This window comes from Telopea speciosissima, chromosome 2 (genome assembly GCF_018873765.1).
Source record: "Telopea speciosissima isolate NSW1024214 ecotype Mountain lineage chromosome 2, Tspe_v1, whole genome shotgun sequence".
NCBI lineage: Eukaryota > Viridiplantae > Streptophyta > Magnoliopsida > Proteales > Proteaceae > Telopea > Telopea speciosissima.
The window spans coordinates 48,917,898-48,989,986 of record NC_057917.1 but is presented as its reverse complement, the minus strand read 5'-3'; the positions used below and the strand labels follow the sequence as shown (position 1 = coordinate 48,989,986).

General features: G+C 38.9%; 2 protein-coding genes across 10 annotated transcripts; both read right to left on the bottom strand.

Annotated features, from left to right (window-relative positions):
* Positions 1–8,307: 8,307 nt before the first annotated feature.
* Positions 8,308–14,158, bottom strand: LOC122653041 (iron-sulfur cluster co-chaperone protein HscB homolog). Of its 4 annotated transcripts, XR_006331692.1 has the most exons (8): positions 13,725–14,158; positions 13,345–13,441; positions 13,164–13,253; positions 10,559–10,624; positions 10,100–10,168; positions 9,567–9,709; positions 9,218–9,444; positions 8,308–8,954 (listed from the first exon to the last, which is right to left on the bottom strand). XR_006331692.1 is itself a non-coding variant. In XM_043846969.1 (7 exons), the coding sequence occupies exons 1-6, from the start codon at positions 14,069–14,071 to the stop codon at positions 9,572–9,574; spliced, it is 807 nt and encodes a 268-aa protein (XP_043702904.1). In that variant the 5' UTR covers positions 14,072–14,158; the 3' UTR covers positions 8,308–8,954; positions 9,567–9,571. The 4 variants fall into 4 exon arrangements, 3 of the variants coding, with proteins under 3 accessions (XP_043702904.1, XP_043702902.1, XP_043702903.1); XM_043846969.1 differs by lacking the exon at positions 9,218–9,444; XM_043846967.1 differs by lacking the exon at positions 8,308–8,954 and having other exon boundaries at positions 9,070–9,444.
* Positions 14,159–23,606: 9,448 nt separating this feature from the next.
* LOC122652638 lies at positions 23,607–62,959 on the bottom strand. Of its 6 annotated transcripts, none has more exons than XM_043846432.1 (11): positions 62,787–62,959; positions 61,374–61,607; positions 61,100–61,227; positions 60,552–60,660; positions 60,393–60,432; positions 27,468–27,557; positions 27,250–27,349; positions 26,999–27,138; positions 26,386–26,488; positions 24,861–25,525; positions 23,607–23,892 (listed from the first exon to the last, which is right to left on the bottom strand). In XM_043846432.1, the coding sequence occupies exons 2-11, from the start codon at positions 61,513–61,515 to the stop codon at positions 23,619–23,621; spliced, it is 1,791 nt and encodes a 596-aa protein (XP_043702367.1). In that variant the 5' UTR covers positions 61,516–61,607; positions 62,787–62,959; the 3' UTR covers positions 23,607–23,618. The 6 variants fall into 6 exon arrangements, with proteins under 6 accessions (XP_043702367.1, XP_043702366.1, XP_043702368.1 ...); XM_043846431.1 differs by lacking the exon at positions 62,787–62,959 and adding an exon at positions 61,851–62,090 and having other exon boundaries at positions 61,374–61,613; XM_043846433.1 differs by lacking the exon at positions 62,787–62,959 and having other exon boundaries at positions 61,386–61,751.
* Between the last annotated feature and the right edge of the window lie 9,130 nt (positions 62,960–72,089).

Below are 72,089 nucleotides of genomic sequence, written 5' to 3'. Positions count from 1 at the left end.
AAGCCATCAAACTCTTCCTCAAGGAACAAATCATCATCATCCGAATCAGTAGGAGAGTAATCTGACTGCGATGCAAATTGAGGAGAAATACGTACGTGATTTGAATGCTTCATTCATGATGAAAAGATGAGTGGAAAGGGAGAAAACAAAATAAACACGGACAAGCCGGATTATCAAAAAGGCATGCACATGGCGGAGAAACTCTTAAAAAGTAACTTAACTCCACTGTATTCCTAGTGGTGGAGGGAGACGGAAGAGGCATTCATATGGTATGTGTGTTTAACATGATCATCATTAGGGATTTATGTATGGAATACCACAGATTGTTAATAAGGATCTTCAATACTTGTTTGTCTCTATATTTGAGAGGTCCTTATTATTACAATTGTGCTTTATGCATCTGGTGTACCAAAGGTTGATATCTACACTAAGCTACATATCGGTACGCTCAGCATACAGTGTTCCACTGTAATGGAAGAAATGCTCAACAAGGTATTCACTTCCAGAAAAGGGTGAACATCTTGAGAGAGTTGTTCGACTCAATGGTAGTGTAGTAAATTGTTTATATAGTGTTTTTAAATTATTATTATTATAAATTAATATTAAATTTTAAAAATGTTTTATGTTCAATCATGGGTTAACACTCTGATATTAGTCATTTGATGGATTAGGATATTTGGCGGTGTCTGTTTCCATACCCATATGTCTGTTATTTGACGTTGATAAATGGAGGGATTAAAACGTAATGAAAGTTTCTCTCATTGGGGGGTTAAAAGTTTACATCACGTATACATTGTCCTTATTTGTGAAAATAGATAAGTTGTGAGATCACCATATTGGATGACACCACTTGGTCTGACCACAATCGTTGGTTTTAAAGAAGTCCAGTTATAAATACGATGGCAATGAGAAACCCTAATCATTCTACTAAATTGAAAATTCAGAACTGAGTGAAACTTGCAAAGAGTGGAAGAGGAAGTCTTTTCTCCATTAGGGTATCACCATTGAAGGAGCTTCTTCCATCGGGCGGTGAGTGGTTCAACTGTTGCATTCAATTGAAGGTTTTGCCTTCGTGAATCTTAAGGTAACTCTAACCCTTCTCTGTCGATTAAATGGAAAATACCCTAACGCATGTGAGAAGGCATTCCCACAACCTAATATTTATTTGGTATTCCACATCCCAAACAGGCAGGAGGAAGGGAGGAAGGGGGAGAGAGATTTAGGTAAGAGGCAAGGGGATGGGGTTGGGAGTTGCAGACAAGGGGGTGGGGGTAGGGTTTGTAGAAAGTGGGGTGGACGGGGGTTGTGCAAAGGTGGTAGAGTGAGAGTTGGGTGTTGCGAGGGGTAGGGGTTGCAGAGGGCAGTCAAGGCGGGGATAGAAGCAATTGGTAGAGAGGGGAGGGAGACGAAATGGTGAAGGGCCTGGGAAGACAGAGGGTGGAGGTGGGAGCAGAAGGTGAACAGGGTGGGCCGTGAGAGAATTGTTCATGGCAAATTGAAAATATTTTTGATTTTAAGCTAAGCCAATTAATAAGGAACTCCAAACGTAATATTTGAAACATGAGGTACCCAAAAAAATTAGTTTATTCAAACATTGGGTACCTCAATTATAATTTACCAAAAAAATTTATAATAAACAAAAAGTAAGGACAAGGGAAAAGGTTCTTTGAGCCGTCGAGGTATACTCTAGCACCTCTGAGTTTATCTCTCTTTTTCTCACATGAAATGACCTTGTTGCCCTCCTATATATGATACCGTTTTGGTGCACCTCATTCATGCACTCTCCTATACCACTTGCTTGGAGAAACCTCTCCATAATGACAATAATGATTATTGGGAAAGTATTTTTGAGTATCAGGGTTTCTTACGTCATCCACAATAATTTTTGGGTAAAGTTTCTCTGATCCATTAGGGAGGGTATGGTAGCAACCCGTCTATCTATCTATCCCCTCATCACATGAAATGACCTCGGTGTGCTTCCATATACGAAACTATTTCAACGCACCTTGTTGGTGTGTTCATCTATGTTATTTGCTCCGAAAGCCCTCTCCATAATTTTTTATTTGTTTTACTTTTTCCTCAAAAAAATTTAATTATTCTCGATGAGGGGCGTATGATACCCTGGCGGCTTAGAGAACCCTTTCCCATGATTATTTATTTATTTATTTTTTTCTTTTCTTGCCTAGTATGAACTTGGCTGATTCACAAATTAGGTGTACTATTTAGGGATTTTTTTTTTCCTTGTAATTTGTATTTTACATTGTAGGTGCAGTATAGGCCTAAGTTTGACAATTTGGCATTAGTGGTGCTTTGTTTATCGATTTTGCACCTAATATTACCTAAAAGCCCTAATCCATTAACCATAATCGATATGAGTTAAATTAAGAGCAATTTTACATAAATACTCATTAATAGACATGAAGATAAAAAATACTACCTTTGAAAGTTTCTATTTTGAAGGAAACTATTCGATTATTATGATTTAATACTTTTAGGCTTTTAGTTTAGATCATGACCATTTATTTATTATTTTAAATCATGAAAAACATGATGGTAATATGACCATCATAAGCTTATGAAAGATTGAAAATCATGATGGTTGAATTGTATCTATTCAAATAGAATCTTTTAGAAGGTTCTGATGGTCTGATCTTAGATTCAACTGCAACACCGTGTTTGCAATAACTTATGTTAAATGAATGATCATATGATCCATATCAAAAGTTTAAAATTATAAATCATAATGGTTGAGTTGTATCATCTTCGAAAGTTTTTTATGATACGATCTTAGATCAAACTATATCACCATGTGTGTCATCATTTAGCACACGGGATGAACAATAATGATACAAATTGAAGATTTAAAAATGTTAGATGAAAATTGTAAAAATTGTATCTTTCCAATTGGATTATTTCAAAAGCTTCTAATGGTTTGATCTTAAATCAAACTTACAATCGTAATTGTTTTAATTCGAAAAGTTAAATGAATGATTATATATAGACACCTCATTTTGTCGCCTTAAAATGGTGCACATCGAAGATGAATGTATGCCTTAAGATAAGTGTGGGACTATGTGTTGTGTGCCTCAGAGGTCTGGTGTCACTCCTAACTAACATTTTGAATCATCAAAAAATGACCAAGTGGAACTTACCTCTGCGCTGGCCAAGTGCATCTCCATGCCTTCCTGACAAGTTGGGACTCTTTTTCTCAAGTTTTTGAGCTTGGGGAAGTTCCAATATTTTCACTGGCCTTAAACATGTCTACATTCTTCTTGGCTATTCAAAAACTCTTTTTAGATCAGTTAGGACATGAGAAACGAAAAAAAATTAAATTCCTGTTTAATTGGATGAAACACCTCTTGACAAATTTATTTTTTTGAGGGGGTGGGGGTGGTGGGGAGCAATATCTCATACAAATCTAATAGTTTTTGTGATATTAGTCTCAAAATTTTCGTTAGAAGATAAGCTACCTCCTAAATTATAAATAGGACCCTCCACCTACAGCCAAAGAAATGAAGAGGATAACCTCTCAGTTGAATCCAAGGCAGTGTTTGGTATGCATTCCAAGTCGATTTCACATTCTTGGGCAAAAAAAACAGTTGTTTTACTGCTTTTATCATCCGAGAATGCAAAATCGACCTAGAAGGCATTCCACAAATGCATACCAAACACTGCTTTGAGTGTTACCTGAAGGAGTAACTTCCTGACCAGCCTAAGGTGTGCACAACCCCAAACCTTCAGTCTTGAGTCATTTGATTCCTATGTGAGTCCTCTATCCACATTAAATTTTCAGGCTCATTGGGTTTGTATTTCTGTTAGTTATGAGTTTGGAAGTAGAGGTATATCGTTGCCTGCCCTTAACTGGGTAGCTCAACTTGATCTCCATTTACATTGTGCCTCCTACAATGTTCCATTTCACAAGATCTTTTATTGATTTTAGTGATTGCGTTTCCTGGGTTTAGGCTATAACTCAAAATAACTTCACATATTACCCACTTCACAAATATTACAGCAAAGGCAAGTTCAAAAATATGCTCTTATTGAATTTTAGTAGGAATTAATCCATGAATCAAGTTACACTCCAACTAGTCATAGTGGGCTGAGTTGAGTTTGAGGGGGTGTTGTCCAGCTTTGGTTGTCTCTAACCTCACTCACCTGTCATGAGTTGCAATCCAGAAACAACATGTAGATTACAAGATGATGGTACTCTTGAATGCACAGACACTACTAATTATATCATATGATCATTATTGACTTCTAAAAGGAATTAAGGAATCACATAGATTTGAATCTGCAGATAATTTAGGTTGCTAGAAGTCCCTCTCCAAAGTATCACATAGATTTGAATCTGCAGATCATTTAGGTTGCTAAAAGTCCCTCTCCAGAGTATGCTTTCAACCAACAATTTGATCCAAATCATGAACATTTTCAAGAAAATGCCTCTGTTATGAAAGAATCACACATGTTATAGGTTTTCTACAGGTGAAGCTTACTGCTTACCTACTGCAAACTGGAACTATGTGATACTTCTCCAATTCAGGGGCATACGATCTTCTAAAGTGCTTTCAGAGTGTAAAAAACATTTGGGAACCAATGGTAGAGTGCTTTCTGCATGTTTTCCGCTGGTTCAAATCAGAAGAAGATCCAATTTCTGATTTGAGAATACTAGCATCCAGATTTAACACTAGATTGGATCATATGAAGTGGAAGTTGCAAAACAACCAAATAAATACAAATAACGAACCGTGCTTCATTATCAAGACCTGAATCATCAAGCTTCTTTATAGAATGTCTCAACATTTATTAGCTTCCAAGTTGCCATTTTTCCAATCCTCCAATCCTTGACAAGTTAATCCTTCGTGAATGAAGGGAAACGTGGGATCTTTAAACACACAAACATCAATGAAATGAAGAAGCTCCATGCCCATAACAAAACTTGTTTAGAAGCAGGCCTTGCCTGAAACCCACACTGGGAGCCAGCCTTCTTTTGTCATGATTTTATTTGTCTGCTATTAAAATGGATACTCAATTAACCTTGTGTTTCTTGATCTGTCATCTGCCAAAACACGGACACAGTTACACCATCAGTAAAGATTCTCGCATTTGCATTTCAAGTATAATGCAGACTTTGCACGAATTGGAAATCATAGTGCAAGGCCATTATGCTTTGTGGTGAATTTACCCCAAGCAACATGTATTGCCCAGGAATGTGTCAGTTAACCATTGATATCTGTGGATCACCGATTGAGAGCATTACTGATCCTCAAACCAATTGGATCCCTAATCCAAATCTGATATAATTAGGGTTTGATTAACACCATGTTAGTGAGCTTAGTATTCATCATGACCAGAACATGGGTACACTTGGGAGGGCTCATATCATAGAGGGGCCAACAACACCTGTCCGGCTGTCCCACTGGTTGAGTGTCGTTCTCAAACAAGCTAAAAAATTACTCCAAGCAAAAAAAAAATACACAAATTGCACAAGCTTCTATTGTTAAAATTTATAATAAATGAAAATTTTGGACTTAATCTCATGCCCCTCCCCCTGCTTGTTTTAGGCCAAAACTGGACCTGCGAGATGAATGTTGGATCCTCTATCTCATAGACCCTCCCTGTCTGTCCATGCTTGCCCCTTGAAAAGGCAAAAAATGACTTGTGATCGGATAAAGTACAAAGTTCACTAACGGCCATGACTGAGCTTTTCTCCTATCAATATTACTATCATGATTCCTACTACTACTACCTTACTCAAATTGGCCACCTAAGAGAAGTTCTCTACACAGGTCACCTATTTGAGCCATCTGGAGCTGATGCGCACATTAGGGCTTTACTTTAATCAAGTAGTGCTTTTTTTACTTATCCCCCAAAAAAAATTTTGGGGGGTGGGGATCATATAGCACTTCTTGGGCCTTTTAATGCAATTTTAAAATCCAGAGTTGGATCTCAGATGCAAGCAGGCTCAATAATCAAATCTGTCATCAGATCCAAGATAAAGGAAACAACTGCATTGTTAAAAAGGAAGAAATCAAATCAATGGAAGGAGAGGGAAGAGAAATGAGATCAATCTTCTTGAGAGGAACACAGAAGAGAAGAGAAGAGAAGAGAAGCAAAGAGAAGAAATCAAGTTTGAGATACCAATCCCGTATGCACTGCTCAACAACACCAAAACTCTTAGAAAGAAACCATATTCTTTACTCAAATCATCTCTAATTGATGGGGGATGTATTACATATATATATAGACCTTCTAAAATTCCTAATTTGATTCATAAAAGGACTCCTAATCACTCTAACGCACTAAATAAAGTAAACAAACTCAAAACAGAACTCTATAGCTATTAAGTATCATAATCTAACTCAAACACTCAACTCAACTACTAATTGCTAACTTTATCCCCACTTTATGGGCTTATAAATTAGGCCCATTACATCAATAAGCCCAAAAATAAGAAGCCCAAGGTCCATAGAACCTTGAACAATTAATTGATGCAATCTGAAAATCCAAAATAAGAAGCTTTGGGGTTGCATCCATGGCTGGAAAATCGTGTGGAAATATGAACTCAATATGAACACCTACTGTTGCAGTAAAGTTTGTTGTTGCTTCACCCATAATAATCACCTCGACTCCCTTGACTGTTACTGGTTGTCCCACAGCTGAGTGGTCTTCCTCATTTGTTGACCCATTCAACTCGTCCTATGGTTGCACTGTTGGTATCATTTTCTTTGACTCCACGCATATTTCCCTTGAAGAACAAATGTTTAGCGCATGTGAAAAGGCTGTAGGATGCACAAATTTCTGTCACGATCAACGCCTTTTCGTTCTTCCAACCACTCTCGACCTAATTTAATAATACACTAAGGAGAATCAAACACTTCACAATAACCACCGTCACAATACTGAGAAATGGAGGATTCAATGAATACATCATCCTCAAACTCAATGATGGTCTGGTTGGTCTTTGATAATATCTCCACTACAAATCGCAAGACGAAATTGTCACTTTACCCTTCATCAATAAACAAAATCGCAACCTTAGCATTGGACATATGAACTCTAAACTTGAATACACAGGAATCTATGACCAGATTTGTTACCAATTAATGCAATTTGAAAATCCAAATTTGGATCTCAGATGCAAGCAGGCTCAATAATCAAATCAGTGATCAGATCTGCGCTAAAGGAAGCAACTGCATTATTAAGGGAAAAAATCAGATCGATGGAAGGGGAGGGAAGAGGGAAGAGATCGATCTTCTTGGGAGGAAGAAGAGAGAAGAGAAGAAATCAGGTTTGGGATACCAATCCCTTATGCACTGCTCAACAACACCAAAACTCTTAGAAAGGGCTCATATTTTTTACTCAAATCATCTCTAATTGATGGGGGATATATTACAGATATATAGACCTTCTACAATTCCTAATTTGACTCATGAAAAGACTCCTAATCACTCTAATACACTCAATAAAGTAAATAAACTCAAACAGAACTCTATAGCTATTAAGTATCCTAATCTAACCCAAACACACAACTTAACTACTAATCCTGTGTGCTAACTTTATCTCCACTTTATGGGCTTATAAATTAAGCCCAAGGTCCATAGAACTCAACCATAAGCCAAAATAAAGTCTTTTTGAGGCCTGATTGATCCAATTGGACAATCTTAACTGCATCACCTTTCTTTCAATGGATGGGTTAATTTTAGTTTTAGTTGAAGTGTAGTTGTAGGATCTGTACTTATAACTGATTTTTATATTCTATCAAGCCCTCTATAATGTAGTTGCTTCTCTTCACAGATAATGAAATTCAAAATTTTTTTCAGCAACAGAGATTAGAAGTAGGTAAGCAAAGCTTCGATTCAAGACAGTTTCTTTTCATTATCATCATCATATTTTTCCCCTCCTTCCACTTATTTCTCTATATTTCCTCTTGACCAAACCCACCAACTTATTACCATTCCTTAGTCCCAGACAAACCTAATCCATCCCAACCGAAAACCTAATGCAAAGTTCACTTAACTAAGACCTAGTTCTGGTGTAGTTTCAGGCTTGCACTAGATTTTTGACTTTCCACGTGAGTTTACCCCAGAAAACCTGAACCAATAACCCTGAGATTCTACGGACAAACCTTTCCCCATCCTTGCATTTCTAAACCCAAAACCTAAGAATTGGAGTGCTATGTGAGCAAGATCCCTACATCATTTGGGTTGTGTATTGCTTCAGGTAACGGGTGGATAAAAGTTTTCCCTCCTCTTTCACATCCTTTATACCAGAAATGATTAGAAACACCCTTCGTTGCTTTTGTTTTTCCTGAAGGAACTTATCTTGACTGGTATAGTTTTAAAACTACAACTGGTTCCATAGACGGTCAACTATTGGAAGAAGGCCCAGATTGATCAGCATGTAATGAACACACCATGAACATTGAGGATACTTGGTACACATGCAGAACTACCATTAACATGTCATAGGAACCAAGGCTGGTTCATTTTTTTCCCTTCGGAAACTCAACTTAAATCTAAAGGTGTTTACATGCAAATGCACTAAAATGGACAGATGGCAGTTGATTGTTTCTGGTGGTATACACAACCATCAATGTTAGTAATGGTGATGTGACAGAAACAACCAAGTACCAATAAATATCAGTAAATGAGTATTAGTCCATCCTATGATTGGCCATGGCACTGAATTTGCATTCATTTTTCTGCTGACCATCCATATAAAGGCTAGTGGTTGGATGATCATCATGCCTCTTATTGTGGCCAACCTGTGGATGGCTAAACTGTTTGGACTGTTAAGATTGATGGCTATGGAAGCTACAGCACAATCTTTAATTGAAAATGAATGATACATACCTAAGTATCCTTTCCCAGTCCTCTGTATCTGAATGGTCGACCAAATGTTGTTTGGATGTCAAAAATTACAGTGCCAGTGAAGGGGCTGAGATGGACTCCAAACTAACAAAAACCTAAAAGACGGCCAGTTAATGGCTTGATTATGTTCTACTAAACAAAAATATAAGTAAAATGACTACTCGGAAACAGAGGTAATATGCAAATGGGAAATTATTTCAGTTTTAAAGATGATCAAGGAACTTATTTCGAAATGAATACCCAAATAAGCATTTCTTTATCAAAAAACCTGTGTTTGCAGTAGAAAGGGAATTTCTGCCTTCTCCAACTACACCAAGAGAAATGTGTAAATGCTTCTCTAATTATACCATGAGCAATGTGTAAATGTTGGCAGGGTACCAGCATTGTATCTTCGCCTATCTTGATGAACAAGGTTCAAAGCTCAGATTGTATGACAATCACACCACCGATCTATCATAATCTCTGATACAATAAGGACTACATTATGGTACAGCAACAGGTCCAGAAAAAGCCAGAGATCTCCTAACACACAGCCAGCATGTACCTCCGCCCTCTTAAAATGTGCACCACATGCTTGGCACAGCAGGAAGGCAGAAATTTCCATAATTGGCAAAGTTACCTCCTCAACAACCAGCAGAACACCAAAAGAAACAAGATAGGAAGTGGTTTACTAACTCATTTTGTGAATGGAGTTACCTATATCAAAGCTTCTTCATGATTTCTTCCTTCACACGCTCATAGTACGTCATTCTTTGGGTCGAAGTTATGGCTTCTTCAAATTTTCGATTCTTGAATGCATCTCCAAAGGATTTGGACCAACTTTCTAGTTTATCTTGCATCTGGATTATTAGAAACAGAAACAAGATGTTTATGTATGTTAAATAAATCATAGATCATATAGAATAGTATATGACTGTAAAACATTGCAGATGCAACAGGGTTAGCCCCCCCCCCCCCCCTCAATAGGGCTTATTTTGGGGAATTCAAAAAATATTTTCATTATTGATTGATTTTAACCATCCAATGCTGAGACCCTTTTCAAATTATCCACCATTTTCTTTCTGGTAGTCCAAAAGAACATGAAGGACTGGAGGGTCAAAACCGTTTCATTAGTTCATTTTTTTTCCCGGGAAATCTTCTAGGTGGGATCCATAGAACACCAATTTATATTCCTGAAGCCATTGTCTTACCAATTAAAACCATCTTTCTTAAGCAGTATCCAATCTTACCTGACACTGGATTTTATTTAATGACTGAGGATCATCAGCCTCTTCAACAGCTTCCCTGATCTCCATAATCTGTAAGAAAATCTCTTGATTTAGAAGCAAAATATTTTAACTTAGAAGCAAACATTAACTCGTCATTTCACTGCTATTATAGGATAAATGATCAAATCTAGTGATATCGCTATATATACTCGGATGCATTTCATATTTATTGATATGGATGACCACAATATCCATGAGCTTCTTAGCTAAATGGTAATTGGCAGATACAATAAGCAATTAAGCAGGCACTGTCGGATTGCTAAGGCCGACCTTTATCCCTGCTCAATGGATGGGTCTTGCAGTCAAGCTCTCTCCTCTGTCTATCAAAAGGTTAGGAAAGAAGTAGTCCGTGAACCCTGATGAAGGAAGAAACTAAAACGCATGATAGAATGGAGAGAATAAGATTCTTTCACAGGTTACCTCTGCTAAGAGTTCTGGGTCTGAAACTGTTGTTTCTTCATCCACATGTACACTCTCTAGTCGCAACTGCCAAACACCAAATGAGATATCATAAAGAAGTACATGAACAATATGGTGGAAGCACAAAGATTTTATAGATGACAAAAAAAGGCAGAAGGAAATGTGGGAACCTACAAGGGACAGTCACTTCATACTTCAATAAATACTAATAAATGCTTCAATAAATGCAACTGATGTTGTTCATCCTTGGCCAAAAAATTAGTTTTCAATTCAGGCTTGTTAACCTAATCAATCAGCTTTCCTATCTCCTTAATTTTGGTTCAATATATTTATGCAAGCTACCAACTAAAAGTACCATAAGCCACATCTGTTCCAATCTAGATGTATACGATATTGCAAAAAATTCTGCTTGCAATGTTAAGATTTACACCAATTTCTCTATCTAGCCAGAAGGGGTACACAGGAAGGTAGGAATGCAGATCTTCCAGAACAAGGCCTAATAGTGAAGGTTTCAGATTTACCTCCAAAGTTTTTTTCCTGGACATTCCATATCCTCTTCCAACAAAATCAGATAAAGAATTATCTGAAGCTATATGTTGTAAAAGCCCGTGTGCTCTGAATGGATCTACTTAAGAGATGAAATTACAAGAACACAAAAGGCTATGTTACATAGATAGAGGTGCTGGTTTTGGAAAGCCCCAAAACCAAAAATACGATTCAGCAATTTGGATGATATATTTTAAATGAATTTTATGTCAGATATTGAAAAAATAATTCTGCAAGTCTCATGTAAGAGATCAAATTTAATATATATATATATACACACTACTCTTTGTACGTACTCCAATTTTTTTGGCATACTTATTCAGGGTACAAAACTGCCCTTCTCCCCATGTGCTCTACTTTTTCCGTATGCATACCTTCTCAGAGGACAAAATTGTCCTTCTGCCACTCAGACAACAGAAAAGTCTCTCGCACCACTCCCACCAACAGTCACATCCCTGCACAAAATACCCTCTTGCTGTGCCAGTCATAGACTAAATTAACCTCCTTCTCTCTCATTACCGATCCGACGGATCCCCCTCACAGGTGCCTCTGGGAAGGAACACCTCCCACCCACACACACCCGTCCATATATCTCTACCCTCCCCAATCCCTCTCTCACACTCTGCTACCGTTCTGCTCCAGAAATCAAGCCCGATTCCCATAAGGTTTTAAAGTATCTTCCGACCAGGTATGGGCTCAATTTTCTTTTGTAGGGGGCGTACACAGTGCACAAGGCTCCCGCCACTGCGGAGTCTGGGGAGGGTCATAATGTATGCAGCCTTACCCCTGCTTTCGCAGAGAGGCTGTTTCCAGACTCGAACCATGACCACTTGGTCACAGAGAGGCTCAATTTTCTTTTGTATTTCCTATGAAATCCAACACGATGCAAAGAGGTGACCTGGTTTTCTGTATGGCTACACTTCCATAAAGGTGGAATTAATCATCTGATCAATTGATATGAATATAGTTTAAATTAGGAAATTGGAATTTAGCACTTTATTTGATTGAGAAATATAATCTGTATTCTTATTACTCTCCTCTCTCAAACTACAGAGTTGTTTGATGCTAACATTGCAAAATAAGATTTAGATTCATGTGTCCTCGATTCCTGCACCTGTGATGCTGAGTTATAGCTTGTTGACCCTACCTGACCAGAAATTTCCTTGCTATGAGTGCCATTTGAATTAACAACTTGAGCATGCCTAGGCCCGAATCAGATGACCCTTTTAAAGCTCTCCCCGGTCAAATATTGTGAGAACAATCAGGCCAATACATACTTGAATGATAGAGCTCGGAATGATATCCAAGAATAGATTCCACCATAGATTAATTGCATATGCTATTATAGTGGTGTTATGCTAATGATTTCATTACTGTCACCCTTAAATGGGAATTAGTTTATGTTCTATTGTATCCAGATCCTCTTGAATTTTGACTTTTTTGCCCCTTTTTAATCTTCTTGAGGAATTTTGTTCAAATACTCTCTCTCCCTTCAACATACGGCCATACGTGCATTTGCACGTGCAAGTTTGCTAGTATATATTTGTTTGTGTGTGTCTGGCTTTATATGTTATGTTTAGCCTAGATTTTCCTTTGTTCTATTTCTTAACTTTTATAAATAACAGATATTATTAAACAGAGGAAGCAAAGGCTACACAAACATATAGTATGCCAATAATAGAGAAGGCAGAGGCCAGCAAAACCAAAAGAAAAGGGCACATAAGTCTTACGGAAGAGATCATATTATTTATAATTGCCATGAAGGTGGAAATGGTGATGCTCGTGTGTGTGTTTTTATTTTTTTTTGGGGGGGGGGCTATGTGTTTGCATAACTATGTTTTGGGTACACTAGTAATAGTAGGAGGAGGAGGAGGTGGTGATGGAGAAATAGTAGTATGGGCATCCATGCTGTGTCAATGTTGGGATCAGTGTCCAAACCTGTTTGATACAGTTGCCGCTGCTATCTTGAGGTGTTCAGCTAAATATAGGCAACAGTGCAAGAAATCCTAAAGCATACCAGTTACTAGTATATAAAGAGACCAAAAAGGAAAGTTCTTACCATGTATATTGCCCTCGATAATGGATTAATAAGTGTTCGGTAGGCATCAATTACTCGAGCGGACTGTTCAGCAGCATACTCTTTTTCCTTCTATTAATGGAAATCAACATTAACTATAATTATATACTGCACTTCAAAAGATCTAAAAAAAAAAAAGATCTCAATATACATCCAGACACACCTCAGATTTTGAATGAACTAAATCAGGGTGCAGTTTCTTTTGCCAATCTTTGTACTTTTTCTCGAGACTATCACCCTTAATTTCATACTTTTTGTCCCTGTCAGAATTCAAAGGAAGTTCTCAATATCTCAGAAATGATTACCTAAAACAAGATTTTCATTTCACAAATCTATAATTTATTGATCCAATTCATGCACTTCTGCATAAAGCCATACACCATGCGAGTAAATATGGCGATATCGAACTTTAATCTACAAATATATTAGAATTAGCCTTGAATGGTAAAAGTTATATCACAAGCTGACATTCCTCGGCCAAATGACATAGAGACTAAGCAAATCAACAGAACCCATTGAAGAAATCCTGCTAGGAAGACTTACAAACCAAATATCTGGAAGTAATCAACGGACGTATCAACCGGTTGAACGCTTTTACATGACTCGCAAGAAAGAAATAGTTTCGATGTCGAAACGGCGCTGCAGTTCCAGCATCTACTAACGCCTCCATCTGCCGATTCCGAGCAAAAATTCTTGCTAGAGAAACTACATATCTCTGCGAATCGATCTCTGCAGCTTCCATAACCCGGAGGCTTTCCGACCTCGTAAGAAAAGGAGAAAACTCCAGAGGATTCGAGCTTGGGATAGATACCAATAGAGAAACGAGATGTTGAACGAAAGTTCCTGTGCAAGGCTCTCAAGGCTGATATCCAAAGTTTCCTATTCGACATTATTCTTCTTTAGGAAATGAAGATCAGCGGAGATTTGATTTCCGCAGATATCCAGAAGGAACGAAAATGGTGGGAACGATTACTGTGCGGGTGACCCAGTTACAGTTGGTGACTGCTTTGAAAAATCGGAAAATCGGCTCATCTGCATACATGTGCTAATTACCCTGCACAATGTCTACGTGACACCTTTCTTACTCTTGCGGCGTTCTTTACTACCTTTTCTCGATGGCTTCAAAATGTCACAATCAGCGCACTTCCTTCAAAAATCGAGAACACCTCAGCCCCCAAACCCCCCAAAAACTTGAAAACTGCATAATTCCTCAGTAGGGGTGTCAATGGGTCGGGTTGGGCCGGGCCTACCAAAACCCTGACCCTGACCCTAGAGGTCTAAACCCTGACCCTGACCCGACCCTGCCAGGGTTTTTCTCTGGCCCGGCCCTGATTGACCCTGTCTTGACCCTGTTTTAACCCTGTCTTGACCCTGATTGATATATATCAAAGAATATATCTAAAAAAAACCTGAAAAATTCTGTAAATAATAAGAATAAGATGGGAAGGAGAGAGAGGGAGAGAGGGACTTGTAAATTTAAATAAAAATAATTCACAAACATCTATAAAAATCCATAAATAAAAATATTATCATAAACATCCATAAATAAAAATACTCTCACAAACATCCATAAATAAAATACTTCCACAAACATCATAAAAATACTACCACAATCATCCATAATAATCTACCACAAATATCCATATAAATACTGCCACAAACATCCATAAAAATACTACTGCTACAATCATCCATGAATAAAAATATCGCCACAATCAACCATCAATCACAAGCGAGATCCATGATCCATCTCCATGATATGCTTGAATCTGGGATTCTTGGAAAAAAAAATGCCCAAAATGAGGGAAAAACTCTATTAATACAAACAGATGTCAAAGAAAATATTAGCTAATAAGAACTATTGTTTGGATACAAGTCCTTACCAATTCACGCCAAATAAGTATGCATTATCATCCATCAAGTCAAAGTTATAGTTGCATCACCACAATCATTGTTAGTAGCTGAAAAAAAACACATTTAACAAATGAACAAATCAATAAACTTAATCATCATTCATAATGTTATTATTATTATTGTAATTAAATGATATAAGGGAATTTAAAAGGTTGTTACCTGATTCGATCTTCTCAAGGTCAATTAAGTTCTCTTCAACATCAATTGAAACCGGTGTCTGTCGTAGCCAATCTTGTGTACATACCAATGCCTCTACCATCGTAGGTGTCAAAGAGCTACGAATCGGTCTAAAATCCTACCACCGGTGCTAAAAGCACACTCGAAGCAACACTTGAGACAGGAATCGCCAAAACATCCCTTGCCATCTTAGTTAGAACCACAAATCGTGTACTATTGACCTTCCACCAATTCAAGATGTCAAAAGAATTGAGTTCATCCTCCTTCTCAATACCTTCCAACAAATATTTGTCTAAGTCAGATGTCACATGGAAACGCTCCTCCTCTTCTAATGCATTATGAAAACCCCTTTCTGAAAATTCACTGTCATCATCATCTATTGATGAACCATCAAAAGAGGTTGTAGATGAATCAACTCTCACTGTACTACTTGTCGACCCCTGCATTTGGTAATGTCTCAAGAGACGATCCATGACATTTTTAATCCTCTCAATTTTCTCTTCCACCTCATGTTGAGAATATAATTTTGAATAGCAATATTTCACATATCTCAACTTAAATCGTGGATCAAGAACACGAGCAACAACCAACATAATATTCATTTTGTCAGTGCCACTACCACCCCAATATTTGTCAAATTTTTCTTTCATTGCCAATGACATATCCCGAATCATGTCATCTTCACTTCTTGACCACTTGTTCAACTGTGATTCAATCACACTAATCTCTTTGAAGTAAAGATTTGAAGTAGTAAAAAGAGACCCAGACAATCTTGTAGTTGCATTGTAAAAAAACTCCAACATCTTGCATAAAACTTTAGCTCTCTCCCAATCTTGAGTAGTTGGGACCCCATCCTTGCACTCCATAGTAAAGTTTGGGTCTCTATCTTCTACACATTCAAAAGCTTTTTGAAACTCCAAAGCAGTTTGCAACATAAGATATGTAGAGTTCCAACGAGTAGAAACATCTAAACTCAAAGCTTTCTTACACTCAATCTTTTCTTGCTTATAACACAATCTAAACTGTTGTGACCTTGATGGTGAACTCCATACATACTTCACTACAGAACGAACTCTACTTACAACATCTCCACAATCCTCAAGACCTTTCTTGACAATCAAATTCAAAATATGGGCAGCACATCTCATATGAAAAAACTCACCACCCAACAATAACCCATTTTTCTTATTAAATCTTCTCTTTAAATTTCGAATTGCAACATCATTACTGCTTGCATTGTCCACAGTAATACTACACAGTTTATCCAACCCCCAATCAATCAAACACAGCCCAAAGGCATTACTAATTGCTTCACCAGTATGTGGTGATGGGACTACGCAAAAGTTAATGATTTTCTTTTGCAATTTCCAATTTTGGTCAATGTAATGTGCTGTGAGGCACAAATAACCAAGATTTTGGATAGAAGTCCACATATCTGTGGTGAGGGACACCCGTTGAGCAGTTCTCTTAAACAAATCTTGCAACTTCTTTTTCTCCCCCAGATACAATTGCAAGCAATCTTGTGCCACAGTATTACGGGTCAAAGTATTAAACCTAGGCTGTAAAGCCTTACAAAAATCTCTAAACCCGTCCCGCTCTACAAATATAAATGGTAATTCATCCATAATAATCATGCGAGCAAGCGCCTTTCTACACAATTCATAATCAAATTTCCAAGCTAAGATACTAGTGATTGTACTCTTACCATCACTCGTGTCAACTTTAAAATCCAAAAGTTTTTGCTTCTTATTTTTTTCACTACTTGGACACAGAAGACATCTATCCAAATGTCGTTTTAGTGAACTAGTACCATGTTCACTTGCACAACCAAATTCCTTGTGGCAATACTTGCATGTACACTTAGTAGCTTTTGAACCACTAGGAGGTATAACTTTAGTGAAGTGATTCCAAACACTAGATGACCCTATAGTGAGGGGATTAGAAGATACCTCAGACGCATTAGAGTTTGGTTGTGCCTTTGTAGAGCTTGTCACAGGATCCTTAGAGCTTGATTCAACTGGATTTGAATTTGGATGATTTGAACTTGAGTTTGGCTGCCTTGGATTTGAGTTTTCCTCCATTGAGATCTGTACAAATTCAAAAATTCAGACATGTGTAAGATCTTTGAAACAATAAGTTGAAGAAAATAGTGAAGAAGAAGGAGACTTGCTCTATATGATTGATACATGGTTTACTTCTTGCCTTTTGTTTTAAAAAGGTTACATTTGCTATTTAAGTGTTATTGGCAGCAATCCATACCATTAAACAGAACATGAGGACAGTTCTCATGTATAGGGTGAGGAGTTGACTATTTTATCTGCCATCACCTAATGGTTTAATAAGATGTTTCAACATGAAGGAAGTTTTGAATGATTTAATACATTCAGGGAGGTTATTCTTATTTCCCAGGCAATGGTTTTATTGTTAATTTGGCTGGAGCAGAACTGAATGAGACTAGAATACTATCCTAGCTAGGACCCAGCTAATAGGTTCAAATTGTGACCTCTCGCTTGAAGATATTTGATACCCTAACATGCTTGACCCTAATTTCTCCTTCTAACCTCTGTTTGTTTTGTAGAAATCCAAACGGCTGGGAATTGCATTGATTCAGGTAGAGAAATTTTGGGCACTATAACAACTATAGCTTCAATCCATCACTGGACAATCACAGCATCTTCATCAAAATTGTTTGATGTTATGAAGATTAATTAATCCACTTGGTTGACCAGGTTTCTATGTTAGGTTGTGGTTGTTGTGAATTTACTATGATCCATTCCAGAGGAAAATAGAGATTCAGTTTTGGGGTTGACTTTACATGATTATGTCGATTTTTGCAACTGAAACCTGACTGGATACCATATTAAACTTCCTCTTTACTTTGGTTTGTCATGTAAGAAGATGCAATATGTTTCCTATATTTCTGTTTTTGTAGTCTTGATGTCATTGCAAGTGAGTGAAAGTCATTGAAAAGAAAGAAACCCACTAAAATGTGAACTTCTTGATGTTTTTGCTTCTTATAAAGAGCCAGAAGTACCACACACCATATGGGGCAACATAAACAATTGAAAACTGTGTAAAAAAAACTCGAACTGATCATTTTTTCGTTATTTTGGTTCCCCTGCTTTTATGAACAAGAGGAATTAGGAGAAACTTAAGCATTCTGCTTCTTTGAACTTGCTCCAGTATACAGTAAATGTTTGCAAAAGTTTATTGTCTTATTAGTGGATGATGATGGAAAGAAAAAGCTTAAGGAGGAAGAGAACCATGAAGCCACTAGCCTGCTGCAAAAACCAAAATTAAAATGGAAAGAAGATATGGATGCACTAAATTAAGGATACTAGAAGTTTGTTGAAGGTGCAATTACAAACGCCATTGCAGGACCACCTACTGTGGTAAACTCAGAATACATGGCAAATACAAAGGCAGTGGAAAGACCCAAATAAGAATGAAGTGCTGAATATTAGAAGTTTAGAACATACCTTGAGTCCTTGACTCCTTGATGCGAATTTGGGAAGGAGGAACCGAGGAAGAAGAAGGCTGCTAGTCGTCGAGCGGCGGCTTTCTCAGCTTCTCGTGGATGAAGAAGAAGAATGGGAAGACTGAAAATGTGAAAAGTGAAAACAAAAAGGGAATATGGCCATATGGGATTAGGGTTATTTATCACTCTTAGGGGTATTTTGGTATTTTCAGCCATATAAAGGCTTATAAAGAATTCAGGGTCGGGTCAGGGCCGGGCCGGGCTAGGCCCTCCATGTTGAGCCCGACCCGACCCGACCCTGCCAGGGTCAGCCAAAATCTCAACCCTGACCCGCCCTTCGGGCTAGCAGATCAGGGTCGGGTTCGGGCCGGGCTCAGGGCGGGTTCGGGCGGGTTCGGGCCAGCCGGGTATTATTGACACCCCTATTCCTCAGTGTGTCTCCGATCTCCGTAGTTTACAACTCTGCATTATCCTTTTTATTGGTCAGACGTTAACATCATATATTAGTTGCCGAATAGCAAATTAGCTAGCGAATTTCACAAGCTCTTCAACTATGGATTTTTGGCAGAAGGCACAAACCTGAAGAGATCACAAGAACGCACAAAAGAAACAGCGAAGAGATCACTAGAACGTACAAAAGAAGCAGCGAAAAAATCCCAAGAGCTCACCATAGGATTATCCAAGATGTCCGATATTGGGATGTAAATGGATATTTGAAAATCCGTATTTAATCTACGTTCATATCCATTTAGAAGAATCCGAATCCATCCAAAACTAATGGGATATCAATATGATAATCCCCCTGCAATCCGATAATAATAAATATTTGAAATATATCTCTATGTTCGTCTATCCTTTTAAGTTATCTAATTGGATTTTGTTATCTTATTATTTTTATAAATTTATAAATTAAGATAATGTGATTCTTTTTCTAGATTTGTTATTAGTTTATATATATTGTTTTATGCAATGTGATATATGAAATCACATATCTATTAAAATAAATACAACATATAATCAAAAATAAAAAACATAAGAAAATCAAAGATTAAGAAGAGTAGAAGAAAAGATAGTTGTTAAACTCTCAAGTCTCAACCCTAACCCTCATCATAAAAACGGTAAAGATGTCAACGGATAGTCTAAAATTCGTATTCAATCCATATTCATTTCCATTTAAGAGAACCTGTATTCAAAAAATATCTATCCAGAAATTATCTGAATCTGTTCGTAAATTGATAGGATATTATCCAAATCCGTCCAAATGTAATCAGATACGAATATGATAATGCCACTATCCGACCAAATTCGATCCATTTACATCCCTAATCCGATATCGTCTCACAGACCACCAACTCACCAAAAGATGTAAGGAGATAGTCGCAGAGGCCACCAAGAAAGCTGATCAGATTAAGGTTGAATCATTGAAACAGGCGGACCAGATCAAATCCCTAGCTGAGGGGATCTCTCCTCAAATTCCTATCCCTACGATCTCACTCATTGATTGCAGAATATCTCCTCATATTCTGATTATGAGGGTTCCAGAAACAAGGTTTGCTTCGGGATTAATATCCTCTCCAATTCCTAAAGCTTGGCAGTGCGGCAGTGCTAGGTTGAGATGTTGATATGTGGCCGCTTGGACATCCAACGGTCCGAGCTCAACATAGTCAACCGTTGGATGTCCAAGCTATTAGATTTAAAATATATTTTATTTTATTTTAAGTTTCAAAATATTTTGATTGCTTTGTTATGGTGTGGGACCCATGTGATCAAAGAAGTAATTTCAAAGGTTGTAACATTCTATGGGTACCCTAAAGTCTATTTATGGTCACTATCATGAGTGGGAAGGTGGGTCAAGGATATTGAATGAGATTGATTTCTCAATTCATGGCCATAGATGATGTCTCTCCCTTTATAGGTATTAAGGCCTTTATGGTCCTTAATGGAGAATGACCATTTTATGGGGTTTTAAGGCCTTTATGGTCTTAGTGGAGAATGAATGAATTTAAGGCAATTCATGATCCTTAGTGGGGAATGACCATGAATTTGGAATTAACCTCCAATTCATGTCCATATTCATGCCCATAAATCTTATTCTTTAATTTGGTCATAAGTGGATGGTTATTCTTGAGAATTCCAAGGGAGTGCAAGGATTGGTCTTGGGCCTATATAAACCCAACCAATTGCTTTGTAAGAGACATCTTTGGATACATGTTCATGCTCATACTTAGCAATCACTAAGAGTATTATTCTCTCTCTCTCTCTCTTTTCTTCTAAGTGTGTTAGAGGGTTGCTGTGTTGAAGCTCTTGGCTCATTCAAGGGACTAAAAGGACTGCTTCATCTTCTAGTTGGAGGTTGTTTTATCTTGGGGTAGTGGTGCAGAACACTCCTGGCAGTAGGAGGCATCAATTACCTTAAAGGCAGCACCACAAGTGTGACTCAACCTCAAGCTTGTTTAAGTTGTTGCGGGTGTGGTTCTACATCAAATTCAAGCTTTGGTCTTCTCATTTCAGCCAAAGGTCAAGCCTAGTTTCTACTGCTTAATCTATTGTATTGCAATTCGTGTTGTTTCAATTATTTGTAAGGAATTGTAATACAATTACCCAACACGAGTTGCTCCATGTTAGCATCTCCACCTAGCATTGCCGCACTGCCGAGCTTTAGGGAATTGGAGAGGATAATTTTTTGTTTGGCTTCAACCGTTGTATTGGCAAACACATAAAAAGATGTATTCGGAAATTTGCAGTACTTTTTTTTTGGTAAAGTTGGGAAATTTACAGTACCAAGGATGAAGAAAATGCTAATTGTTTTTTTTTTAATGGGGGTATGTTGTCATGGATTTAGTACACGGAATGAACGATACGATATTGGACTGTTTTGCCCTTGGTTTTCCAAAAAAAAAAAAATTTGAACTTTTAAACAGTTTTACCCCTGATATAGTGATATGTACCATTCCACCGATATAGTACCAGCCAAATATCAGGATTGGTGATTAACAATACCGTGCATATCGGCCGATACTTTGAACCATGATTGTTATGTGCAAACATTTTATCTTAAATCTCAGATTTTCATTGAGCCCGGATTAGTCTCTGATAACTATTATGCACTCACCCATACCTTTAGATTTTCAAAGCTTTGTTTTTTCACTAGCAATATGCAATAAGATTGAAACTTGACCCATGAATAGAGGACCTAGTGGTCTACTTGGCAACCAAATATGAGGCTCATTTGATTTGCCACATGACAATTGGCAAGTGGACGTGTAGAAAGGGGTCCTACCATGGGCGAATAGGATGGACTCCCAAAAAAGATATTAGAGAAAGTAAAGTAGGTGTTTGGCATAGTAGATAATCTGCCACATTGACGGATGATATGTCCATTCTAACCGATTGATAGAGATGACATTATCTAAATTACTCGTGTGTCAAATTTTAGAATCTATTTCAATAAAATACTTCTTTTTTGTAAATGCACACAACTTGTATATTTTCATTTATGCGTACCAATACTCTAGACATTATTATGGATTCTCCTAACTTTGAATTGGAACACATGATTTAAAAATATATAAAAATGAATGGCATAGATTTATCTTGTGATTTTTGAAATATCACCTTCCATTATTACTTGAATAACTACCTTCAAAATATATATTCTTCTTAAAATTGAATAAAGATTTAACTTTTTATATGGAGAAATGTTTTTTCTTATATGGAGAAATGTTTTTTCTCAGGGGAGTCCCCTGAAAGGCGATACTGATCACCCTATTGATGCTGTTGCGTGTGCTCTCATTGGCCAATGCATACTCCCCCATAGAGAACTCTTGCCCCTTTTATATTAGTAAGTTTTTTAATTGATTTCAAAATTCTCCTGGATAGGGATTAGAACAAATTTTCTTCTTAATTTAATAGAAATGATAAAATTATGCTTTGAAAATATAGTCTACAAGATGATGCACGGACATGAACAGACAGTTGAAAAATACTTGAATGACTGGACACACATGAGATGGTAATTGATTGAATCTAAGTTTGTAATTTAGCATGGCTAATTCATTCGGTGTAAAACTGATCCAATGGTCAGTTACAAAAACTAACAGTTCACATGACTCAAAAATGGTGGTTTTTAGAACAAAGCTCATACATTGTGTTGCAACTGTTCCTGCTACCTACAAAATTACACAATTTGTAAAGATATACATATGATTACTCAGATTTTAATATTTACAATAAATAGTAGTTCCAGACTTACCATTACATTATGGATCAACTCCATAATAACTATTAGTATAAAAGGTACTAATCATGCATCATGATGGAACCAAGTCAATCTCTTTTGAAAATATCTATTAATCTTTTTGGTGAACTACCAAACTTATAAAACACTCATTACCATATGGGTTTCCTTTTTTTATTTTTATTTTTCCTAGAAAAAAACCTGAAATCCATTGAAAAGATACAAGATTCTATTAATCAGAAACCAAAGCCTCAAGGAGGCAATAAAGGGAAGAGAACCCAAAAAAAAAAAAACATTATTCATGAACTGGAATTTAGAATGAAATTGCAAAGCAAGATTTAAGCCAGTCACTTCAGATTCCTCTGGAGTTGCCTTCTCAAAACAAACAGATTTTGATGCAATGAAAAAGCCTCGATGGTCTTGGATCACTGCCCTAGCAGCAGCAGCAGAACAATAATCAATTTTTCCTCAAGAGAGCTGGATATAGTACATTACAAGCCCAGTTAACAAGATATAAATAACAACTGAGCCTGGAACTACCTGTCAAATCATCCCATATGTGGTATGTTTCGAGCGAGTAGCTCCTCCCCACGTGAAGAGATTCAACCAAACCATCAACTTAGCTTGGACCTTAGTGTAAGCAACAGATCCATTGTTTCTTCTTTCGTTGCTGCAACTTCTCTCTCTTACCTTCCCAACTTGCAAGTGTGCCATTTGCTTCGACATTAACTTCCTTATTACCGTTCATCATGTTCTCCAACACTGGCGCTTTTGGTGTAGTCCCATTTTGAGAAGTCAACATAACCTTCTGAGATTTGCTTGAAATTGGGAAATTTTGTTCTGAACATACTGGTATTATCTGGCTCTGGATCAGTTCTTTTATTGGAGATTCTGGTCTGGTTTCCCTGCAAAATATGAAGTTACAAACAAGGGAAATGTAAAACAAGAAGGTGCTGATGAATTAGATTAATTGGAATCTTACCTTGGGCACAATACAAAATTATATCAAGACCAAAGGAAGTTAGAAATCAACTCAGCTAGCAGGTGGAACTGAGTTGACAGAATGACATTTTAATATTCTAACAAGAAAATATCAGCAAGTCGGTTCCAATCTGCCCATGTCATTCAGTTCATTGCTACATTTCCCTCAAGATGGTTCACTTGGGAAGTGGGAGCTAAAGATGAGCAACATGAAACCCATTGAGTGGTCAGCACACAGCCTCCCACCTGTCTCCCAACTTCCATCTTTCACAAACTGAATTAATGCAGTTGAAAAGGCTAGTTGACAGAATGAAACATCTCATTGGACACTGAATACAGAACCCAGCATTTTGACATAGCCATGTTTTAAATCTGATAACCCAACAGGTCATCACAATGATATAAATTCAAAAGACAAAATAGAGTTGAATACTTAGTTTGGGTAGGGATGCCACCTCTCAATTGACCTAATTTTAGTCTGAATCCCCATGGAAATTGTACACATAAGGTGAAGCTTCAAAAGATGAAATGTAAGTACTGCTTTCTAAATAAAAGTACAGACAACTATTTTGAATATATGAAATTAAACAATTTCTATTATTTATTTACAGAGTGACTAACAGAAATAAAACCCCTTTTGGTGAGAGACCATACGTGCTGAGCTGCTATGACAGACCAAAATGAAACCATATCATTCCATCTGACAAACCAAGCACAGTACCTGTGCATAAAACATATTCACAATTCTTTCTGTCCTAATATCAGATGTTATTAACTTACTCTAGAAATACAAATTTGGACTTCTTATCTTTCTTTGAGTTTATGTAATTAGAAGAATATCTTGGTAGTTAATGAAGAAGATACTTTCCAAATAGTAAGTGGCAGACTTTACCTGGTATTAAGAAGGCCAGCGACATCACCTGCTTCATCTAATGGACTATTCATGTTATCCACTTTTGGTGCCTCGACACAGACTTCACCTACAGGAAGGGCACCATCTTCTGTAGAAAAGGAGCCTTCCTTCACAACTCCTCCAAGATTTGGAGACTCATGATTAGTGGAACCAGGAGAAAATTTTTGTTGACAAAATCCACCCTCTAGAACCATAGATATGGCCTCATTTAGTATGCCTAGAGCATTTTCCACCTCAGGACTGACAAAAACCTTCTTTTCCTTGTTGACATGACACTGTTCTGCAAAAAGATTGGTTGGAGAGTAATCCATGCCTTTGCTACTCGTCTCTAAGTGTTTGTCTTCTTCGATCACTTCCTCTATTTCTCCATGACATGTCTGATAAGTAACCAGCGGATCAGCTGGCAGAGCTTCACTTGCAAGGTCAATACTGAGGGACACTTGGCCATTAACTGATTCATTAGCCAGTGGAGTTCTGTTTGCAAGTTCTTCAGGGATAAGAAAAGTAAAATTCTCACTTCCTGGTTCCAGGGCCTTCTGGAGTTTATTGTGAGGGTTTAAACCTTCCCGTATCCGAGTATAGAGGGGGTCCTCTTCCAAGGCCTTTCTGAAATCCTCATCACCCCCGGCTGCAGAAGTAACTATCTGGGATGTCAAAGGATTTGGAATCAATGTAAGAGAAATTATGAGAGAAAAAAAAAAAACATGAGCTTCAACTCATAGAGATCTACCTACAACTAATGCATTTGTAGTTCAATCTGAACCATCAAAACTATGGTCTCCAATCGTGTGGTTGAAATTTTGGAATAACTTATACTAGTTTGTGCTACACATTGTAGTCTTCAAAATGACTTTTTCCCTCCTTTCAAGAAAGACCCAACTTTGTGTCAGTTTTCTTAGTGGATCCGTGAGCTCAACAGTAGGAAGGAAAAATCCAAACACACATTTCCAGTGGTTAAAGAGATTAGCTTAGAGATGTCCACTTCCAGAGACATGTAGGACTGGGAATATAATGATGTAATACTTCCACAGTATCTTCAAGTAACTCCTGAAGAGTGGAATACTTTATATGCAAAATGATAAACCGAAAGATATGCAAAAATGAAATCATGTTTGCAGTGGTTAAAGACAATAGCTAAGATATGTTCATTGGGCAAGGGCATAGGATAAAATGATGTAATTCTTCATCAGTCACCTTCGTGTAATTCTTGGAGAGTAAAATACATTTGTATACCAATCAATAGCAACCAAATGACAAACCAAAAGATATCGTCAGAATGGTTAGATGTTTTTGCTTCGTTGGTCACAGAGACTAGGATAGTAATGTTGATAATGCAATTGCATGGAGGATTTGGACAATAGTCATGTAGTACATCAGCATATTTCTTTAGGAGTGGAATACATGGGAAAGCTAATGAGCTAATCTATACCAATTAAATAACAAAAAAAAAGATATCTCAGATTGGTCACTGACAGAAGTTTCATTTCAGGTATGTAGATATGACCTTTTTGTAGAGTTTGTAACCGCTGCCAATAAGCTGCCTCGAGACAAAGTTAATTAGTGCTGGAGGAACGAACTCCAATTTGATATCCATAGTTGCTAGTGTCCTGCACAACAAGAAGGTAAATAAGGATGAGATTTTGTTTTTAGTTTTAATATTGCATCAGTGATATAACATACTGCATCCTGTCATTAGATGTCTTAACAAACTTGATGTCATTATACTCCTCCAACCCAAGCATAACTGGATCCATTCCATATAGATCTCATTTAGGTATGTCGTTTATAATCAGTGTTTGCATTCCATAACGGGACCCATATGGGTCTGAAACCTCAGTAACTCGCCACATATTTCATGCTCAGAGGATCAGTGCTTACAGATACAGATCCAGTGTAAAAGATTGACTATAACCCTCAATGTCCATAACCCAGACGGCGCATTCATGTTGTATGAAACTGTTATTCATGCAGCTCTAATTTTTATTTCGTATACTGAACAAAAATAGAACCTTTTTTACATAGGAATGCCTAGAATATTAGCTTAAAAAAAATGACGTTTTACTTAAAAGATCCTCCAGTTCTGGCTCAACAGGTTAACCAATAGAAGAACAACTCACCGAAAGTAACTTCTATTTGAGGACAACTTTTGTAAAGCAAAGCCTCCAACAACATCTATTCGTACCACATCCTTTTCTTCAGGTATCCCTTCATTGGTGAACCCATGTGTACTTATATCAATATTCTGTAAGTCTGATATCTGAAAGGAAAGTTCCAAAGCGTATTTTTCTTAAGCTTCCACCCAGAAGTACATCTGTAAGGAACAAATTTTGTTTTGAAAGATAACTTATATTAGAGATCAAGCAGTTACCGAGTTCATGAGCACAATGACAAGATCATCTTCAAAAAACTCCAACTCCAAAAAGTGCATAACAGCCTCTCTAGCTGACAGCGGCCATGAAAACTTCATCCTTTCTTCCAAATAGTTGGTGGATTGGGGGAAAGGCAGGGAAAAATAAAGATCTCAAAATGAAGCATCAAACATTGAAATAAGCTCTTAGGTAAATGTCCAAACACTGCAGCACAAACCTCACTAAACATATCTGTTCACCAATTCGAACCTTTTGCAAACATTTGGATGTGGTAATTTTGAAAGTCGGAATACTAAACTGTGGCCACCTGAAAAAAAAGTGTTTCAATACAATTTTAACTGTGAATTGTAATTTTTGCAATTTAAATCACTCAACTACAAATAAATAATAATGGCAACTTTTAACACTACATACACCCCATCAGCCTAGTTACTAATCTATGCAGTTGTACTTTTTTCATTTTTGTTAGGAAAGTATAACAGCTATAACTCCTGCAAATTGCAGGGAAACCAACAAAGGAACAATGAACAATGTGAATAGCCCCCAACCTGTTTGAGACATTGCATTTCATAGAATGTTTTGTGATTACTAACTTGTACTTGTGTGATGAAAAAGCCTAAGTGTTGAATTAGTATCTTCTCCAAGCATCAAGACATTGTAAAGAACAAACCCAAGCAATTGGAAGATGTCATTGAACAAGCTTCAATGAAAGATCTTAAAGACAAGCTCGAACAACAACTGTCACGAAGTGTTGAAGCATCATATTGAAGATCAAGCTTCAGGGGACCACTTCATGAAGATCAAGCGCCTTGAAGCAAGAAATGGCAATGGACATCATAAGCGGATGTTCGACAACAGCACAAGACTTCAGATGTTGTATTTTATTGTTTTGTAAAACAGTATTTGAAAGTTTCAAAAAAACTTTCCCTCCTCTATTTGAATTTGCATTTGGTAGTGTGAGCTAAAAGCAACTATGTGTGTTTCTTTTAGTCCCACATTGGAAGTGGAAGAAAGGTTTCTCAAGCTTATAAGTTGGGATTGGAACCATAGATCTAAAACTCGTGAGATCTCGGTTTTTTGGGAGGTCGAGACGAGTCATAATACGAGTTTTAAAAGTGCAATTTCTCGGTCGAGATCTCGGGTAACTCGAGATCTTGGATCTCAACCCATGTTATATCCTTTAAAAGTGTCGTAACTCGACAAAACTCGAGATTTCTAGATCGAGTTCTGTCCATAAGCTCTTTTCTTCCCCTTTGAAGGTTGTGCGCTCATTTTACCTCTGGATTTCAACGTACAACCTGTTGGAGAGTTGATTCAGCTACACCCTAGGATAGCGGACTTGGCATATGCTGATGACAACTCTTATATGATTGCTATGGAAAACTATGTGCAACAGTACAGCAACACTATGTCATGGGAAGACTATGTGGCACTAGTGGGGACTGAATGCGTGATTCAAGCAAATTTTATGTGTTGATAGTTGTAACATTGTTAAACAGTTTGATGTATCACTTTAACATTTCTAATGCTTATATAAGTTGTTTTACATTAATTGAATGTTTTGTTTGCTTTCTATTACTAAATTACGTGTAGAGTAGGGTATTTTAGTATGTCGTCGCCTACCAACCTAGGGTCTGAAGTGAAACTCCTATTTGGACTTTGTTTTTGAAAAATATGAGAATGCCATTGTGTTTAAATGGCCTAAAATAGGCAGAGTACCAAGTTTCAGATCCAAACTAGGTCTAAAACCCACCGAAACCAGGTTTCGAGTTGAAAAAAAAAATGCACCAACTCAACCGAGATCTCAGTTTTTCCCAGGGTCGACTTGGGGTCGAGTTCCGAGTTTTAGTACCATGATTGGATCCAAGGGGATGGGGTTCTAGAGAGAGGTATCTCTCATATAAGGTGAGAGGTTGGGTCCGGGTGCCTTTAAATCACGCGCGCGTGCGCCAAGCCGAGCCGTGGGCAGGGTCGAGGTCGGGTACGGGTGTGGGTGTAAATATGGATATGGGTATGGATTGAGCTAAAAGATACATGTATCTTTTATCCATACATGGAGGCACCTCTACATGTGTGCAAGTATTTCACTTGCACCTATAAATGTGTAGAGGCACCCATACATATATACAGAGGTACCATAGGCACCCATAGATGTATACAGGGGTACAATAGGTACCTATACATATAGGTACATGCCCATACATATAGAAACCATTACACCTATAAATAGGTGAGGAAACTCCACCCATTTCATTACCAATTTGAGCATTCAAGTGTTCTCTCTCTCTCTCTCTCTCTCTCTCTCTCTCTTTCTCTTTCTTTTTGTTAACAGAATTTTATGAATGGCTTAAGTGATCAATGTGTTCACTAAGCAGCTTTATTTATAACTTTCAATGAGAAAGGCAGAATTACATGTAAGTCCCTCCATAGCTGACTATATAAGCTATGGGGAAAAACAGAGAAAAAAGTCCAAAATACCCTTATCGGGTTTACATAACTCAATACTCCCCCTCAAGTTGGTGCATAGATATCACACATGCCCAACTTGACTAAACAAGGATAAAACAACTTCCTACTTAGCCCTTTGGTGAAGACATCAGCAAGTTGATCACCGGACTTCACAAAAGTTATACCCACTCTTTAACTTCCCCTTCATGAAGTGTCTATCAATCTCCACATGCTTGGTACGGTCATGCTGCATTGGATTGTGGGCAATGCTGATTGTTGTTTTGTTGTCATAGTACAACATCATTGGGCGATGAACAGAACCACTAATATCTTGGAGTAAACCCTGAAGCCACAATAACTCACATATGCCCTGGGCCATAGCAGGGAATTCGGCTTCAGCACTGGATCTTACCACAACATTTTACTTTTTACTCTGCCACGTGACAAGATTACCTCCTACAAAAGTACAATAACCGGAAGTAGATTTCCTGTTAGGATTACCAGCCCAGTCCACATCTGTGTAAGCCTCAACGCAAAGATGATCATGCGGAGACAAGAGAATCCTTTTTCCTGAAGCCGGCTTCAAGTAATGGAGAATACGAAGGACAACAGCCATATGAGTGGATTAGGGATCATGCATGAACTGATTGACCAAACTTACTGCAAATGCAATGGCCGGTCTAGTGTGAGAGAGATAAATCAATTTTCCCACCAACTGTTGATATCAACCCTTATTAACCGGACCACCATCCTTCTCTTGTAGACGAGTAGTAGCTTCCAAAGGAGTGTCACACAGATGACATCCTAACAAACCAGTCTCTGAGAGCAGGTCTAGAAAATACTTCCTTTGGGAGTAAAAAATGCCTTCAGGAAAACGAGCAACTTCAATCCCAAGGAAGTCCCTGAGAAACTTCATCTGCATCATTACCAGTCACAACTATGTCGTCGACATAGACTATAAGAAGAGTAACCTTATCTCCATTTCGCTTGATGAACAAGGTGTGATCAGCATTACTCTGTTTGTATCCTACAGAGATCCTTACTTGGAACCTACCGAACCAAGCCTGAGGAGATTGCTTCAGCCCATATAATGCCTACTTCATACTGCAAACCTCCCCTTGAGTCTTGTCACAAGAAAAACCTGGAGGAACCTCCATATAAACTTCCTCTTGCAGCTCTCCATGAAGAAATGCATTTTCTTAAGTTCAATTGCTGCAAATCTCAGCCTAGATTGACAGCATATGACAGCAAAACCCAAACAGTATTCAAATTTGCAACTAGGGCAAACGTTTCTTGATAATCAATCCCATAGGTTTGAGTAAAGCCCCTTGGCCACAAGTCTGTCCTTATATCTGTCCACTGTCCCATCCAGCTTTTGCTTGACAACAAACACCCATTTACAGTCGACTGGTTTCTTGCTCGGTGGAAGAACCACTAGCTCCCACATCTCAATTTTGGATAAGGCCGTCATCTCTTCCATTATGGCTGCTTTCAACTTTGGCTTTGCAATCGTCTCCTACCATTTCTGAGGAATAGAAATAGAGGAAAGAGAGACACAAAAGCACGATAAGAAGGCGACAAAGAATCATAGGAAACAAAATTGGAGATGGGATGTTGGGTACAAGACCCAATGCCTTTACGAACAGCAATAAGTAAGTCAAGAGATGGATCGTTACCAGATGATGTAGCAGAGTCTGGATCTGGATTAAGTTTTGACGATTGGAGAAGTGGTACAGTAGTGGTAGTCTCAACTTGCTCTTTGTGCTTCCGGGTATAGACTTATCAACAAGAATCTGACTCACAGGTCTACGCTCCCCCTGAATAGGAATCAAATTAGGGATTGAATTTGGAGGCTTTGGAAAAGAAGGCTCTCCCGAAAGGATAGTAGACACATCTTCAAAACCTGGATAATGCTCCCCCTGAAGAGGTGGCTGAGAATAATACGCCAGGGATTCATGGAAGACAATATCCATAGTAACCAAAGTACGCCGAGTGGGCGGGTGATAGCACTTGTATCCTTTGCCATGAAGATGACGGTTGCGAGCATAACAAACACAACCAAAATTTTTTTGGGGAGGACCACAAAAGAAGAGGAACCCTGGAGAATGTCAATAGGGGCACGACCATCAAGTACACGGGTAGGCATTCGGTTGATGAGATAGGCAACGGTAAGTATAGCATCACTCCAATATTGAGAAGGTATTTGCCATGCAAACATAATGGCCAGAGCCACTTCCAAAAGATGCCAATTTTTCCTTTCAACCACTCCATTCTGGGCCGGAGTGTCGACAAAGCTGGTCTGATGAATAATGTCATTTTCAGCCAACTAATTTTGGAACTGACCCTCCATGTATTCCCTGCCATTATCACTCTGCAGAATTTTTAAGGTGGCATTAAATTGGGTCTGAACCATACGATGAAAGAGCCGAAAACAGTGAAAAACTTCACTCTTGTGCTGCATCATGTACACCCAGGTAGTACGAGTATAACAATCTATAAATGAGACAAACCAACTATGACCAGAAATAGAAGCACAACGGGCAGGGCCCCACACATTAGTATGAACTAAAGCAAAGGGAGAAACACTTCCTTTATTTAATGAAGAATACCTGGAACGAGTCTGCTTGGCCAAAACACAGGCCTCACATAAAAACTCATCTGGTTTACAATCTTTAACCAAGTAGGGAAATAAAAAAGATAAAGTTCTAAGGAGGGTGACCAAGCCAACAATGCCATAGATGGAGATCAGGAGAAGTGGTTAAATGTAAATGATGAGCCGAAGATGAAGCTGATGAAAGAGGAGGCTGACCCGTGTCGAGGAAGTAGAGACCACCATGTCCCTTACCACCCCCAATCGTGTACCCTTTCACCAGATCCTATATGACACAATGAGAGGGAAAAAAAGTTATTTTGCAGTTCAAATATTTGGTCAGACTACTAATTAAAAGAAGATTAGTAGAAAAGGATGGAACATGCAATACAAAATTTAAGGTAAGGGTAGGAGAGGAGCGAATGGACCCCTTTCCATTGATAGGAGAAAGGGAACCATTAGCCACGCAAACACTTATCTTTTCTAGAAGAGGGAGAATATTGGTGAAATATATGGGGAGAACCAGTAATGTGGTCAGTAGCATTAGAGTCCATAATCCAAGGACTGGAGACAGCCGATGCACAATGATTACTGATTGGAATACCTGAGGCAAAGTGAGAACCAGGAGGGGCAGCAGGTGCATATGCTGTAGTAGGTGCAACGGAAGAGGCCTGTAGCATGCGACGGAAAGCCAGGAGTTCATCTTGAGTAAGCCCAATGTCAGTAGAAGGGGCAACAACAGCAGCAGCAGGAGATTCAGTAAGATTGGCCTTGGGTTTGGATTTCCCACGGCCTCGTTTTGCCTTAAAGGCAACAGGCTTCCCATTTAACTTCCAGCATTGAGCCTTAGTGTGATAGGATCTGTTGCAGTGTTCAAATTTGACAGGCTCTTTGGAGGCAGCATTACCACCATCAGTAATGGTAATAGAAGTAGGGTTGGAAGTAGCCTGTAAGGCGGAGCGATCAATAGTAGAGGAATGCAACATAGCAGCCCGACGAGTCTCCTCTGTATGAACCAAAGCAAAGGAATGCTCTAGTATAGGAAATGGAGACCGGCTAAGAACTTGTACTCGAATAGGGTCATACTCTACATTTAGACCTGCCAAGAAGTCATATACACGGACTTTGTCGATGTGTTTGCGATAGGCAGCAATATCAGTAGCAGTAGAGGGCTGATAATTGGAGTAATGATCCAATTGCTACCATAAGCTTTTGAGGGCAGCATAGTACTGAGATACGGACAGCTCCTTCTGAGTGGTGTCATGAACCTTCTTACGAATCTCATACACCTAAGCATCATTCACTATCCGCCCATAAGTCTCTTTGGCAGCAATCCAGATTTGATGTGCTGTTTCCAATAGTAAATAGTTGCCAGAGAGGTCTGGTTGCATAGAGTGGATCAAATAGGACATCATCATAGCATCATGAGTCATCCACCTATCTTGCAAAGAACCAGGGTCAGCCAGCATGGGGTTAGTCTCAAGACTATGGGCAGTAAGCCCACAACCAGCAATGGTCAAATATGTAGACCTAGACCACATGAGATAATTTGTGCCATCAAGTTTGATAGGAGCAGCAAGGGGAAGAAAATCAGTCTGGGGCTGTCCATCAATCCCAGAAGTTGTAGAAGAAGAGTCTGAGCCTATCATTGTGGCAGCCAATTAATGAGATGAACCAGCAAGTAACCAATGCAGCCAGCCAAGAAGAACCAAAACCCTGGAACCGATGCAGCAACAGTAAACAGTCCTAACCCAAAAATCGATATATGTCAGGGTTTTGGAAAACCCTAAAAGTAGAGATCAATTGAGGTTAAGGATCTTCAAAAAACTTGTAGAGTTTGGATAGATGCTGGTCAAGGTTGCAGATGAGGCTCCAACAATGGAAAATCAGCCTTCAAAAGTGATAGAGGCCTGATCTTCAAAAAAACATGGAGGACTCCAATATTGCAGAGCTGTGATCCAGCAGCTATCGAGCAGAAGCAAACATTAGGTTATGAAAAAAAGAGAAGAGGTTGGTTTGAGGGTAGCAACGAGATCATATGATCACCTCATTAGTGCTGCCCTAAGGGGAAGGATGAAAACCAAGAAGAAAAGGAGAGAAAAAAATTGAGGGAAAGAGAGGGGGAAGAAAAAACGATGGGAGGGTGGTGGGTTTTGAAAAACTTAGATCAGAGAAGAGTTTGGCTCTGATGCCATGTTAACACAACAGAACTTTATGAATGGCTTAAGTGATCAATGTGATCACTAAGCAGCTTTATTTATAACTTTCAATGAGAGAGGCAGAATTACATGTAAGTCCCTCCATAGCCGACTATATAAGCTATGGGGAAAAACAGAGAAAAAGTCCAAAATGCCCATCAGGTTTACATAACTCAACACTTTTTCTCTATCCGAAATACTCTTGTAGTATTCTGTTATAGACAGAATATGAAAACAATATAGTATTTTGTTGGCAACATTGTAGTAGTGTTTTAGCTTCTTACTACCTTCCATCGTTGCATTAAAAACTTCTTCAAATTCGTTTTATTCGTTTAGTGGGCCTAGCCTTGCTCTCCAGAATCAGGCGAAGTCTTTGTGCATAAGTTATTCGCTTAGTGGTTGAGTAATCTTGGAGGTGAAGCGCAAGACAACCCTGGTTGCACTCACATAGGGGGCGTTTTAGACCTTAAGGACAGCGTCATATTTGGTGCATCTCAACCAGTCGTTATTGTTAGTGTGCTCGATATCTTCATAACCAGTTCGGTGTTGCTTTAACTTGTAAGTTATCTACTTCTTCTCTTACTTGTTTATAATCAGTCTTATTACTTGAACCCCTTATTTCTAACATAGGAATAGTTTAATTTTGTAAATTTTGTAATTCCTAAGTTTTAATTATTCTCATAGCTTTCAGATTCCAAGGACTTGGTCTTTAGTCACCCCTTTTTTACCAAAAATTTGACCTACAATTGGGGACTTTACATATGACAGTAAGGGAACCCATAGACCTTCCATTGGTATATCCGACATGGCTTGTTGACCAACATGAGTGTAGATCAACTAGCCTAGGTCAAAGAAGACAGTCCGGCCAAAACTGTCATGTGGAAGACCAGCCGGTTGACTGGATTGGCCTGGCAGTTGACTGGCCTAAATCTGGATGAAGTTTCCTGAATGGGTCGATTTTGAGACCTTAAAATAGCAGGTCGACCAGCTCTACCAAGCAGTCAACCAGGAATTCATTTCACCAAAATTGCACAACAGTCATATTTCAACGGTTATATCCTTCAAGGGTGTCGACCAGCCCTTTCGGACGATTGACCAGCTCTTTTAAAAAAAGAGCCATTGGAAGCTTCAACAGCCATATTTTTGTTGTTATGCTCACCTCTATTTAAGAGGGAATTGTGGAGAACTTTATAAACTTTAGTACTACAATTGAATATCTTTAGTCTTGGGTTTTAAAGGTGTCATTATTGAGAAACATCTCTTCATTGTAGTTACTCTTGCAATTTGGCTTGTGAGATTTGAGTTGTAACTCTTCATTGAAAGAGCTTTGTGGGAGATAGGGTGTCTCCATTTGCATAATCACAAGAATGATTTGTAAAGGTCTAATTGCTTGTGCAGGTTTGATCACTATCTTTGGAAAGTGAATGTGAGATAGCGGAAGTCCAAGAGTGGGAGTAGCTCTTGGTAGTGGATGTGGGCAAGAGGCCAAACTACTCTATAATCACCGTGTATCTATTTTATCTCTCCTTCTCTTGTCTTATGATTTTGTTTACACCCTTTGTCTTTTATCGGTTGGATTAAAGTTTTAATTAGAGATTTTATTCTGAAAAACCCAATTCACCCTGAGTTTCCTGCCAATCCAACACTACCAACTCTGGTAGAGGCAAAGAACTCTATGAAACCCATACAACTAGACCAAGACCTTCCCTAGCTAGTATATCTGCAATACTTAACAGATGAATGTTTTTCAAGAGAATGAGTAGTTCATCTGTGAGGCTAAGAACTTTGACGGTCCTAAGTTAGCATTGGGAGGGGAGGGGTGAATCAGTGTATTCAAAAATTTTCAAACCCTTAAACCATTTGCGTAGCTTGGCACAAAGACGATAAAGCAACCTATAGTGATGATTGGCTGGTAGTGACCAATTTTACCAATCACATACAATTCATATACACACCTACCTCACTACCACAATGTGGCTAGGCCTATCAGGTAGTGCACACCCACTCTGCAGAACACACACTCCAATATCCAAAAATAAAGAGCAAACCACAGAGCCTGTTTTACGTGGCTCGGCAATGTGCCTATGTCCACGGAGCAGTGCCCTAATAGACCTTAGTATTTTGCACAAAACACTACATTGTTTTTATCGCTACAACAACCAAGGAGCCCTTATAATGATAATTGTTGGAAACTAGTGGCACTTTAGTAATTTAGTTCTGGTTTTGTGGGGTTTTCTGTTATTTTTTATTTCTTCAGTCCTAATATGTAATTCTGTAACAAGTTAGGGGTTTGGAGTAATTTCATAAACTCCTAACCAACTTTCCTTTTTTTGAGTCAAATTCCTTTTTATAAAATAGAAGGCTGCCTGCGAGAGAACTATTGTATTCTCTTGCAAGCTGCTCTTCCCCTTTCTTGTGGCATCTCTTATCCTCTTCTCTTCTTCTTCTACTTTTGGTTTGATCAGTCAGATTCTAGTTTGCAACATGGTATCAGAGCTGTACTGATCAAACCAAGTTTATTCTTCAATTTTCTTCTGCGGAATACAACTCTCGGTTTCCAGATTTGTGTGGTGTGCAGCCATCGGTTGCTGCTACTGGTGTTTATGGATTAGAGACTCCTTTCATGAATAGAAGTGCTTTTATTGATGGTGGTTGAAGGTTGCTTGCTGGTGTGAAAATTTCCCTGGGAGACCAATTTTTTTTTGTGAAGATCGAAACTCTGGTGTGCTCTGTTTTTTCCAGAAATCGATGAAGACTGTGGACATGCTTGCAGCCTTGGTTGTATGAAAACGTAATCAGATTGACTGATTGGATTACATTCCTTTTTCCTGATTAAAGGCCTGATAAATCAGACTGTTATTCTCCTTCTTCTTCTCTATTTTTGAAGAAGTCGATTTCACTAAGATTTTCTGAGTTCCTGGCTATCGAATTCTGTTGCTGAAGAAAATCAATGGCTGCTGTTGAGGCTGTGCTCCTGGAAGGATATTATACTGCTGCTGGAGATTAATTTGTTTAGAATTACTGCATCCAACCTTCCTCCAGGTGTTATCTTCTCTTCGTACAATTTTTTTTCAAAAACCCTAATCGAGTGTGCTGGTTTTTTGTCTTGTTTTTTATTGCTGGTTCATTTTTCCTGCTATCCTTGGTTCTTTATTTGACATTGCTGCTACTGTGTACGCATTATGGGTGAAAATAAGTCTGTCTCCTCTACTTCTACTGCCCCATCTCCCACTGACAATGTGATTGTGACCATTACGTCCATCAAACTCAAGGTAGTTCAAATTACCTGCTATGGGCACATGCTGGGCGTGTGTATATATATCATGGCCAGAGACAAACTAAAATATCTGATTTACTTGCTTCTAGTGATGGTGAATACAGTGAGTGGCAAAAGGAGAATGCCATCACTCTCATCTGGTTATGGAACAGCATGGAACCTGATAAAGCAGTCATTGTTATGTTCCATACAACAGCCAAAGGAGTTTGGGACAATTTAAAGGACACTTATTCTAAGGAGAAAAATATAAACCGTGTCTATGATCTATATGAAAAATTGTTTCAGCTTCAACAGTCTACTAAGTCACTTCAAGAGTACTACCGTTCCTTTAAGGGGTTGGTACAGGAGTTGAATGTTTTTCAGCCTCTCACCACCGACATTGAGAAGCTGAAATCTCAGCGTAACGAGTTCTTTGTATCCAAGTTTCTGGCTGGGTTGAATTTTGATTTGAAGGCTGTGAAGGGTCACTTACTTGCTGGTGAAACAGTGCCCACACTTTTTCTGACACATTTTCCCGTCTTCAGTGTATTGCTGCTCCTACTAAGGTTGACTCCTCTCCCAAGGATAATTCTGCTTTTATTGCTACTCGTGGCCGTGGTACAGGGGGAGGTCATGGTGGTGGTGGTCGTGGTACAGGAAGCCCATTTGATGATCGCTCCAATAGGAGATGTACACATGATGGTAAATCTGGTCATACGGTGGATTATTGTTGGGACAAGCATGGTAAACCCGATTGGGCAACCCAATCAGCCAATCATGCAGTATCTGACGGGAGTACTGAATGTGTACCTACTGGTGCTTCTCAACCTGGCCAGACTGCTGGTGGCAGCTCATCTACCTCTACTAACCGTGATGATCTCTCTCAAATATTATGGCGGTTCCAAAGTCTCGAGGCATCCAATGGCACATCCTCCAGACCTTCCTCTTCATCTGCTACTTTAGCTCATGCAGGTACATCTGCCTTCTTCTCTACACCTTCTTCTCCCTAGATTATTGACTCTTGGGCTTCTTCTCATATGATTGGTGAGTCTACCTTATTTACTTCTTTTTCCAATACCTCATATCCTTCATCTGTTATATTGGCTAATGGGTCTGCTGCCCCTGTTACTGGTTTTGGTACAGTCACTACAACCTCTTCCAATAGTCTTTCCTCTATATTGCATGTTCCCAAATTTCCTTTAAGCCTTCTCTCTGTTAGTCAACTTACTAAGGCCTTACATTGTTCTGTAACTTTCTTTTCCACTCATTGTGTTTTTCAGGATCTTCACATGAGGAAGACGATTGGTGGAGGGCGTGAAAAGGATGGACTGTACTATCTCACCAGTGGTACCGCTACTTCTTCTACTGTTGTTGCATCTGTTGGTGGGCGACTCCTTTCCAATGGCATTGTCGGTTAGGTCATTTGTCTTTAGCTAGGTTAAAATTGTTATTTTCGTCTTTTTAGCCCGTGTCTAGGTTAGAGTCCGACTCCTGCGAGTTGGGAAAACACCATGCCACCACCGTGTGACTTTCCTTCTCGTTCTGTGGCTTGTAGTTCGCCCTTATTTGCTTTAGTCCATTTGGACATTTGGGGTCCATGTCGTGTCAAAAATAACCGGGATTTTATGTATTTTGTCACCTTTGTGGACAACCATTCCCCGTCTTACTTGGTTGTATCTTTTAAAGGATTGTTCCGAGTTCTTATTTGTATTCAAAGAATTTTATAATGAAATAAAAACTCAGTATGGTGCTTTTAATAAGGTTTTTCATTTTGACAATGCATTAGAATATGTCCAAAATGATATTTCTGCTTTTTGTGTTGACCGTGGCATGATTCATCAAACTAGTTGCTCTTATACCCCACAACAAAACGAGGTAGCCGAACGCAAAAACAAGCACCTTCTTGAGGTAGCTCGCACTGTAATGTTTCATATGCATGTTCAGAAGCACTTTTGGTGTGAAGGCATGTTGACTGCTTGTTATTTGATTAACCGCATGCCTTCTCCCATTCTTGGGAATAAATCTCCCTTTTCTATTGTTTTTCCAAGATCCCCTATGTTTTCTTTGCCGCCATGTGTTTTTGGATGTGTTTGCTTTGTTCATAACTTACATGGCCCTAGTGACAAGTTTGCCCCCAGGTCTACCAACTGTGTCTTCTTAGGCTATTCTCGTAACCAAAAAGGGTACAAGGATTATGATCCCGTCACTCACAAGTATTTTGTGAGTATTAATGTTAACTTTTTTTAGGGTAGTCCTTATTTTTCTCTGTCATCCCAGTCCTCTGCGAGTGACCTGTAGACTGTTGTGTCGCTTCCTGTTCCTGTCTTAGTTCCTTTTTCACCCCCCCTTATAGGTGTATCAGTGACGGGACAAGTCCGCAGCCCCAAGTGAGCTTCCTACTGTACCGGTAGTGTCACCTCCTCCACTGGCCTCATCCTTTGATGTCGATCTGACTCCCTCCTCGCCTAATGACTTACCAGTCGTTTTGCGTAAAGGTACACGCTCTTGTACTCAAAAGTTTAATGTCATGTATCCTATTGACTAGTTTGTTTCCTTGTCCCACCTCCCTCTGTTCATAGTTTTGCCTTGTCCTTATCTACCACTGTTGTGCCTAAAAATCATGTTGAGGCCCTTCGTCTTCCTAGTTGGAAGGCTGCCGTGAATGTTGAAATGGATGTTCTCTTGACCCGTAACACTTGGAGTCTTGTTGATCTGCCACCTGGTAAAGACCTTGTTAAGTGTCGTTGGGTTTACACTATTAAGTATCTTCCAGATGGTTCTGTTGAGCGGCTCAAAGCCCGCCTGGTTGCCAAGGGATACACTCAGACTTATGGGGTGGACTACTTTGAGACCTTCTCTCCTGTTGCCCGACTAAATTCTGTACGATTACTTATTTCCCTAGCAGTGAATTTTGATTTGGCCGTTGTATCAGCTTGACATTAAAAATGCTTTTTATATGGTGATTTGCATGAGGAAGTCTATATGGAGCAACCTCCTAGGTATGTTGCTCAGGGGGAGAACAATAGTACATGGGTTTATAACTTATGAAAGGCTATCTATGGTCTCAAACAGTCGCCTAGAGCGGGGTTTGAGAAGTTTAGTGCTATGGTGGAATCTTGTGGCTTCTCACAGTGTTATTCCAACCACTCAGTCTTTGTTCGTCACCAAGGGGGCAAGGTGGTAGTCTTGGTTGTTTATGACGACGATATTATTAATTCTGTTGATGATGTGGCTGGTATTGCAGAAGTGAAGACATATTTACAACAGCATTTTCAGACCAAGGATTTGGGTGATCTTCACTATTTCCGCGGTATTGAAGTTGTGAGAAGCAAGAAAGGTGTAAGCTTATCGTAAGCTTATCATAGAGGAAGTATGTTCTAGATCTTTTGACTGACACTGGCATGCTTGCTTCAAAGCCAGTGGATGTTCCTATGGACCCTCATCAGATGTTTGGTATAGATGATGGTGATCTTCTTACAGATGTACATCAGTACAACAGTCTGGTCGGCAAGCTGATCTATATTATAGTTACTAGGCTAGATATTTCCTTTGTCGTGGGTGTTCTTAGTCGGTTTATGCAATCACCTTGGAAGGCTCATTGGGATGGAGTAGTTCGCGTTCTTCGGTATTTGAAGGGTGCTCCTGGCAAAGGGTTGATTTATCGTCCATAAACATATAGCTCTTATTGCCTATTCATATATTGACTGGGCTGGGTCAGCCAATAATCATCGCTCAACCACAGACTATTGTACGTTTGTTGGAGGAAATCTTGTTACAAGGCGGAATAAGAAACAGACTACAGTCGCCAGGTCGAGTGTTGAAGTGGAGCGTAGAGCTATGGCTCACACTACTGCAGAGTTGACGTAGCTCAGGTCTCTCCTCCATGAAATGGGGTTGTCTGTGCCAATGCCTATGAAGATGTATTGTGATAACCAGGCGACCAAATATATTGCTAGCAATCCAGTCTATCACGAACAGACTAAGCATATTGAGGTGGACTGCCACTTTGTTAGAGATGTTCTTGTGAAGAAGCTTGTTGAGACTCCCTTTGTTTTGTCTTCAAATCAGCTTACAGATATGTTTACTGAGTCTCTGTTTGCTCTTAGTTTTCGCCCCTGTTGTAACAAGCTGAGCATGGGTGACCTATATGCTCCAACTTGAGGGGGAGTGTTGGAAACTAGGGGTACTTTAGTACTTTAGTTCTGGTTTTGTGGGGTGTTTCTGTTATTTTTTATTTCTTCAGTCCTAATATGTAATTCTGTAACAAGTAAGGGGTTAGGAGTAATTTCATAAACTCCTAACCAACTTACCTTTTTTTAGTCAAACTCCTTTTTATAAAATAGAAGGCTGCCTGTGAGAGAACTATTCTATTCTCTCGCAGGCTGCTCTTCCCCTTTCTTGGGGCATCTCTTCTTCTTCTTCTACTTTTGGTTTGATCAATCAGATTCTAGTTTGCAACAATAATGAAAGATTTATTATCAAATCCCAACCATAGTTGTCAAGGCGTCGCCTAGGCGTCCAGGCGGATTTCTAGGTGCCTAGGTGGCTGCCGCCTTATTATAGGGCGCGTTGCATTGGTTTAATTGGTATCTAATCAGGTTCTAGCACTTATTTATGTCAAATATCATTAAGTAAATGATTTTCATTTACTTAAGATATTATTCATAAAAAAGCAAATACCCCCTATTTGAATAATAAAAATAATAAAAAAATTAAATTCCAAAAGGCTAAAAGTCAACCCCCCTAGTTCAAGAACAAAAACTGGATTTTTTGCTGTAAGTGAAATTTTCAACTTTCTAATGCTGGGGTTTTTCTCAAATCTAAAAATTTCATAAATCTTAGTATGGTAAAACATTGCTAAAAACCAAAAATGCGGTAAAATATTCATTTGTTTTGATATTTAAAAAAATACTTTCATCAAAGCGATTTTGACAGCATTCGTGTACACCAAATAAGGTTTGACCTGAACATAACTCCTTCAATATAAATCAGATTTAAGCAAAATCTTGGATTTGTTGGAAAGATGGTTTTGTGCTATATCTAATACAAAAAGTCTCATGTAAAAATAAAATCATTTGATCAATCAAATTTCTTAGAGAACAAGAACATTTCCTCTAAATCGAGAGCAGGTTAATTACTTATTGATAAGATCATATTTTCTAGGAACAATATAAACCAAATGTGAGACTAGGTATACCTGAAAATGATCAATTCCAAGAACATATAAACCAAATGTATGTTTGATTGTTTCAAACTTCCAATAGCTTGCTTCTTTAGTTCTGCTCTCTTCTATTTCTATGTTGATTTTTGATGACTTGATATGGCTTAAAATTGATTTTTGATGACTTGATGTGACTTAATGTTGATTTTTGATGACTTGATGTGGCTTAATGTTGATTTTTTATGATAGAAGGTACATATTGTAGCATACTAAATAATGTTAGAAAAGAGGGGAAATAAAAAATAACACTTGGGCGCCTTGGTCGCCTAGGCAACGCCTGGTCGCCTAAGCGCTTAGACACCCCTCCACCACCTTGGGTTGCCTTGCCGCCTTGACTACTATGATCCCAACTCTTACATACAAGATTGAAGGTTATTTAATAATAAGCTAAACCTAGAATCATAAAAATAGGGATTTGTGCATAGGAAAAACTGCGGCCAACGTTCTCCCCTTCAATCTCACCCTCTAGCAAGCACGTTGAGTTTCAGATTAGGGAAACAATGGAGAAGGAAGGAAGATGTTAGAGAAGAAGGAGACCAGAGAGGGAAGAAGAGAGAGATACGGTTGAAAGTTGCGTGTATTAGAGAGACTTCTCCAACACACCTATATTGCTCAAATAGAATTACTAAAAGTATTACAATCACCTCCCTAGGGAGGTAAAAGGTAAAAAGACATAAAAAGTTAAAAATACATAATAAGGGAACTAGTTAGAAGTCTAGTTCCTGAACTACCCCCGATACATATTTACTATCAACTCTAATACTCCCCCTCAAGCTGGAGAATATATATCATGCATTCCCAGCTTGCTTAGAAGGATATTAAACTGAGGAGAGCCAAGAGCTTTGGTGAGGATATCTGCCAACTGATTACCAGTCTTCACAAAGGGAGTACAAATGCAGCCAGAGTCTATCTTCTCCTTGATGAAGTGTCTATCAACCTCTATGTGCTTGGTTCGGTCATGTTGAACAAGATTGTGAGCAATACTGATGGCTGCCTTGTTATCACAGTAGTCTCATAGGACCTTCAGTGTCAAATCCCAGTTCCTGAACAAGTCTTCTCAACCATATAAGTTCACATACTCCATGGGCCATAGCTCTAAATTCTGCCTCTGTGCTGGATCTAGCTACAACATGCTGTTTTTTGCTTCTCCATGTAACCAAATTACCCCCTACAAAGGTGCAATAACCTGAAGTGGATCTCTTGTCTGTAATGGAGCCAGCCCAATCAGCATCTGTGAAACCTTCCACTTTCAAGTGGTTGTGTCTGGCATACAACAATCCTTTCCCTGGAGAAGACTTCAAATATCTAAAAATACGGTACACGGCATCCAAGTGGCCACTCTTGGGAGCATGCATGAATTGGCTCACTACTCCCACTGCATTGGAGATATCTGGGCGTGTCATGGCAAGATAGATAAGCTTCCCCACTAGCCTTTGGTACTTTCCCGCATCAACTAGAGAAGGACCACAATCTTCTCCTAGTTTATGATTTTGCTCAATAGGAGAATTGGCTGGTTTGCAGCCCAACATTCCTGTCTCTGTCAACAAGTCAAGAACAAACTTCCGTTGACATATATTAATTCCTTTTTTGGTCCTTGATACTTCAATGCCTAAGAAATACTTCAAGGGACCCAAGTCATTAATTTCAAACTGTCATGCCAAGTATCTCTTCAGGTTATCTATCTCAACTATATTATCTCCTGTGACCACAATATCATCAACATAAACAATAAGGGCTGTGATGGTACCATGGCCCCTCTTAGTAAAGAGAGTATGATCAGCTTGGCTCCGGGAATATCCATTCTTCAGAATGGCCTGCCGAAAGCGCTCAAACCATGCCTTTGGTGACTGTTTGAGACCATATAATGCCTTCTTGAGGAGACACACCTTCCCTTCAGCTAATGGCATTTTGAAGCCTGGAGGAGTTTGCATGTACACTTCCTCTTCCAAATCCCCATGGAGAAAGGCATTCTTTACATCCAACTGGTATAATGGCCATTCTTTATTGGCAGCCAATGACAAAAGAACTCTAATTGAGTTGTGTTTGGCAACCGAAGCAAATGTCTCCTGATAGTCAATTCCATAGACTTGACTGTATCCCTTAGCCACCAACCTTGCTTTGTATCTCTCAACACTCCCATCAGATTTGTACTTGATTGTGTAGACCCATCTGCATCCAACAGGGACACGTCCCTTAGGAAGACCCACCAGTTGCCAAGTACCATTCTTCTCAAGTGCCATCATTTCCTCAGACATAGCTTGTCTCCACTTTGGGTCAGACATAGCATCAATAACATTTTTGGGAGTAGAAGCAGCAGAGAGGGCCAGTAACAAAGGCAAGACCTGTAGGAGAAAGAGCATCATAGGAAACAAACTGGGCTATAGGATTAGTACAAGCTATTTTCCCTTTGCGAACAGCAATAGGGAGGTCTAAATCACATAAAGAAGGAGAAGGGAGATCACCTGAGTGGATCTCAGGTTGTGGATTTGGATCCAAAGAAGACTCTTGGTAGGTCTTCTTTCTTTCATTATGCAAGCCTTCACCTTTTCTGTATGTAATGTGGTAATCTTTCTCCTTGTCAACCACCGAATCAGTATGCACATCATCCAGATTCACAGACTTCCCAATGTCAAGCATAAAGGGAGAGATAGGTAGTAGGTAATGGAGAGAATCAGCAGCCTGTTCATTCCCACAATTCTCCCCCTGAAGAGGATGCTGAGATGGGGCAAAAAAAGAAACAGATTCAAGGAAGGTGACATCTTTAGAGGTGAAGCACCGGCGAGAAGAAGGATGGTAGCACCGGTAACCTTTAGAAGTAGAAGAGTAGCCAAGGAAAAGACACTTGAGGGCTTTGGGATCAAGTTTTGTGCGATATGATTTGTTAACATGCACATAACAAACACAGCCAAAGATTTTAGGAGGAAGAGAGGAAGCAGAAACCTGTGGAGATAAGATGTCTAAGGGAGATTTGAAACCAAGAAGTTTGGTGGGCATGCGATTGATGAGAAAAGAAGCAGTGAGAAGAGCAGCCAACCAAAAAGCCTTGGGGACATGCATACCAAACAAGAGACTACGGGTGACCTCCAATAAATGGCAATTTTTCCTCTCAGCAACCCCATTTTGTTGGGGTGTGTCAACACACGCTAACTGATGGAGAATGTCATTCTTAGTAAAGAAAGCTTGGAGACCACTAAACATATATTCTCCCCCTTTATCAAACCGGACAACTTTGATACGGGTATCAAATTGAGTAAGGATCATTTGATAAAAATTCTGACATGCCTCACAAACATCACTCTTATGTTTCAGAAGAACAGTCCAAGTGGCATGAGAAAAATCATCAACAAAAGAGACAAAGTAACGAAAGCCAAATAAAGAAGTAGTGGGAGAAGGTCCCCAAACATCAGTATGTATAATATGGAAAGGAGCAACAGTTCTATTACCATGATATGGATAGGAGGAGCGACAATGTTTGGCCAACATACATGGTTCACATTCAAAAACATGGGAAGATGCAACAAAAGAAAATAAGTGAGGTCAATGTTTCCGCATTACAACAAAAGATGGATGGCCTAGACGCCGATGCCATAACATAACAGACTCCACAGAACTACTGTCATCACGTCCACACACATAGGACTGAGTTATGGGTACACCAGGATAAAAAAGGTAAAGGCCTTTCTCCTCACGTCCGCTACCAATATCCTCTTCGTCACCAATCCTGAAAGAGACAGTGAGAAGGAAAAAAGGTGACACAACAGTTGAGGGATTTAGTCAAGTGACTTACAGATAAAAGGTTGACAGCAAGGTTAGGAACATAAAGAACTGAGGTAAGGGAAATAGAGGAGGTAACAGGGATACTACCTTTACCAGATATAGAAGAAAGGGATCCATCAGCTATCTTGACTTTATCCTTACCAGAGCAAATGGTATAGCAATCATAATTAGAGGACTTACCAGTCATGTGGTCAGTGGCACCAAAGTCAATGACCCAAGACTGGGCTGCAGTAGAGGCTGTAGCAGAGACCTGCAAGGCTGAGGACGAAGATGAGCTGGCCACGGTAGATGCAGGAGATGTGCTCAACTGGGATATAATCCGGCGGACTGTGTCAACCAAGGAAGGATCATCCTGTGGAGCATCTGCCTCAGTCCTCACGGAGTGAGCTCGAGCTCCCCCTCTACGACCACCACGACTACGTGTGCTAGGGGGGCGACCATGAAGTGACCAACACCTATCCTTGGTGTGCCTAGTTCTCCCACAGTGATCACATTTAAACCTCTCTCCCAACTCCACTGGCACTAATTGTCTCTACTACACTAGCTACCTCACGATTGGGCCCTTGGCCTCTACTACCCCCACGGGTGTCTCGAAAAGAACTGGAATTGAGAGCTGACTTGTCATGAGATGATGCTGATGTGGAGTCCATAGTGACACGCCGAGTCTCCTCACTCTGTAGGTAACTACAGACCTCACTAAGAGATGGAAGAGGAGATCGGCCTAAGAGTTGGAGTCAGATGGGTTCATAGTCTGGGTTCAGACCACCAAGTAAAGTGAACACCCGCTCCCTTTCAAAGGTCTGATACACCTTCGCTTCATCCTCCGAGTTAGTCAAATGGAGGTCCCGGTAGTGGTCATATTCTTCCAAAAGACTAAGGAAGGCATTATAGTACTCAGAGATAGTTCTGTCCCCTTGCCTCATGGAATGAATCTTTTGGTGCAGCTGATACACTTTGGCAGAGTCACCCACTCTGTCATAGGACTGAGAGACACTATCCCAAATGGCCTTGGCAGTCTCCTTTCTTATAAATCTTCTCCCAATCGCAAGCTTCATGGAGAAGATCAACCATGTCATGACTATAGAGTTCTCAGTCTCCCATTACTCATAAGTAGGTGCATTCGGCTCTGGAGGCTTGATAGCACCTGTGATGTACCCAAGCTTCCCTTTGCTCCTAAGGGAAAGCTTCACGGAATGTGACCAGTCCGAGACAGTACCCAAGCTTCCCTTTGCTCCTAAGGGAAAGCTTCACGGAATGTGACCAGTCCAAGAAATTTGTCTCATCAAGTTTCACAAAGGAAAGTTGAAACTGTGTGCTTTCATAGGCAAATTGAGGAGAAGGGACAGGCTGTGATTCAGCTATACCAGGTCCCGAAATCTCAGAATCACCCATTGTTCAAGTGGGGAGTACACAATCTACCCAAAAATATTCAAACAGGTCTGATAAAACAGAACCAGCAAGTAAAGGCAGCCTGTAGAGGCTCAAGTAAAGGAAAAAACAGGAAAAAGGGGCTTCACCCTAAAATTCACCAAGAAATAACATATCTGAAACAATCTCAAGGCCCTCACACAGGCTGGTGCTAAACATTTCTCAGCAAAGGCAGCAATACATAGCAGTCCAGAAACAAGAGGACCAGAGAAATGGCAGTCCCGAGATTACCTGGGCAGAAACAGAGATTCCACGAAAAAGAGTACCGCTCAGCAGAGTGGAAGATTGAAACCAAGGCCGATGGGATGAAAAGAGCACCCTTGGGCGATTCTATAGAGCCATTCCAAGGTGAAACCAAGGCCGAGAGAGAGAGACCAGGGGCTCGAACTTGAAGTCGGGCGATAATAGTTGCAGGTGATGGAATGGCTTCAAAACTTCATAATAGCTTCAACCAAGCTCAAAGAACACCTCCAAACAGCTGAGTAGATTATTTCCAACCCATTTCAAACTTCTATACCACAGATTCTTTACATTGGTAGCTTCTCTTTGAAACCCTTCGAATCCTAGGATTCTAAAGAGAAGAAAAGAATAGAGAAGAGCAACCAAATACGACTCCCAAACCAACCTGCTCTGATACCAAGTTGAGTTTCAGATTAGGGAAACAATGGAGAAGGAAGGAAGGAAGATGTTAGAGAAGAAGGAGACAAGAGAGGGAAGAAGAGAGAGTTACGGTTGAAAGTTGTTTGTATTAGAGAGACTTCTCCAACACACCTATATTGCTCAAATAGAATTACTAAAAGTATTACAATCACCTCCCTAGGGAGGTAAAAGGTAAAAAGACATAAAAAGTTAAAAATACATAATAAGGGAACTAGTTAGCAGTCTAGTTCCTGAACTACCCCTGATACATATTTACTATCAACTCTAATACACGGATGGTGAATATCTCCTTTTCCCAATCTTCCTAGAAGACCATAGGCATGGATGGATCAACCGAGAGTAAAAAATCGGATTAGCAGTGAGATACGTTGCACCAATATTATCATACCAAATGGTTGGTGTAACAGGAAGAAAATCACCTAGCTCACCTAATAAGGACCGGATCCACACAAATTCAGTGGCAGTGGTAGCTACAACATGATACTCTGCCTCAGTAGAGGACCGAGCCAGTCTTCTGCTTGCGAGACCCCCAAGAAATGATGTGGGTGCCAAAGAAGATACCAAAACCATTCGTAGACCGACGATCATCAGGGCAACCAGCCCAATCAACATGAGAGAAAGCGTTCAAAGAAACTTAAGAACCAGAGCGAAAAAAAAGGCCATAGGAACTGGTTCCATAGAGATAGCGGAGTATCCGCTTTACAGCTGACCAGTGAATATCTATCGGGGCATGCATGAATTGAGCATCACGGTTCACAGCATAGCAAATATCAGGTATATTGACAGCCAAATATTGGAGGGCACCAACCGCTTTCCAATACATAGTACCGTCAGATAGGGCAGTGCATTGAGCTGCAGAAAGCACGCCAAGTGCCAGTGGGGTAGTGATGGGCTTGGCAAAGGCCATGTTCGTGTGTTTCAACAAGTCGAGGATGTACTTTTGCTGAGACAGATGCGTACCAGACGCACTACGTTGGACCTCGATGCCAAGGAAAAAATGCAAGTCACCAAGGCCCTTTAGAGCAAATGCAGTAGACAAGGCTTTGATGAGAGCCGTGATAGCAGAAACATCATTATCCGTGATGAGTATATCATCCACATAGATGAGAAAGTATATCACAACAGTAGAAGTCCGATAAATGAATAACGATGTATCGGTGTGCGAGGCTACAAAACCGTGTGACAAAATGAAGGTACTAAGTTTGGTGTACCAAGCACGAGGAGCCTGTCGTAGCCCATATAGTGATTTCCGAAGATGACAAACAGGGGATGGAAAACTAGGGTCCACAAAACTAGGTGGTTGGACCATGTACACGGATTCTACAAGATCACCATGTAAGAATGCATTGGAGACATCCAATTGGCGCACATGACAAGCAAAAAAAAAAAAAAACTCGCTAGAGTCTGGCTTTGATACCATGATGGGATTTGATATCTACCTCACCTTATTAAATCCAATACTTTACATTATATAGAGTTACATAACAAGTGACGCGTACAGAACTCTAGAAACCTCTAGACCGGATGACATGGACTCATAACAAAAAGTATCTCAATAACTTAAATTAACTCGTATCACCCTTCTCCTTAACACCTCTCACCCACGGTCTCTCACCATTGCCGCATCTCACAGCTTCAACCATAGCTCTCTTTTCTGCAATCTCTGTCCCTTTTCTGCTCAGCTACATACTTTTATTTATAATCATCTTATCAACGGTTACAAAATTAGCAATTCCCAATAGTGTGGGGAGATTGCTTGGCTGCCAATAAAACTGAAAAAAAAAAGAAACTAACATAAAAATAGAAACTAGCTGGAAAATATAAAGTCTAGCTATTGACTCAATGACAATACTAGTGAAATAGAAATTAATAGATAGTATCCTAACAAATACTGGCAGAATCTCATCCAAGCCAGCTGTCGATATTGAACCCCACAACACTATTCACATGAACAGTGTCGCATGAACAGTAACTCGTGGTACTGTTCATGTGAACAGTATTTTTTTAATTCTGTCTTGGTCTTCTCAATGCTTCGATCTACATCACCATCATCTGCGCGATGTCGACAAAACGATCATATCTCACTCATCCGGTGTTGGATTGACTCGATTCCGACAGCATTGGAAAGAAGACTTGAAGCTGTACAACTTTTATGTTTTGAGCTTCAACCTAGGTAGTGAGGAAGACTTCGAAAAATGCACTGCAAGTTTCTGTAGATGCAAACAGAGTATTCATGTCACAGCTTTATGATGTACTGTTGGCAAAATCGTGGGCTAGAAGGAGAGAAGGAGAGAATGAGAGACTAATAACTTGTATTAATTGATAGGTAAGCCCCTCTATTATAAATAGAGGAGAAAGTTACAAGAGACTAAAATAGGCGATATGGGACTAAAACCCACATAGCCGACTTACACTTAATAACATAAAAACTACCCCAAAAGGACCAGAATACCCTCACGGTATTCTGGAGTACATAGTCCAACACTCCCCCTCAAGCTGGATTATACAAATAAGTAAAGAAAGAAGATCCAGCTTGAACTAAAGAAAAAAAGAACTCCATAATAATGCTAACACTCCCCCTCAAGTTGGCGCATACAAGGTACTAATGCCCAACTTGAACAAAATGAGAAAAAATAAGTTGTAGCAGAATCCAGCTTCAAGACGATTGCAGCTCCCAAATAAACCTTCAAGAACTTGAAAAAATAGATCTTCAAAACTTGGGCAGACTTGATCAGCAAACCGGGACTGGAATGTCTTCCAAAAAAGGCAACTTTCACCAATCTTCTATTGCTGTCCAGTGATGAATCTCTGAATGATAATCTTGAAGATAAGTAACTAAGGTAGCGAGCAGATGAATCAAGCAATAGAAAAGATCAAGCAGTGGAAAAAATCAACCCAATTGTAGAACCTCATATAGGCAGGCAATCACCAAACATCTTCAATACTTTAATACCAATCTCCCCCTTACGGAAAACTCACCCCAATAACAAAGTAGATACCCGTTGGCAATGGTGAAAACTCTAATCTTCTATGTTTTGCACCAAGTGTTCCTGCAAGTTTTGCTTCCTGCAATGGCTGCAGTATACTGTACATAATCCCCCCCTCACGTGTAGTGGACGTGGACATTACAGAGATGATGTAAGTGATAGGTCAAAAACATAATATTCCAGAATGTTCCAAACGGTGCCAAGGGTAATGGAAAGAGCAGAAATGGCAATTTAGAGAATACCATAAACTTCCAAGGTGGTTATGGGTATATGCCAAAGGTATGGTTTGGGAGGTGGTGAAGTGAAAAGAAGCAGTGGGATAATGAACCATGGACAAAGCAACACAGTAATTTACAACCTTCTTTCAATCGATCAAACTAATTCCAAAATACCAATCTCCAATGATCAGATCTGAATTATAAAAAAACAGGTCTAATTTGTAGAAGGAGAAGGTACCATTCTGCAAAAACTTGATTGAATTTCACACAAGGAAGTACTAGTGTGCAAAATTCCAAACTATAAACTCCCACAGGCTAAATAGAACTGACGAAAATATTTAGACAGCAATGGATGTAAGAAGCTTCAACAAAAAAACTTGGATCAGATCTTATTTGTGAACAATGCTAGGATCGAGCTCTCAAAGGGAGCCGGATATGAACCAGAAAAGCTTCACATAACTGAATAGGTTCGTTGTTGCAACCAATAACCTTGGAACACACTGTTGTAATCCAAAATAAGTTGATCTCCAGGGTAGTAGATTCGAGTCTTCAATAATGAAAGAAATTCGAACTCCAATAGTAAGATACTCAGTCTCAATAATAGGGCAGCAATAGTCCACATAAAGGCAGCAGTAACATGTCAACCAGTCATCCTTACAGAAGCCAATGAATAGAACAAGCAAGGTAGGTAGTAAAGCTCAATAGAACCAGCAAATATAAGATAATCACTCAGTAGATCCAATAGGTAGTTGAAGCAACCAGCCACATAAGAACAAGGAAAATAGGTTGATTATTGGAAAAATCGAGCCATAAGAATGAACCTGAATTTTTTCCAAAAAATAACTGATGATTGATGCTGAAATATGGGTTGAATACTCCTCTGATATGTATAAGACTCTCCTCAAAATATGAGCTTGATAGGAAAACCCTAACCCTAAAATCGATTGTTGTCACGGTTTTAGAAAACCCTGAAATTGAGATCGATTTAGGGAAAGGGAGCTGTAAATGCTGATGTAGACATGCAATAGATGCTGACCAAGGCTGCTAGAATGGAACCTCCAAGATGAACAATCAATCTCCAGTAAGAGTGAGACCTGATCTTCAAAGGGGAGAGACTCCAAAAAATCGCAGAAGTTGAGCAGGGTAGCATTACAGCACTACACCAGCATAAAGGACCTTCTTCAAGCCTTGAACTGATGAAGGAGAGTTCTCTTTTAATGTTAGAACCACCTCCAAAGCACTCGAACAGCAACAAACATCTCTAGCCCAAATCGATTTTTATCAGGGTTTTGGAAAACCCTGAAAAGAAGAGATCGATTGGGGTAGGGGTCTTAAAAAAACTTGGATAGGTGCAATATTGAGGTCGATTGGTCCTTGAACTGGGAGTAATCAGCCCTCCAAAAATTAGCAAAAATTGAAACCTGAAAGTCAGGGTTTTTGGCAGGCAACCAAATTAGCAGGTTAAGGAATTTTTGCTGTAGAAACAAATCCAGTCATCAGAAAGGATCCAAACTTAGGTCAAGTAGGGCTTGTAGTAATAGGGAATCACCCCCAAAAGATCAGCTGCATCTGAAAAAGGAAACACCAAAATCGATTGGAGTCAGGGTTTTGGAAAACCCTGACAAGTTGAGATCGATTAGGGTATGGTGGCTGGAATTAATTAAAGCTTGGAGAAAAAGGAAATAGGGAATGAGGATAATGGAATAGGGTAGAAAGGGGCTGGAGAAGGGTGCATAGGGAGCTCCAATGGTGGAAGGTCAGCCTTCAATAGTAATAGGAAGTCGATCTCCAAAAAATTCTGGAAAACCCCAAATCGCAAAGATGATTCCAGCAGTATTTTACTATAAAAAAGTAGATAGAATGGAGGAGGGCCGCAACTAAATCATTGGTTAGGGATTTTACCTCATTAGTGCTGCCCCCTTACAAGGAGAAGAAGAAGAAAACCAGAGAAAGAGAAGCCGAGAGAGAGAGAGAAGAAGGAGAGGTCGATTGGAGAGATGGAGTAGGGTTTTTTCTCTTTTTCTAACCGAGATCAGACCAGCTCTGATACCATGTTGGCAAAATCGTGGGCTAGAAGGAGAGAATGAGAGAATAATAACTTGCATTAATTGATAGCTAAGCCCCTCTATTTATAATAGAGGGGAAAGTTACAAGAGACTAAAATAGGCGATGTGAGACTAAAACCCACATAGCCGACTTACACTTAATAACATAAAAACTACCCCAAAAGGACCAGAATACCCCCACAGTATTCTGGAGTACATATTCCAACACTCCCCCTCAAGCTGGATTATATGAATAAGTAAAGAAAGAAGATCCAGCTTGAACTAAAGAAAAAAAGAACTCCATAATAATGCTAACATGTACATTCGACCTCGTTTGAACTCTGATTGAGGCGAGACTTGAGGCATTTGAATCTCCATCCAATGGGTCAGTCTTTTAGTTTTACCCAAAGTCAAATGTACATGCGCTGCCAGTTCTCTGAAAACAGTGTGAACCATGCATGTTGTCATACTTGTAACTCTCTTTGTACAACTCCAAATGACTTGACTCCAGTTCCAATTGAAAGATCCTAGCAAATACGCCAACTCTCATGTTTATGGCTTCAACAGAATCTAAGTGAAAGAATACTCATTACTTCCTTGAAGTTGTTGCACAGTGTAATTCTCCCAACAAAACACACTGGGCTTCACCTTATCTCCACTCCAAGCTCTCCAACACCACCAAACACACACCATCACTATGTGTTGGCTCTACTATGACCAAAAAGGATGCCAATTTTTTAGGCAACGGGTTCCATGAGTACAATCTTTGGATATTATTGGATTTTATGTTTTGATGATTACACTCTATTTGCATATAAAACTATAATGTTCTTCATAGTTCTTTAATGAGTATATAGGTTCCAAGCATTGAGAAGTGTGTCCTTGAGCCTAAGCATCAAACTAGAAGATTTAAAGATGCTCAAGAGACTGTCAAAGATTGGTAGAGCTCAAATTGGAAGATCAAGTCAAGCCATTCATGAGGAATCAAGGAACTCGAGCCAGAAATGGAAGATTTATTTTAGGTTGCTAGAATGTATCCTAGATGTTTTATTTTATCTTGTAATATTTAAATGATCCTAGGATGTAATGATCCCAAGTACTCAAGCTCAGCTAATCACCTATGGACTTAATATGGAAAACCTAAGATAGGTGGCTCATAGTGTAGACTGACTAAATCAAATGGACCTAAATGGTTAACATCTATGATGAGCATTGACTTACCCCTATGGTAACCTAATTGGTCCTTATTTTGGTTTACTTGGCATGGCATGAGAGCCTACTGGAAATTATGTCCAACTAATGTGCTTAAATTTGAGAAAGGCCATTTAGTGCACTGGCGGCCGACCAGCTCTAAATTGAGCAAACGACCGGTATGCTCAAGAGTAGATGATAGAAACATGATCCGCTGGTTACCGAGAGCAATTTTATGCAAACGGATGCAAGGTCGGTCAACTGACAGATCATCCGAACAATGTCTGAGAGGTGTTCTTCGAAGTCTACATAGCGGCAGTCGACCAGCTCTATAAAGTGGTGGACCGGAGTTCAAAAAATTAGAACCATTTGAAACGATAACTGCTAGTTTTGTTTTACAGTTGAAAATTGATCTATAAATAGTGATTTGGCTAGTGTTTCAACAAGAGACTTTGGGGCAAATACGTGGAAATGCTGCCATAGTTGTCATGGTGTCGCCATGGCGGTGTCATGGTGTCGCCATGGCGGTGCCATGGCGTCTTGGCACTGGAGAAGCAAGCATATCGAACTCCGACATGGATGATGTACAAATATCGCCCGATATGGCTTCCATGGCGTCGCCATGGCACCGCCATACCACGATATATGGGCATATCGCCGATATTAGTGTATAAAACTTAGGTTTTAAAATTTAAATGCTTTTTCCTTGATCTGTATTGGAGGTGTAACTTGAAAAGCTACACCTGCAATACACATTAACATAAAAAAATTAAAACCATTAAACAGTACACTATACCCTAATTTTGAAACACTATTACTAATTGGAATTGGAATTTGGGAGAAATAGAAATCGCAAAGTGAAAGTTCGAGACAGAGGAGAGAGTTTGTGAGACAGAGACACAGAAACTGAAGGAGTTAAGAAGATGAAGAAGTGAGAAGAAGAAGAAGAACTTTGGCTTCAGTTCCTGCAACTCTCGGCAAGTTCGAACCCCTCCGGTAACCTCCAAGTAAGTAATTTTTTTTAATTTTTTTTTATTTGGTTGTTCTTCTTCTTCTTCTCCAATCTCCTCCCAGTCCTCCGGTATCTCGATCCTTCTTCTTCAGTTCTTCTTATTCTTCTTCTTCTTCTTCTTCTTCTTCTTCAGTTCTTCTTCTCACTTCTTCGTCTTCTTCACTTCCGCCAACTCTCTCCTTGAGTTCTTCTTCTTCTTCTTCTCACTTCTTCGTCTTCTTAACTTCTTCTTCATCAGTTCTTCTTCTTGCCTTGCAGTTGCAGGCTTGCACACAGTCACAAACCTCGGTTTTTTCTTTTTTCTTTTTTCCTCTTCTTGCCTTGCAGTTGCAGGCTTGCACACAGTCACAGACCTCTCGGTTTTTTTTTCTTTTTTCTTCTTCTTGCCTTGCAGTTGCATGCTTGCACACAATCATAGACCTCTTGGTTTTTTGTTTCTTCTTCTTGCCTTGCAGTTCCAGGCTTGCACAGAGACAGTGAAGGTGTTTGTTTCTTCTTCTTCTTCTTGCCTCGCACACAGCCACACATACACACAGACACAGGGAGAGAGTCGAGAGACAGAGGGGGGGAGGAGGATTTATTACAGCCAGTAGTTCTCTCGTTTTTTTTTTTTTTTTTCTTCTTCTTACCTTGCACACAGCCACACATACACACACAAAGACAGGGAGAGAGTCGAGAGACAGAGGGGGGGGGAGGAATTTATTACAGCCAGTAGTCCATCACTCACACACACACACACACACACACACACACACAACAGCAGCAAGCACATATTCACATCAGCAAATTTATTTATTTTTTGTTCATATGGGCTGTTTATTAGGTTTATTCACTGATTTCACTCAATATAAAATTATAAATTGTGTTCTTTCAATTTGTTTTTTTGTTTTGTTACTTGTGTAGATTAGTAGTACACTAATAAATATTACACTTTCATGAATTAAACCATAGTAAATTAGTAGTACACTTTCCTGTTGATTTTTTATGTTATAGGGTACATATTATAGCATACTAAATGACATAAAAAAAAATAGAGAAAATAAAAAATAAAACATGGTCAACATGATTGCCATGGCAACACCATGGTGGGCGATGTGTCGATATATCGATCAGACACCCCTCCACTGACTTGGATCGCCGTGACGCCGTGACAACTATGAATGCTGCCTGGCTAAAATCGTGAATATTTCCACCACATAATGTGCTAAAGCTTGTAAACCTACTGAGCTATTGAGCAAAGAGGCTGAAGATCAAAAGAGCTTGAACTTGCAAATCAAATCAGCCATAGAGCATGAGCTACTGAGCAAAGGGATCAATATATGTGTTACAACTTACAACTTGCATATTCACTTGAAAAGAGGTAAGTTTGTGTTTGGCCTTTAAGCCATTGTGAATCACTTTTTAGGGATTGTGTTGGTGAAGGGTATTGAGGCCTTGAACCTGTGCTGAGTGTTTCTCCTACTTTGCAAGGAGAGTATGCTCTACTACACTGCAAGGAGAGTATGTATAGGCGTCGCTCCCTCCTTTAAACGGAGATTGTGATGTCGGGGAGATTTGTGTGTTGGTGTTTCTCATATCCTGCAAGGAAATTGGTTAGTGCAATTCCAAGCGGCAAGAGCTTTTGAAGTGGACGTAGGATGGTATTGAAGCTGTACCAAACCACTATAAATCTTGGGAGCGTTGTCTCTTTTTCTCTTCATCTTCATTATTTATTTTCTTGTGTTTTACTAACAATCGTTTAGAGATTTGAGATAGCAAACAGCGGAGGGTTTCAAAAGAAATTTTGAAGTTGGGATTTTATTCCGCACTTCCCAATTCACCCCCCCCCCCTTTAGGTTGCCTGTACGGTCCTACACCAACAATGACAATTCACCAACAAAACCAAACCTTCTGCCACTTGGTCTGAATGCCCGAGTCCACATGCCCAAAAAACTTTGACTTTCATATCAAAACACCAGGGGACTTTGGGGCTGGATGGAGCCCATGATATTAGTAGTCACCCTCAACAATGAGGTTGCGAAAATCTTCCACTAAAGCAAGCTGTAACCCATCCTTAATTAAAGAATCTCTGATCTGATCAAACTCCCACACCAATGGGGGCTGAATATGCGCCCCCCCCCCCCCCCCCAAAAAAAAAAACACCCCAAATGGATAGCTCCATTGGCAAGGACCAACACCTCACAATGAAATCATATTCTACCAACTTGTGAAAAGACAGGTGTCTGGCATATTTCTACATAGGAGGTTGACTATAGCCCAATGGGAAACCATCACTTTTACCCTCTCAATCACCACTAACTCCAAAGAAGACTCATCTTGTTCCTCCCAAATACACACAAAGCCGCTAATAAAGTGGATCTCCAAAGAAACTTCTCCTTGCTCCAAAAGGAGCCAAATGCCAAACTCATATCAAACCCACCACCATTCGGAGATGGCCAATCCATATCCAAAGGGAATGAAACCCTACTCTCTTGGCAACGAAGGGGCATTGGAGAAACAAGTGATCAATTGATTCACCATTCTCCTTACACATGAGACAAAGGAAGGGCAACAGGCAACATCTCCCTCTCCTCAACTGTTAGGTATCCGTAGTCATAACTTTCTTATGAGCAATTTCCCATCCTAAAGCCTTGTATTTTGAGGGGGCATGAGATGATGTGTTTTTCTTTGATCTTGCTTTCTTGCCCTCTTTTTCCCCCAATTCATGTGTGTAGCTGAACATTTTTTGGGTGGGTGTTTGGGGAGCAAAAAGAAGATATTTAAAATTTACATAAAAATGTCACCAAATGAAAACTTCATTATGATGAGTGTACATGAAAGTTCATAGATTTTAGATTATTGCATGAAGCTATTTTTTAGTACAACAAAAGCTATTCTAAGGCTAATAAGAGTGACAGGACATCAATTTTTTAATATGTACAGGAAGGAGAGACTTTTTGCATAGAATTTGACAGTGAATAAAGTCTTACCAGTGATCAGTTGCAAAATAGAGGTTTCAGTCATATTTTTGTTGAGGCAAAGGATGCCATAAGTACAATTTGTGAATTTTAATGGCTTTATGTTTTGGTGATTATATTCCATTTGTGTGTAAAAAAAGCTATTATGCTCTTCCAAGTGCCTAAATGAGTATATAGGTTCCAAGCATTGAGAAGCGTGTCCTTGAGCCCAAGCATTAAACTAGAAGATATCAAGCTGCTCATGAGACTTTGTCATGGATTGGTGGAGCTCAAACTGGAAGATCAAGTCAAGCCATCCACGAGGATTAAAGCAACTCGACCCAAGAATGGGAGATTTATTTTAGTTTGCTTGAATGTATCCTAGGTGTTGGTTTTCATCTTGTAATCTCTATAGAATCTTAGGATGTAATGATCCCAAGTGCTCAAGCTCAAATTACCTATGGACTTAATCTGGAAAACCTAATATAGGTGGTTCATAGTAGAGACTGACTAAGTCAAACTGGATCTATATGGTTGACATCTATCATAAACCTTGACTTAGCCCCTCTAGTAACCAGAATGGACCTTATATTGGCTCACTTAGTATGGCATGAAAGCCTATTGGAAAATATATCCAAGTGATGTGCTTCAATTTGTGAAAAAGGCCATTGACAATATTGGCGGTTGATTAAGCGGCTGACCAGCTCTAAGTGAAGCTAAGGATCAATGAGCTTCATAGCAGACAACCGGTACATGATCTGCTGGTTACCATGAGCAAACTTATGCAAACGGACGTTAGTTTGATCGACCAATGCAACTCCGAGTGGTGTTCTTCGCAGTTTACATGGCAGCGGCTAACCGGCTCTAGATAGAGGTCGACCGGAGTTCAAAAAATAGATCCATTTGAAATCATAACAGCTTGTTTTTTTACTATTGGAATCTGGTCTATAGATAGTATAATAGCATGAGTTACAAAAAGAGACTTTTGGACAAATACATGGAGAAAGAATACAGTATTTTCACTTATAGGAGAAACAGAAATAACATCAAGCAATTAATGTAGACGAAACAGAATATGGGTAAAGGAGAGAAAGAATACAATAATCTCACATATGATAAGCTATATATCTGGAAGCATATAAATTATTCAAAACGAAACAGTGTTCAATCCTTACCATTTTTTATAAAGGGATGACTGCCATGAAACACATAAACCTGCAAAATTATTGAACTTATCTTAAAAATTACAATTTTAATAATAGGACAGATAATTCTTTCTGTAAAAATTTCATGATGCAACTCAACTGTCTCCAACTATTTCAGTTATAACTTACAAACATCAACAGGAGCGTCAACAAAGCCTTCTACAAGTAGCATATGAAAGGGAGTGCCTTGGGGGCCTTCTCGATACATAACACGGAATTCTTCATTGTCTTCTTTTAACTGTCAACAGAAGAGAATGCTTCAATGGCATTACTTTCTTGACTGCATACTTCCAAAAAAAATCATTAAATTACAAGAATTACCTAATATTTCAAATAAATGAATTATACAGAACCACTACTGTTCTACAGTTGGCATCAGACAACAACTTTCTGGGTTGCCAGCGAGAAAGAAAGAGATTCAAATGAGAACCCAGGGTTAAAAGACAGAGAAACAAAATAGAATCAGAAGAAGAAGAAAAAACATTGAGATATCCTCCTGGTAGATTGTATTGTCGCCCATTGACATGGTCATCAGCATGTGATAAAATTAACAGAAGGTCAGGAGTTGGAACAGACAGGTGTCAGAGAACCATTTGACGTAACCCCCCCCCCCCAAAGCAATATTTTGCTTGATGTGCAAAACAATGAGAAAATAGACATAAAACAAGATAGTATACCTTCCAAACAGCATGCGATTTTTCATGAGTTTTTGACACATTACTGTCATTTTGGGAAGTACTCCTCAGCATATCGAGGAAGTTTAACGCTTCCTTGGTTCTTTTTTCTACAATATTCTCAGTGGGTTCTGCACAACATCATCATTAGAACCATTCCACATAGATCACATTATGGTAAAGCACATATAACATTTTATGTTATTTATATGTTTTGGTTGAGAGTGGGATGAGTTAACGGAGACAAACTTGAAAAATAATCTAATCATCAACCAACCCTGACTCTCACCCTGTGGCGACGAGCGTTGAAGTTGTTTCTTAACAAGGTTCTTAATATGTTCCTCATTTGCAAGATTCTGAGATGCGAGTGTTATATCCAGCCTCTCTCGAAACTCTGACACACTTTGTTTTGTCTCCATTTTGCATCTCCAAATACACCCAAAACAGAGACTTGTCTCAAGAAGTCCTATTGAAGACAATGCTGACTTCTCTCAATAGATTAAAATATTACCTGTTGAGGGGAATATACATTCGTTCAACCAAATATATCAAAATTACTATGAATGTGCATATCAGGGTAAGTAATAATTAAAAAAAAAAATTTCATTCTTGTAAGTGCAAAGATAACAGAATAATTGTACATTAAACTTAAGAATACCAACAGCAAAAAAAACACATTGAAACAAAGCCAGATGATTAGGCAATAAAACTAGAAGGTAACCAGCAAAAGGCAACTTAGAAACCCCAACTCTTGGGATGCAAAATTTACAGAAAGCAACCTACTCATTCAGTCAAACATGCGTGAGTGTGTAAGCTTAACGCATTTGCACAAACCTGAAGAACAAACTCAAATAAGATTTATCTGAAACTTTAACAACCATAAAATGCTTTTAGAAGAGTATCCCTCTTAGCAGAAAAGTTGTGCAACTTAGACAATTGTTCCTAAACAATAAAAATTAACAGTGATTGAAAGTAATTAATAACAAACTCTCTACATAGTACTCTTTCCCTTGTCAGCAAATAAAGCCAAAGAGCACCCCCCCCCCACACACACACACACAATTTTTTTTTTTTTGTGGGTGGGGGTGTGGTTGATTAATCACAGCACCTCCAATTTCATAAGCAGAGTTCACAGACTTTATTGATAAAACCCACGAATGTCTGTAGAAACTGCCCTTTTCTTTCTCAGCATATACATAAGACCATGAAAAATAAGTTATATCTGTAACTCATAGCACACTATTGAACTAGCCAACACAAAGCTCGAAATGGATTTCCGTTCAGCTCTCTAAATACATAGACAATTAAGGCCTTAAAATTCATCAAGACCCAGAAACAAATTTCAAATAAACTACTAAGATACACGATAAGGGAGTACCTTGGATGGTAGTATTTTCATCTTAAAGCATACAAATCAATTTTCTTTCCAGAAAGCAAATATTGAGATATGCATATATAGATATAAAGAAAACTCTCCAGATTTCGTATCTCAGCAAGTCAAACTCGGAATTCATCCGCACACAGAAAACACAACTGGGAAGAAAGAAAAAAAAAAAAAGCTCTCTCTCGAGATATATCATATACCCATTTCATGTATTGGCGCAATAAACTAAAGTAGCAACTCAAATTCACTGAAACCAAGACACAGATTTCAACAAAAATTAATTTATCGAACAAAAGATGAACTCACGTTATGGAACATGATAGAAAGGGAGCGCCCAGACGAAGATAGAAATTGAACGTGGACAGGTCTCGGTAATAACGCAGCTCAGACACGAAACTGATGATGAAAGGCAGCTTTCGCCAAAAAACCGTAAAAAATGGAAGTGAGAAAACCCAGTAAACGAAACCATCCATAGCGATGTTGAAGGTAAACAATTTGGCAGATGGGGGACCAAAGTATAATATCACGGTGGTTGACCTATGACGGCAAATTAATTAGCCAACTGTAAGAAGGTAGTAAGCAGCTCAACAAGACATTTCTTCATAAATGTGGAAGTTCTGTGATAAAGGCAAGGCAACTCAAGGCAGAAGAATTTGACTCCTCTGAGTCAACCGCAAGATAGTGATCTAATCCGGTTGGACCGTCTAGGGAGCACGAAGTACGAATCCTAACAGTAATCACCGACGTTTGTTGCGTTACTGTTAAGCATCACATGGGGTGCTGAGAGGACCGTTACGTGTCAAGCTCTTTTGATCGGCCGTACACTACACGTAGCACTATTCATTAGCCACATCACATCTCAAAGATTGAGAATCGGGTCAGCTGGGAGATTCGTTGGTTTGCTGAGTAAGAAGAGCAAGTTTTTTTTTTTTTTTTTTGGCCAAGAGATTGTTTGTGGTTGTGTAGCACCTCCATCAGTGCAGGAGCCCATGAGAGTGCATTTAGGGGTATCCATATAGATGATTTTTTATTTTATAGGGGATAGGATGGTACTTTTGCATGTTCATATGTCTAGGTGCAAGAGCTACACAATCAAGTAGCATTCTTTTTACCTTTTATTGGTGAAACAAGAAAAGTTTAGTATTGTTTGATTTTTTTGTAACATTGGAATGAGTATTACCAGAGATTTAAAAATTGAAATTGAATAGGCACGATCAACCGAACTCGATTCTCCTCAATCTAGATTGGTGTCAAGTGAATTGAGTCTTCTGGATTAGTTGTATAGATCCCCTTTCAATGGTACAGGTGGTCAACATGTATATCATGATGAACATGTGTCACCATCCTATGACTAAAAAAAATAATGAGTTGAAGAAGGAGGAGGAGGAAAGGGAAGAGACACAAACAGACAAGGCCAGGAAATGATGCAGTGGGAATGGGATGGGGAAAGGGTGGGGAGAGGGAGGAGAGGGATAGAGATAAGGAAGGGGGAGAGAAACAAAAAGGGGGATGGAGCTGAAGAAGAAGAATAAGGGGAGGGAGAGGGGGAAATAGAGGGTGTGGGGATTGTTAGGGTTTAGGGTTTAAGCATAAGGTTACTTAAAGCATTACACCCTGAGTATCTAGTTTGGAATACCCAGACTGCTGTCTCCAACTAGTATTTATAGAAAACTAGGGTTTAGGTCAGATGGACTAATTATTAGATTGCCCCTCACAACCTGAGTATTAATACAAGTAGGATTATATTAGAACATATAAAGGGATATTACATAAATACCTTTACAATCTCCTCCTATGTTCTACATATATCCACCACACATGTATAAAAACCATTGTTCAATCAATAATTGAATCAATACAAATTGAATATCAATAATCCAATAAATCAAATAAGCAATAAGTAAACTTCAAGAAATAAAACTAGGGTTTTAGATCAAAACTAAATCCAACAATAAATCAGAAGTTCCACATGCAAGTGGCTAAACCAAAAGAAATAATCAAAATGAAAAGTCATTGCAATCCATGTGACTTTACTCATCAAGTAAGTCATCCTCATCGAGATCCAGATTCAACTGTTCTCCTCCATCTTCGTCATTCTTTGTAATTTGTCAAATATGAATTTCATAAGATAATATGAATTCAATCATTTGCACAATAGTATCTAGTTCAACAATAAGAACTTAGTACATTCCATATATGGCTGAAGGTAAATAAAAAACAATAAGCATCATCATCAAGTTTCTTTACAAGAACTTGATCCTATATAGTCTCCATCATAAGGACCATACTATGTTTCCATTTGGAATATTGTGTTCATCATATCAGTCATAGATTTATGTTGTCTCATCAAATTTGGAATGGTACACCATACTATGAAAGACATGTCATCAAATTTGGAATGACATAAAGACTAACACAATATCATTGAAACATATCAAACATTTTTCATATTCCTTTGTGGAATAACAAAGTAAGGAAACTTCACATGAAAATTTGCTACACCATCAAGTTTGGAATGATTTCACAAACCCTCATACTTAGTAACCTAACTAAGTTATCTGAAACATGTAAACTATCCCGAATGCTTTCCAAGGTTAGATGAGATTCGAATAATTCATAATAATACTGGGTTAGGTTAAGACCTGACTAAATGGTCTTTAACCCCATCTCCCCCGTAGTTTTGAATGTTCGATCTTTGTTCAATCCCTTTGTAAAGGCATCTGCCGTATTATCCTTCGATCTCACATCAATCAAAGTGATAATCCCTTGTTCTGTTCGATAATTCAGCATGACCTGTTTCAGCCTGATGTGTCTCCTCTTACCATTAAAGAGTGAGTTATTCACTATCGTCTTTGTTGCTTGATTATCACAGAATATAGATATGGAGTTTAGCTTAAAACTCCTCAATGAAATATCCATGATTAGATCCTTTATCCACTCTGCTTCATCTCCCGTAGAAGCTAGAGCATAAAGTTCTGATTCCATTGATGATAGAGCAATACTAGTCTGTCTCTTGGATTTTCATGCTACAGCTGCTCCTCCTAGTGTAAATGCATAACCATTGGTGGATCTGCTGTCTCCCAAATCTGAGCACCAAGATGCATCAGAATATCCTTCCAAAGTTGGAGGATGTCCAGTATAACATAGAGCATAACCTAGAGTACCCTCAAGGTATCTCATCAGCTTCGTCAGGGCATCCCAATGCTCTTTTCTAGGATTACTAGTAAAACGACTCAGCATGCCTACCGTAAAGGCTATATCTGGCCTAGTGCAACTCATTGTATACATGAGACTACCAATCAGTTTAGAATATTCTAACTGATTCACGGTGTCGTCTGTGTTAGGTTTCAACCGTTTGTTATAGTCATAGGGTGTCTCAATCGGTTTACAATCACTGTATCCCCAACTAGAAAGTAGCATCTCAATGTAATGAGACAGACTAAGGATGATCTCTTACTCATCAAAGCTTACTCTCATTCCAATAATGGTGTCTACCATACCAAGATCTTTCATATCGAATTCTTTGGATAAAGTTTTTTTAATGTCTCTCACTACATAGAGATCAGAACCTAGAATCAACATCTCGTCTACATACAAGCAAATAATCGCAACCTTGTTTGACTCAGACAAAAAATAAAGGCACTTATCCGAGTTGCTGGTTTGAAAACTAAGGCTCTTTACTGTCTTGTCAAACTTCTCATGCTACAATTTAGGTGATTGTTTAAGACCATAGAGAGATTTGTTTAATTTACAAACTCTTTTTTCAGAACCTTCCATGATAAACCCTTCAGGTTGGTTCATGTAAATTTCTTTTGTTAGGTCTCCATTAAGGAAAGCCGTTTTTACATCCATTTGATGCATAACATAATGCTCAATAGATGCTATGGCAAGAAGAATCCTTATCGTTGCCAAATGGCAGACCGGGAAGTAGATGTCAAAATAATCTATCCCTCTCACATGGGTATAGCCCTTGGCTACTAACCGTGCTTTATACTTGGCTATAGACACATCCGGATTAAGTTTCTTCTTCAGTACCCACTTACATCCTATTGTCTTAGCCCCTCTAGGCAGATCAACAAGGTGTCAGGTCTCATTCTGCATTAAAGAGCTCATTTTTTCATCAATGACTTCTTTCCATAGCAGTGAGTCCCTAGATCTCATCGCTTCCTTATAGGTGGATGGATCAGCCTCTAAATGGTAGGTTACAAAATCATCACCAAAATCTTTGGGTACTCTATCTCTAGTAGATACTCTTCTAGGTTCTGATTCAGGGAGCATTGTGGGAGTAGTGTCAGAAACAATTGGTTCAGATTCGAAAGGTGATTCTGTAACCATTTCAGTCAAACCAGGTAAGGTCAGGCCTTTATCTCTGAGGAATTTATCTTCAAAGAATATGGCATCCCTAGATTCTATCACCACATTGATTGATAGATCTAAAAATCAATCTGCAGCACTGTCTTTTGCACAACCTAGATACACACAAGTGTTTGTTCTAGGTTTAGGACTCCTAGGGTCTTGTATCCTAACATAAGCTATACAGCCCCAAACTTTAAGAGTGTCATATCTACAACGATGATTATATCATAGTCATAAGGTGTAGAAGTCAATTTTGAATGTGGTAGTCTATTTAGAATGTGATTTGCAGTCAACACTGCTTCTCCCCAATAGCAAGAGGGCATGCTAGCTGTTAATAACATGGAGTTTAACATCTCTGTTAACGTCCTGTTCTTTTTTTCAGCTATGCCATTTGATTAAGGTGAGTAAGGAGTAGTAGTTTCAAGGATTATGCCTGCAGAGGCACAGAATTCCTTGAACTCTGTCAATTTATATTCTCCTCCCCTATCACTTCTAAATCTTATAATTTTCAAGTTTAACTGATTTTCTACCCTATTCTTGAAAATTTTAAAATTTTCAAATGCTTCATCTTTAGATTTTAACAGGTATAAATGAAAATATCTAAAAAAATCATTTATAAATACTATCAAATACTTTCGACCTCCTCTAATTGTGTAGCTTTTAAAGTTACAAATGTCAGAATGTATAAGTTCAAGAAGTTGAGCGCTCTTAGAAATCAGTCTTAAAGGTTTTATAGTTATTTTGGTTTGAGCACATACTTCACATCTGTTAAATCTAATTGAAGTGTCTAATGATAAATTATGAGTTTTAGCTAATTTGAGCATTTTTCCTATAGTTCACATGTCCTAACCTACAGTGTAGTATTTTGGGATCAAGTAAAGTATGGTTAACCTGGTTTTTTATCTCATTTGCTAAACTCAATCTAAACATACCATTCAAATTATAAGCACATCCAAAATAAAAAGAATTAACAGACAGTGTTACTCTACCACTACTAAAAGTAATAGACATACCAACATCAAGCAAAATTTCAATTGAAATTAAATTCTTTTCAAAATCATGAAAGATTTTAACATTTTTCAAAGTTAATATTTTACCTGATGAAAGAACCAAGTTCGTTGTCCCTTGTTGAAGCACTTTCACGACGTCTCCATTTGCAACAGTGACAGTCTCTGCTACTTGAACAACATCCGTGAGCAGGTTCTTGCTATTGCAAACATGACAAGTCGCTCTAGAGTCTAACCACCAATCCAAAGATGTATTAGTCAACCCCTTACCCTTACCAACCATGGAAACAAAGTTAGTAGGCTCAGTTTTGTCCACCAACATGTGAACTTCCTTTTGTGGTATGTCAGTGTTCCCTTTCTTAGGACCCCTACACTCAGATGCATAGTGACCCCATTTTTCGCAGTTACGGCACTGGCCCTTTTTTTTAAAGTTAGTCCTTTTGGCCTCCAACTGTTGGGGTTCTTTCTTAGGTGGCTTAGACTGCCTAGAATTTTTTTTGGATTGTGAAATTAAATTGGCAGATGCCTATTGTTGTTTCACTATCTCCAAGTTATTCCTGGCTCTATTCTCATATTCGATTCTAATGAACCGTTTGAGATCATCTAGCTTCACTTGTGTTTTCTTCCTATGCATCTCAGTTTTAAAGGAATGCCAGGTAGAGGATAACTTAAAAATAATCGCACCCACTAAGAATGTATCAACAACATGGATATTTTCTTGGTTCAGTTTTGTTCTCAAGTTCTCAAAGTCTGTTACATGAGGAAGTATTTTATTGTCTTTTTGAAACTTGAAATCCATAAACTTATCAACCAAGTGAGTTTTTGATAGGTCCTCCTCCTTTTTGAATTGGGCTTCTAAGTTTTTTCAAATCTCTTTTGCAGTCTCATATTTACTATAAGTCTCTGCCAGTCTATCTAACAGGCAGTTCAATAGGTAGTCTTTGCAAAAGTCTTTATCACTTATCCATTGGGCTTCAATTAGGTACATGCAATTAGAAAATTTATATACTACAGTGTAGAAAATATTGAGGTACTTCAGTCCAAATTGAGTCCTCCTTTTCCAAGAACTGAACTCAGAGCCACTAAAACTTTCCAATTTGATCATCTCAATTAGAACAATATGTTTTTCCATTGTTACGTGGTTTGTTTATATGCCCAAGGAATAACTCAAATAAAAATAAATGCTCAAAGGAACAATCACACCTGAGATGGAGAACCCTGGATTTAGATGACGGAGGAAAGGATCGCAAAATTGGGTGGTGACGGCTCTGATGCGGTGTTGATTACTCGCAGATAGTGGCCAAACCCAAGCAAAGAAAACTTTCTGCCAAAGCTGCTTTTTTTTTTATTTTAAACAACCAAAAGGTTTGTACGGACAAAAACTGATTTTGTCTTCTTCTACTTTTCCTTTGTTTTTTTTTTTTTTTAAATAATCAAATCAAAGGAAGTAGAAAAGAGATTTGAAAACAACGATTTTGTAGATCTTCCACTTCCACTTTATTTGATTTGACAAAACCAAAAGAGACTTAATGCTTTTCCAAAGCAGTATATCTGTTTGACCATTTGTAATCAAACCACCATGGAATACCTTTGATTAAAGGTTCCCTGACAAAAAAGCTGCAGAACGTCCTTCTGATTTTCTTTTTTTTTTTTTTTTTTTTTTAATATAAATCAAAGCACGTAGAAGCTTTCTTGTGAGAAGATGCAAAAAGCCTCCTGACAAATTTTGTAGACGTACTTTGGATCAAAGTAATAAACAACGTCTTGCCGTGAACGACAATGCACAAAATAAAGCCAGAGAAAGAGATTCGAAATCCTAAGCCGATCACAGAGATCACCTTGCCGTGAATGATAAACGCCAATAAAATAAGGATTGCAAAATCGATCTTCCAACCGTAATTCAATCTCCAAAGTTGATCGAGATAAAATACCTAATGCTTTAAGATTGTTAGGGTTTAGGGTTTAAGTACAAGGTTGCTTAAAGCATTACACCATGAGTATCTAGTTTGGAATACCCAGACTGCTGCCTCCAGCTAGTATTTATAGGAAACTAAGGTTTAGGTCAGATAGGCTAATTAATAGATTGCCCCTCACAACCTGAGTATTAATACAAGTAGGATTATATTAGAACATATGAAGGGATATTACATAAATACCCTTACAGGGACAACAAGGGGAGAAGATCTCAAACCGAATAAAATCTTGGTTACGATGACAAAGAGTCACCACCTAGATTAGGGTATAGACCCACAAACAAAATTAACTAATAACTTCATTTTGAACTGGTCCATGTTACAAATTTGTCTATCAAATCCATATTTATATGGAATATATATAAATTACTTTGCATGATTTAATATAGGCATTGGTAGTCTTTGGGGTTTAACCTAAAACCATCCACAACTATGGATGGGAATAGACACCCCATATATATGGTTGTCGCATTGTGTGTACCTAGTCTTCGAACATCTCTCCCTTGAGTCACAAAAGGGAAGCATCCACCTCAACTCAATTCTAAGCTACTTTTAACTAGGTATACCTCCTCTTTTACCCGTCTTCTCATTGGATTTATCGTTTGTCTGATCTTTTCCTTTCATACTCGTTTTGCATTCCTTTTGAGGTGTGTGATCTCATCTATCTAGATGGTGATCACACATTCCCTTGTTGTTTTCTATCTTCTACTTTTTATGTTCTCTTGCATTTATGATTCTCATCCTCTGTAGTCTAAGACCCCCCCCCACTCATATACTTAATGAATGCTCCATGTGATTATACGTCTCACATCCCTTTCTTCATGCATTCTTTTAGTTTAGGTTTTGCATGTTGATACATATCATGATTGTATGTCTCACATCCCTTTCTTCATATTTCTCTATGCTCCTATATCTTGATTTTTTCCATGCATGTATTTAGATTAAGTCCTAGTCTTCCTTTTGTATTTCTACTATTCTTATCATGTATTTATCAGTGTCTTCTGTACCTAGTTTTGTTTTGCTATCTTCACTATTTGTATGTTTTATATGCTGTCATTATCATTTTATTTATCTTCACGTATACAAATCCCTACCATGTAACCAAGTTCCAGGTATGCTCCTTATCTTTCCCTTGTAATTTAGATTTTATCTCTCATGTAAATTATTTTTTCTAGCCAAAAGCATTTTATACCATTGCCTAGGCAAGTAATAGAAAGATCGGTAAGTCCGAGCAGACTGGGATGCCTAATACCTTCCCCGGACTGTAACTTGACCCGTACTTAGACCAATAGACCGACCAGTCCCCAAAAGGACGTTGCATGAGAGTAGGGCTATAAATGGATAGTCGAAAATCCGAATCCGATCCATGTTCGAATCCGTTTAGGGCTATCCGTATTCGAAAAATTACTATTCATATCCGTTTGGAAACTATCTGCATCCGTCTGATAACTAATCGGATACGGATTTGGATAGTTCCCCATTTCCGATAGGATATCCGATCCGTTTAACTTTCCATTTATAACTTTACTTTTTTTTAACTTTATTATTAGTACTTTTATAAAGTTATTTTGGTAATATGAATCCTAACTCTTAACCTAAAACGGCCTAAACCCTAATCAAGTAATCTCATTTCTCTTTGTACCCTTTCACTCTCGTCTCTCAAGTCTCAATGCCTCAAGCCCTCACCCTCAGCGGCACTCTGCACTCAAGCCGCAAGGTCACTCAAGACCTCAACTCTCAATCTCGATTCTCGACTCGGCACTGGCAACGACATATGCACAACCCTCTCGACTCTCGATTCTCACCGGCAGCGACACACGCGCAACGGCAGCGGTAGGTTCTGCTTTCTGATTTCCCTTTTTTTTTTTTCCATCTCAACTCTTGATTCTGAGGGTTTCCTTTTGGTGACAAATCAAATGGAAAAGAGCAGAAACATCGGGTTTCACTTAAAAACTGTATAAATTTATAGGTTGAAGCTCGTTAAAGATCGGGGAAGCAGATCTAAAGGTTGTACAAGGTTTTGAAGGTAGATCTGAAGCTCGATGAAGCTGATCTAAAGGTTGGACTCGATTGGAGGCAGTGAACTGGAGTCGTTCCAGCAGAGTAAACTCCCTCAGATGAAGACGATCCTCTTTGCTATTTCTGGAACACCAATGTGTCCATTTGTGTTGACACAGGTGAATCTCCCATTAAATGCTTGATTTTACTTTGGTTTAGTTTGTTTGCGTCTTTTCTTTAGTTTTGCTTCATATTCTCTCTACTTGTTGCATTAA

What these genes read in the sequence shown, in the direction of transcription:
- LOC122653041 (XM_043846969.1), bottom strand. Translation starts at nt 14,071, where the DNA reads ATGTCGAATAGGAAACTTTGGATATCAGCCTTGAGAGCCTTGCACAGG. An exon ending in TATCGAGGGCAATATACATG is followed by an intron (nt 10,625 to 13,163) that starts GTAAGAACTTTC and finishes GGTGTTTGGCAG; the next exon opens with TTGCGACTAGAGAGTGTACA. An exon ending in TAAATAAAATCCAGTGTCAG is followed by an intron (nt 9,710 to 10,099) that starts GTAAGATTGGAT and finishes CTAATAATCCAG; the next exon opens with ATGCAAGATAAACTAGAAAG.
- LOC122652638 (XM_043846432.1), bottom strand. Translation starts at nt 61,515, where the DNA reads ATGGAGACAAAACAAAGTGTGTCAGAGTTTCGAGAGAGGCTGGATATA. An exon ending in GAACAGATATGTTTAGTGAG is followed by an intron (nt 27,350 to 27,467) that starts GTTTGTGCTGCA and finishes TTTGGAAGAAAG; the next exon opens with GATGAAGTTTTCATGGCCGC. An exon ending in GCTGGCCTTCTTAATACCAG is followed by an intron (nt 23,893 to 24,860) that starts GTAAAGTCTGCC and finishes CATATTTTGCAG; the next exon opens with GGAAACCAGACCAGAATCTC.